At 40.7% G+C, this 69,868-nt stretch overlaps 1 long non-coding RNA gene across 1 annotated transcript; it reads left to right on the top strand.

Annotated features, from left to right (window-relative positions):
- Positions 1–40,681: 40,681 nt before the first annotated feature.
- Positions 40,682–59,195, top strand: LOC125356282. The gene is made up of 3 exons (XR_007211850.1): positions 40,682–40,697; positions 41,890–41,891; positions 59,056–59,195. It is a non-coding gene; the product is annotated as an uncharacterized LOC125356282 (long non-coding RNA).
- The last annotated feature ends 10,673 nt before the right edge of the window (positions 59,196–69,868 follow it).

Consider the following 69,868-nt stretch of genomic DNA (forward strand, 5'->3'; position numbering starts at 1 on the left):
ACCAATTAGGAAATGGGCAAAGGAGCTAAAGAATGACTTCACAAGAGAAGAGATAAAAATGGCAAAGAAACATATGAGGAAATGTTCAACATCCCTGGTAGTAAAGGAAATGCAAATAAAAACAACCCTGAGATACCACCTCACTCCAGTTAGAATGGCCTATACTCTGAACTCAGGCAACAACAAATGCTGGAGGGGGTGCAGGGAAAGAGGAACCCTTCTCCATTGTTGGTGGGAGTGCAAATTAGTACACCACTTTGGAGAATAGTATGGAGGTTTCTCAAAAAGCTCAATATAGACCTACCCTATGACCCAGCCATACCACTTCTAGGCATCTATCCTGAACAGCGGGTCCCAAGATATCAAAAAGACATTTGCACTTCCATGTTTATTGCTGCATAATGCACAATAGCCAAAATATGGAATCAACCCAGATGCCCCTCCACAGATGAATGGATCAGAAAAATATGGTACCTATACACAATGGAATACTACATAGCGATTAGGAATGGTGAAATATTGTTATTCGCAGGGAAATGGTCAGAACTTGAACAAATAATGTTGAGTGAGACAAGCCTAGAACACAGAAAACAAAGGGGCATGATCTCCCTAATATATGACTGTTAAGATGGAGTGACGGGGAGACAGTAGAGACCAGGTCTGTGAAACCAAAAACTTCTTGTCAAATGGTATTTCCCACTGGATTGGGTCAGCAACCCAACATTATGTAACTAAAACCAAACAACTACTCAACATATAAAGGTCAAAAATTAACCTCTCAGTGGAATACAATAGCTCAAAAGCTATGTATGTATGTTCATATAAAACTATTGTCGACATATTGTCTAATGTCGACATTACATTTAAAGCCCTAGGCAAATTTTCTTTGGCGTAGGCCATGTGGCTACTATATATGTTCTTGGTATACTGTATATTGTATATATGTCTACCTGACCTAGGGAAGGGAAAGAAAAACAGGGTGTAAGATATCACAAGAAATGTACACACTGCCCTACTATGTAACTCTACCGTTTTTGCACAATACCTTGTCAAAAAAATTTGTTTAATTAATAAATAAATTACAAAAAAAACCAAAGACACATAAATGCTACAAATCAAAGAAAGGTTGGACAAATGGGACTGCATCAAACTGCAGAGCTTCTGCAGGGCAAAGGACGTAGCTTGCAAGAAAAACAGAAAGCCCACAAATTGGGACAAGATCTTTACCGGCCACACAACGGACAAAGGCCTCATATCTAAAATATGTGCAGAACTAAAAAAAATTAAAGTCCTCCAAAATAAAACCTCAAAGAACCAACAGCCCCCTCAACAAGTGGGGTAAAGACCTAAAAAGAGACTTCTCTGATGAGGAAACGAGAATGGCCAAGAGACACATGAAAAAGTGCTTTATATCACTAGCCATAAAAGAAATGCAAATCAAGACAACATTGCAATTCCATCTCACCCCAGTAAGAATGTCCTTTATCCAGAAAACTAACAATAACAAATGTTGGAGGGGATGTGGCCAAAAGGGAACCCTACTTCATTGTTGGTGGGAATGTAAACTGGTTCAGCCACTCTGGAAAGCAGTATGGAGATTCCTCAGAAGGCTAAACATAGAGCTCCCCTATGACCTAAGCAAGACCACACTAAAGCGACCAGCACAACAATGTTCATCGCAGCACAATTTGTCATAGCTAAAATATGGAACCAACCCAGATGCCCCTCAGTAGATGAATGGATCAGGAAAATGTGATACATATACACAATGGAATTTTATGCCTCTATCTGAAAGTATGACACTGCCCTATTAGTAAGGAAATGGAAGAACTTGGAAAAAATTATACTAAGTGAAGTGAGCCAGACCCAAAGAACCATGGACTCTATGGTCTCCCTTATTAGGAATAATTAGTACAGGTTTAGGCAAGTCACAGCAGAGGATCACAAGAGCCTAATAGCTATGCCCTTATGAGCACATCAGGTGATGCTAAGTAAAATGAACTCCATGTTATGGAAACGAGAGTTATATCACTGTTGTAATTACTTTCAACATGCCATGTCAAACAGTAGCTTATATTATTGATGATCCTCTTGTATCCCCTTCCTGTGATTGTACCCGCACTATCACTGTATCTCATCTGAGTACCCTGGATACTGTATATACTGGTATTAGAACTAGGGAAATGAAAGGGAATATCAAAATTGAGAGACAAAGGATAAAAAGACAAAGGACTCCAAAAGCAATACTTGCAAAACCATTAGATGTAAACCAACTGACCAACTCATGGGGGGAAGGGAAAGGAGGAGGGGAGAGGGGGGAATGAGGGAGGAGGTAACAAATAGTACAAGAAATGTACCCATGGCCTAACGTATGAAACTGTAAAAAAATAAAAAATAAAAAATAAGAGGCTGAGCTCTGAGGATCATGGTTCAAAGCCAACCTAGGCAGGCGAGACTGTGAGACTCTTATCACTAATAAACTACAAAAAAAAAAAAAAAACCAGTTGCAGTTGGAAGTAGGGCCATGGCTCAAGTGGTAGAGTGCAAGTTTTGAGCAAAAAGAAGATGATAGGCAGTGCACAGTCCCTAGTTCAAGCCCTAGAACTAGAAAATAATGATTAAAAAAATAACAACAACAACAATGACTCAGATGTCTGGTTGGCTCTTAGGACCTGGTTGCATGGGAAATTCTGGTAAGTTCAACTTACCATCTATTTGACTTGAAGATGAGCTGCTTGTTGAATGTTCTGTAGTTCTACCTGCTAAGTAATTATCAAAATAATTTAGAGCATGATCACCTTGATGATCTCTTCTCGAGGGTATTGCTACTCCTGGACTCTGGCACAATAATCCCCTTGAACTCAGCACCAACTCCAAGGAACAGGGAGCTCTCAACCAGAAACACTTCATCTCTAGCCATGCTTGTGCTTGGATACTTGATGGAATCATCTTTAATATAGCCAGATTTCTGCCCCACATCAGAAATGATTGAAGACAGGAGAAAATATTCCGGTGAGAAATGGGGCTTTTCAGTCAAGCAAACGGAAATCTGAAGGGTGATTTGATTAGAGTAGTGGTTTAGTCTAGCGAAAGGAGCAATGAATTTCAAGTTGAGGCCCTCAGATTCCAAGAGATGCAGCCTACAGTATCAAACCCCTGTGAGTTCCTCCCTGATACTCCATCTCACTAGACTTCTGGGTGGCTCAATAGGATAATGGGCATGAAGTGCTCAGAAACTCTGAAGTGCTGGTTCATATGTAAATGATGAGTATCTCTGAGGATGTGAAGTGTTTTTAAAGAGAAGGTTGCCACTGATCAATTATTCTCTTTGCTCATACAAGACTGACAAGGCTCCTAAATTCCACAGTCTGCACACACTGACAGTTTAGATCACATTCCTTTACACCATGCACTAATCCTCCAGCAATTCTCCCTCCATGGGAAAGGGGGATGATTCCAGGGGAGTTGTGAATGGGTGAAGGCTCAGATGTCTACTGGGGCACTAATGTGAAAAAGGTCAGGAGCAGAAGGAAGGGGAAAAGACACGTTGGTATTCAGAATACAGAGCTGTCATTCAGATGCCCTTGTGTCATGAGCCAATGGATATTTCAAGAGAGGAAGCCGTTTGTTTTTCTTGTCCTTACTTTCTGTAACTAAAGAGGAAATGATGATCAACTCTTCCCCCCCAGCTCCCTTAAGGTACAGTCTACACCCAGTTCATTTCCTTATACATTTAGTGAATATTTGTTTCATTTTATGATTAAAAGCAGTCTGTCTAATCATGTAACAAATTCCTAAATATATCCAGATCCCTAAAAGTATTCTCAACTTCAAATTGAGGTGGATCTTGTCCCCACTCCCGAGTTGGAAGAACCATTCTCATCCTTTTCCTAAATCTAACACTTACCTACAGGAAGTGTGTGTGTGTGTGTGTGTGTGTGTGAGAGAGAGAGAGAGAGAGAGAGAGAGAGAGAGAGAGAGAGAGAGAGAGAGAGAGAGAGAGAGCTCTCTTTACTCATTCTCCTCTCCAGGTGCCCAGATGGGGGCTCCAGCTGTCTGATCCCCTAGCAGTGCAAGAAGAAAAGCAATACATTTTCTCTATTTGGTTACTGCCTCTGGGAGGGGATGTTCCACGAAGTTTTCTTGAGTGTTGTCAGCTTGCAAGGAGAAGTTATGTTTTCCCTGCAGAAGTCAGGAGATTTATCCTGTACTTTCTATGTCTGCCTTTGATCAACTGCCTCATTCTTTCTCTCCCATCTTCAAGCTGTGTGTCTTCAGGCTAGTCTGTTTGCCTCTCTGAATTTAGCTATCTCTCTGGGAAAGTAGGGACCCTACTTCCTCACCTGGAGTACTACTACAAGGAATCAATGAGATGATACATGAGAGGTGCTAGCTTTCTGCCTGGTACATGTTGAGGGTGCAGTATGAATGGCTGCAATTAGCTCCCTCATTCTCAGTCAGTGAAAGATTAGCAAAGGGATTCACAAAAATAATCCATGTTGAACACATCACTTTCTGAATGGCACCCACTGAGTACTCTACAAGTGGCGGCTACTACTAGTGGAAAGGAAGACATGTGAACTACAAAAATAATGGTAAGTAAAAATAGGAGAAACATATACAAAGATTATCAATGACATCAAAGGAGTAATAGCCCTTTGCAGATGAGAGACAAGGTCAGTTTGTCCCCTGATGATGAGGATTATTTGTAGTTTATCAGCCATATCCCAGGTCCAGTCTCCAGTGAAAGAGCAGAAAAGCTGTGTGTTTAACAATCAGTTCAGGATTTGAGTCATTAAAGAATCTGGAACTCTTTGGAGTAAACGTCATTCACATTGGGATTTGTTTGATCATAGGAATAGCAATCTCCAGCTTTCTTTGAGAACCAAGGAAACAGCAGTGTTGAAAGGACTTCCTCATGGTTAGTCACTAAAAAGCAACAGAAACAGAACTTCAAACTCAATCCTCTCTAACCATAAAGCCTGGAAGCAGTTTCATTAAGTAATTTTCTCTGGATATCTAGAGATGTGATGGACATTCCAGTTGTTGAAGCCACCTGAGCAGAGAACTAGAGTAGAGAGGGAAATCCAGTACTAAGAGAAATAGTGCATCCGTCCATTGATATTACTACTTCTGCAACCCTGAGCAAGTAAAAGCAGTCACGAGAGAGAAGTAATAAGAGCAGACTAGCCTGCATTGTTTGGAGTTCAAATTTAAGCTTCTAGGATAGAGATGTACAAAGTGCAGAGGCTTAAATAGTGACATTTGCTTTTCCTTCCCAAGTGACACTGTGGCTCAAAGTGGTAGAGCACTAGCCTTGAGCAAAATTCCTAAGGCCCTCAGTTCAAGCCCCCATCTGACAAAACAAGAAAGAAGGATGGAAGGAAAGAAGGAAAGAAGGAAGAAAGGAAGGAAGGAAGGAAAGAAGGAAGGAAGGAAGGAAGGGAGGGAGGGAGGGAGGGAGGGAGGGAGGGAGGGAGGGAGGGAGGGAGGAAGGAAGGAAGGAAGGAAGGAAGGAAGGAAGGAAGGAAGGAAGGAAGGAAGGAAGGAAAGAAGGAAGGAAGGAAGGAAGGAAGGAAGGAAGGAAGGAAGGAAGGAAGGAAGGAAGGAAGGAAGGAAGGAAGGGTCTAGAATCTTCTAGAAGTGGAAATGGCACTAACTTTAGTTCTGCCATCCCTCCATTGCCCTGAATCTAGTCACATGGTCTCACCTCCTTTGGTAATGCGGTGAGTGGCTGAACAGCCATGTGCTAGGTCAAACTGGGTAGGAAGGAAGATTCAATAAAATGGTGAGAAGAGAGAATGAATACTGAAGATCTCTGTTACAGGGCCACATAGGGTTAGAGTGGGGCAGAAACAAACTGCTACATAGTGTCTGTCTCTATGAATTCCATTAATCCTCATAATCAATTTGACTGACAGACTAAGGGGCCTGTCAAAAGAACAAGACCTTTAATTGGCATTCCATGAGTATTGAGGAATTTTGAGTAAGAAGATTCAGTAGATGGTACTTCATTACAGTCTATTCAACTTGTCAAGAGGTGCCTAGCAGCAGAAGCAATGAAGAACACACAGGCCTCAGCATGAGTGATAAGCATAGCCCTCTATCTTGCTATCTCTGAGGCCATCAGTCACAGATGTCTTTATCTCTTCGCAAAATGAAGGTGCTGCAATAGTTTGTATTTCAGGTAGCTGTGACTCTACTACTATCATTGCCAGATATCATCTTGTGAGCTTCCGGTAGACAGAGGAGACAAGAAAAGAAATGACAGACAGGTAGAGAGACAATGGATTCCCATAAAGTAGCCACAGAATAGAAAAGGCCTATCTCAATAAAACTGAAAGATAGCATTTTCCAATTCTCTGTTTTCAAGGTGCTGGTGAACCTTGCTACTACCTCACTACAAGTAGAATGCTTGAGAGTTGTCCATGATAATTTACTCTCCTTCCCATCCACTTCAGTGGCTATTGTAGCACTTCCTCATTTCCTACATATATGCAGAATCCATGTTCTTTTCTCTGTTCTCTTCCATCATGGCCCTAGGTGGATGGAAATACCCATCTCCCTCCTAGACTAATTCTGTCACTTCCTAGCTATTCTCCATCTTCCTTACTTCTCATAGTCCAACCCATTATTAGCATCAAACAAGATTTGGGTATAAAGCAGACATAAGCTTGCTACTGCTTAAAACCCTGCAAATGTTTCCACCTGCTTTTAAGAAAAGACCCAAATGTCTTGCAAAATCTTGCCTGGTCTTGCCCCATTTACCTGTCCTGGCTTTCCTCCTCTGTTATTAATACATATAGCTCCTGACCTCTATCACAGGCTCCAATCATCCTGATTCTTTTCATGAGAGAATGAGTCACATTCCCTCCATTTTTATAGTTCATAGTTTAATATATTTATCTGTGTGATTATATGATTAATGTATCTCCTTGTTTGAATATGAAGTGTCTCTCAAAAAAGCTCATGTGTCAAAGGTTTGGTCTCCTGCTGCTCATACTACTAAGAAGTGATTAGATGAGGGTGTTAACTTCATCAATCCATTGATGGATTTGTACTGAATGGGAAATTAGGTGAAGCCCAATTGGAGAAAGTAGGTCACTGTGGTGTAGATTTCAATGATAAATCTTGCCACGTCCTCTTTCTGTCTGTCTCTTTCTTCTTCCTAGTGGCCACAAGCTGAGGGAAGTGGCTTCTGCCATACTCCTCATTCAATATGTCTACCCCACCTCAAGTCTATAGCTAAGGATCCAGCTGTTCATGGACTGAAACCTCTGAAATTGTGAGTCAAAATAAACTTTGACTTCCACTAAAATGGTTCTGTCTTGTACTTATCACTGTGATGAAAAACTAACACAGTGTCTATTGAACAGTAAACACATGAAGAATAGGAATCTTGTTTCTCTTATTATCTTTCCAGTGAGTAGGAGCTGAGTGAAATAATTCATGAGTGTGTGAACATCTGTCCTCATTACCTAGGGAATCTGATACCAAAGTTGCTGTTCCCTTCTTCAAAACCTTCCACCCTGACTCAATTCTAGGCTCAGAAATATGGCCACTGACATACTCCTTTGGACCCCATTTCCTTCACACAATTTTCACAAGGACTGATTGATGGAAATGTCCCCTTTCACAGATGTTTAGGCTTAGCCTGAAAGGTTCTATGTCATAACTGTGGAGCCATTGTCAAGAAAATAAAAAAACATGAGAATTAAAGTTGATGGTAGATAATCTACTCCTGATGCTAGAGATTCTGCATTCTTGAACTTTTATGTACTGCTCTGGAGTGAGGAAGTTTAAATCTAAAAGTCTGAATCATATGGGGCTGCCAATATTGCATTGCTTTAACAGATGCTACATACATAAATACACACACACACACACACACACACACACACACACACACACACAATATGAAATGGTTCCCATAGCACTATGGTCTATATATTCCCGCCAAAACACCTCAGTTTTCCTTGAAGATTGGGGCAGCACATAGACTGAGATTACACCAAATTTCCCACAAAAGTGCACTTGCATATGAGCTAATGTTACCAAAGCAAGAAATCAAGGCTTCTAGGTCTCTGTATTACATAGTAATTTAAACACAGGCTTGTTGTGACATAATATAGCATGATATATCAAAGTTGGTGGGAGGATTTTGTAAATGAAAAAGGAGAGACGCTGGTAACTCAGAAAAAAGCGAGGAGAAGGGAAATTGCAGCTTTCTGATGGGAGGAGGAAGAAAATTTCTGGCGGCAGGGATAAATGGGGCACAGCAGAACAAGTCCATGTTTCTGAAAAGCTCCCATGCACCTGCCTTGTCACTAAAGTGAATCATGCCACTCCTGCAATCCCCTGACTATCATCAGAGATAGGCAAGTATGAATCTAGACCCAGTGCATATCCCTTAACTCAAAGGAGCCAGGAAAGCTCCACTGATCAGCAGAGAAGACCAAGGTGGCCCTTTACAATTCCATTCTTCTCAGGAAATGAGATGTCAGGAATGGAGATCAAGGAAACAGAGATGGCTTCAGAAAGGCCCTTGCAGAAGAGAAAATCCAACTTGACCAAATTGCAAAAGAAACAGAAAGTACAGTGCAACTGACACAATTTGAAGAGATATGTTGATGGCGACTATGCCTCACGCTGCTATGCCAGATTCAATCCCAAACACATAACCAGGCACTAGTTTGCATAGACCACACAACACCATCAAAATGTTTGTGTACTGTGATGAAGCTGCTATTATCCCAGGAATTAACCTGGATACAGCAAACTGGAATCATTTGTTCAACATTAGCTAGAATAACAGAGGCCAGGGAGAACCCCCAGATTTTTGCTTCTCAATTGTAAGCCATGCTGAAGTACAAAATATACAAAAGGCATACCTGCCTCGTGCATTCCCAGATGGGCTATGTTCATCATTTTATTTCCACAGAGGGAAATAAAGCATATGGATGGGGCTTAGTAAGGCTGAAAATGCCAAGTGCCAGTGGCTTATGCCTGTAATCCTAGCTACTGATGAATATAAGGTGTAGAAGATCATGGTTTAAGGTCAACAGATTCAAGTAGAAAAGTAGTGGTGATGCAAAAGGTCTCAGGATCATCCTGGACTCTAACTTACAGCCAGCTTCATTTGCTAACAATATGGAGCCTCCAGGCTGGCTCCAGAATAGGTTTGAGTCCTGGCTCCAAAACTTACCACTTGGGCTTGAGATAGGTCTATTTCCATCAGTTTCCTCATGTGTAAAGTGAGGATAATAACAGAGCCCACACTGTTCATACCCACTTTACAGATGAAGAAACTAAGGCTTAGAAATGGGAAATAGCTCATCGCAGTTCACATAGTTGGTGAGTATCAGGTAGGATCATAATTCAGGTCTTCTGAAGCCAACCTCAACTGTAGAACCCATTAGGGATTATGGCCTCTCACTGTTGTCCTGCCTATCCTCCTGTAGCCATAAATGAGCAGAGGAACAAGCCCTACCTCCTCTGTCTTTATCATGAATAAACACAGATCCACAGAGGCAAAAAGAAAAAAAAAGGGATCTTGTGACACATTGATTTTCTATACATGATTTTTTTTTATCTGATGGCTGCAAAGTAGTGCTTGTGTGTTATGTTGATTTGTTGAGGGAATTGTTGATGTTGGAACAGGAGTCTGATAATTCATTTGAAAAGCTGATTGTTAGCAAGGGATGCATAGCTAATCCATGTTATAGGTCTGTGTCATCTCTGTTTCTTACATTTGTCTATCTTTACAAAGTGTGTATAGGTGTGTGCTGTGCCTTATAAGAACACTTTTATGGTGTGTGTGCTTTAGTGGAGTTGTACAGGTGAGTATCTTTATTTGTATGTTGTACTTGGGTTTGTGTCTGTGTAGGCTGGGCACACAATTAATATCTTGTGTGATGTGTGTATGTCTGTTGTTTGTGGCTATGGTATATGCATTGTGCATATGAAGTATGTGTCCAGATATTGCATAAGTGGGAGTATGGTGTGCATTCCATATACTTTTGTTATATGAGTACAACACATGCGGATATTTGTGTGTCTTGAAAGGATATGTTTTGTACAAGCATACAGTGTGCGCATAACTTGTAAGTAGGTCTATGTCATGTAAGTTGTAAGTTAAAATATGGTGTGTCTAGGTAGGTCTGAAATTGTGAGCTGTGGGTTGAGTCCCTGTGTGGGGTGAATATCCATGCTGCATGTCTAAATGTCTTTGGTGCATGTCCTGCTGTGTTGTGGGGTGTGTGTGTGTGTGTGTGTGTGTGTGTGTGTGTGTGTGTTTTGCACACACACATGTATATGCTCATGCATATTCCTGACAACCATTCATCAGGCCGCTGTCTCTCAGAGTGAATTTAGCCCTCCCTTCTCCTCCTCTCCCTCTTTCTTGCCCACATTTTGGTGTTGGCGTCAGGTAGTTATTAGCTGGTCAGACATTTTTATCTCTTCAAAATATCCTATCGCTCATATCCAGCTCAGTAATCACAAGAATGGGCCTCAGAGACATCGTTTTTGTCGCAGCCTGTGCAGACCTTTACATATTAGTCACCGAAAATAAAGATTTGCAAGCAAAATTGCTCCTGTCTGCTCTGGGTTAATTCTTTCTGGGCCTGTCTGAGGATGTTGTTAATGTAGCTGTAAATGTTTCACAGGTTGTGGCTGAAACACAAGGAGTTGGAGCTTTGACATGCTTGGACAGCCCAACTTGCAGCTATGATAAAATAAGATAACAGGCTCAACTATTGCTTCTCAAATGGAATGCTTTTGACATTTGCTTGTGGAGGAGAACAAGAGACAGTGCACAATGTCACTGAATATGACTGTTCTACTCATTGCAGGCTGCTTAGTCTGCACAGCCCCACCTGCTTGGTACCCGATGCCCTTCGTGTCCACTGTCCATTGTTATGACTAGCAAGGTGAGCTCACATCTCCAAATCTTCAAGAGAAGGCTGGAGGACCCACACTCTCTTGTGAACCATTGAGCTAAGCAAACTATGAAAGTGTGAAAGCAATTGGGCTGCGGATTGTGTGAGAAACAGCATTATTGTTCTCATCTTGCAGAAGAGACAATTAAGGCATGAGGGGAACAGGGGAGGTTGAGTGTTTTGACCAAGTTCGCACAGCCAGCAGTCCAGTTTCTAGACTAAGTTGTCTGACTCTAAAGTCTGGGCATTCGATTCAATGAATGAATACTGTTGCTAACAGGTCTGGAGCATCTTGAATTTTTGAGTGACTATCTGGATATGTCTTCTATGAGTCCCAGGATTTGGTTCTTGACTCTTCTGGTAGGGGGTAGAAGTAATGTTCAACACTTCCTCACTGAGAGCATGCTCATCTGGAGGATAAAATATTTTCACTGGGTGAGGCAGAAGGAGGCTCTGCTACTTTATATATTCAAAAAAGTGGCAAGGATAGGGCCAGACCAGAGGGCACTGGACTTAACAGGAATTTAAGGGCTGCTTGACAGTGCTCCATGATCCTCTCTCTTTCTCTCTCTCTCTTTCTCTCTCTCTCCCTCTCTCTCTCATTTTCTCTCTCTTTCACTCTTTCTCCTTTCATTTTTTTTTCCTCAACCACACAAACACACATATAGACACACTCTTAGATGCAGTTTTCCATGTCATCAGCAAATGATCATGTGTGGAACTTTGACTGCAGACATTTACAACTTTTAAGGTATAAACAATCCTAGTGCCAACTCAGTATGAGGATACTCCATAAATGTTCTCTCCTAGGTGCTGTGGTGATGAGGGCTGTAGGGCCTCTGCTACTATCTCTTTGGAGCCAGATTATGAAAGTGATCAATGCTTTGACCAGTCCAAAGGACATCGAGAGACCTACCTTCCCCAAAGGGAGAATCTCCAATCCACAGGGATCTTGGGCCATGCTGCTCAGAGCACTTATTGGGGGTCTAATTCAAATATAAGCCAAAAGAGATTTCTAGAAGAAGATGCAAAGAAAAATTTCCAAATAGTCCCAACAAAATGCATCGCTAGCATGTCAAGTGGAAAACTCTCTTTGGAGAATATCAGGACCCCCCTCCTCACATACACACCCAAAAGAAAAAGAATGACCTCATTACAGGGTACCTACAGTGGGCCAGGTGCTCTGCTTTCAGTGCCTCACTTTTCATTGCAATCCTATAGGTAAATATCATTATTGTCTCTGTTTTGTAAATGAGGACACTAAGGCCGTGAGAAGTTGAATCATTTTGCTTCCAGGTTACACAGCTGGTAAGTAGCAAAATTCCTATACTCTCCAGACTCGGTCTATATATGGAGAGGACATATGTGCTGTCCTTTGTCAAGGAAGTCCATTTGGCTTGAAGGGCTACAGGGTCACCTGGAAGTTGGTCTCCTCCCTTATATTCTAAAAATGTCCTCCCTTGCATACCCACACTGAGAGTTCATTTGGACCTACTTTACTGCAAGCCTTACCTCAGCAAGTGCCCCTAGGTGTACCAACAGCTTTTCATCTGAAAGATGACTTTTCAGTCCAGAGACTTGATCATTTATTATTGGCACAGGGAGGTGAGAAGGTGGGTGACTCATACACAAATATAAGCCAAACATGGTTTCTGGTGTGAAAATTATATAAAAAGTACAGTGATGAAGAATGCCATACTAGAGCAGCGAATGAGAGTTCTGCTTGCTCTGTATCTTGGCAACATTTGTTATTATCAAACCATTTAATTTTAGCCTTTTTGATTGAGTAGGTAGCATTTTTTGGAGTTTAATCTGAATTTCTCTGACAGTGGATAATGTTACACAGATCTCACATGCTTGCTGGTCTATTTGATAGCCTCTGTTGTGTTCAAGTCCTTTGTAATTGGGTTGCCTAATACTTATTAGTAGTTTATTTATCTTTAATGTAAGCCTATGCCACTTCATCTGCTATACAAATATCATAGATGATTCCATTTATAAGTAATATTAATTTATTTCTCAGAGTTCTGGAGGCTGAGAAGCCCAATATCAATGTGTTAGATATTCCCTTGTTCAAAGCTATTTATCTCTCTTTCAAAGACAGTGCCTTCTAGCTAGGTCTTCACATGGAAGTCAGATCCTTCAACTTCTTATATAAGTGCAGAGCCTCATGACAATTACCTCTCAAAGGCTTGGACCTCTTAATACCCTAATACCCAGCCTACAAATTTGGGGAGAATACCAACATTTAGACCATAATGGAGACGTTTATCAGGTATATGCATTGCAAATGTCTTTTCCAAGGCCATCACTTTCTTTCACTCTATCATTGTTACCTTCCAATAAACAAGTGTTTGTAGCTTTAATGACATTCAATTTATATGTCTTTTACTTTATAATTAGTCATTTCTCTGCTCTATTAATAATACTTTACCTGCCACACTCTCTCCTTCTAGAAGCTCCTATGTGTCTACAATCTATCTTGACTGAACTTTTGTAAGAGAAGAATTAACTCCATTTCTGTCCAGATGAATCTCCAATTGAAAGAACAAAGACTATCCTTTGCTTGCTGAGTGGCAATGATGTCTTACCACTTTGTGGTAAATCAGATGATGAATGGGTGTGAGTCAGTTGCCAGACTGACAGTCTTTTAACCCTATTTAAAACTTGAGAAGCTTAACATTAGTATACAGTTGGAAAACCAGAGTTTTACTATTGATCCTAACATTAATTATTAATTTGCCATAAAACATTGAGAAATTATTTTCCTTCTCTGAGCATACATTCTTGACTAGATAGATGACAGATGGATAGATAGATAGATGACAGACAGACCAACTGACAGACAGATAGGTACAATGAGACAATCATTCAGTTCTTTGTGCTCCTTGTACAATGGATTTTGGAATCCAACAGTTTTCTATAAGTACTCTGAGTCTTGGAGGATTTTTAGTTCATAGTAGAGTTCCAAATGAGCTCCAGAATTAGCCATGAGTAGCTACTTGGAAATCTTTTTGAAGAAGAGAATGAATAATAGATTGAATGAGAGTGTGGAGTATTATTAGGATTTGGATGAGTGTTATATTCCTGTCCTGTGGCAGTCATCAACAAGTTACTACAATGTTACCCGGTCAAAAAAAACACAAACTCAGGACCTTGCAGTTCTCTCTATGAATCCAGAGTCCAGCTTGAGTCTTACTTGGAGAATGTCAAGGCATCAGCAAAGCTGCACTCCTTTCTGGGCACTCTACACGAGAAATGGTTTCCTTAGACACTGTGAATCTTCCATGGCTCATGGCCCCTTCACTCATCTTCAAAGTCAGCAAGGTTTCTTGCCTCTGACCCTCCTTCCTTTCCATACCTTTCCCTCCCAGAACCTAAACATTTATTTAGTTTAATGATTCCTTGTGTTAGGCAGAACACATTCAGATTGTTATCCAGATAACTTCTCTGACAAAGATCCTTAATTTAATCACAGCTGCAAAATTATAAACACGTTTGGGACATTAGGATGTGAACAGTTTGTGGTAGCCATTAATCTCCCCAGTACAATTTAACAAGTCACAAGTCGGTGGGTTGTTAAACTGATTCTAACCCCAATAAATAGTTGTTCAATTAAATCACCCTTCATTTTTCAAATCCCTCTAACCTCTAGCTGGATAATGAATTGAGGATCCCCAAAGTAACAGAAAACTCATGAGTTGAACCATTGACCAAAGATCAGAGATGAACTGAAGCTGAGTCCAGAAGCCTAAGTTCTGTTTACAATGATGCCACTCACAAGCTGTGTGACTTCAGGTGAGGCCCTTGACCTTTCCGGCTGCATGGTTTTTCCAACTTTGCCCTGAGGGTTGTGGACACACAGAACAAAAATTCTGCAAGACCGCCAGCTCAAACTGAAAGGGGAATTGTGGTATCATTGGCAAACTGGAGAAAAACGCTCTTGGGAAAATACGTAAATGACATGCTTGTGTTTGGCAAATAAAGCAATGACCATACAGGACGAGTTTATGCACAGTGAACTTTCTGACCTCTATGCATGCTTCTATCTGACCTTTGCCAGGCTTCATCTATCTCCCATGCATGGAAGTTTGCATTTTCCCACCTGGCGCTGCAGAAGGAGAGCATGAAACCAACCCCAAAGTGCTTATGTAAGAGGATGCAGAAAAGGAGCTGAACAGATCTGAACCTCTCTTCTCCTCATCCCCAGGCTATGCCAAAGAGGAAGCCTCCCAGCTGGGCTGCGTTCAGCGTGGCTAAGGCTGGATGGAGACCTGGAGTCGCTCAGGCCTCTTTTCCGAGGAGTGTTATTTCACCCCTGCTCCCCTGATAATGTAACTGAGTCACTCAATTGAGCATAAAATAGAAATTTGGCTTCTTATCTGCCTCAGACCTGACTTTACTATTTTCTTTCTGCAAAATACATTTTTCACTATCTTATCTTCTAATAAACAATCCTGGCTCGGCAGCCTTGTGGCGATGGTGCTGAATGCATTTAACAGACATATTTTTCCTCTCTCAGTCCCTGCTTAAAGCCTTCTATTTAAAAGCTTGCATCTTTTTTCCTCCCTCTTGGAAAAAAAAACATGTGCATGCGCATGCATGCTCACAAGCACACCTACACACACACACACACACACACACACACACACATCCCATTTGTATGCCATTTCCTTTAAAGAACAGACACATTTCTCCTCAGACATCCTGAGGAAATGGAGAGAGCTCCTCTGTCTATTTTCTCTTTTGCTCACTCAATTGGAGTTAGAAGGACTTCCCTTGCACAGTGGTAGGGTATGAATTAGAGTAATTTTTAGGACTGCTTGGAGGAAGCTCAGAATTGTTTTTTTTTTTAATTTTTATTGTCAAACTGATATACAGAGCGGTTACAGTTTCACACGTTAGGTATTGGATACATTTCTTGTACTGTTTGTTACCTCCTCCCTCATTCCCCCCTCTCCCCTCAGCCTTTCCCTCTCCCCCCATGAGTTGTTCAGTTGGTTTACACCAGTTTTGCAAGTATTGCTTTTGTAGTCGCTTGTCTTTTTATCCCGTGTCTTTCGATTTTGGTATTCCCTTTCACTTTCCTAGTTCTAATACCAGTATACACGGTTTCCAATATACTCAGATAAGATACAGTGATAGTGCAGGTACAACCACAGGAAGGGGATACAAGAGGATCATCAACAATAGAAGCTAGGGTTTCACATGGCATGTTGAAAGTAATTACAACAGTGATATAACGCTCGTTTCCATAACATAGAGTTCATTTCACTTAAAATCATCTGATGTGTTCATAAAGGCATAGCTATTGGGCTCTTGTGATCCTCTGCTGTGACTAGCCTAAACCTGTGCTAATTATTCCCTATGAAGGAAACCATAGAGTCCATGTTTCTTTGGGTCTGGCTCACTTCACTTAGTATAATTTTTTCCAAGTCCTTCTATTTCCTTACGAATGGGGCAATGTCATTCTTTCTGATAGAGTAATAAATGTTGGAGGAGATGTGGCCAAAAGGGAACCCTACTTCATTGTTGTTGGGAATGTAAACTGGTTCAGCCACTCTGGAAAGCGGTATGGAGATTCCTCAGAAAGCTAAACATAGAGCTACCCTATGACCCAGCAGCACTACTTTTGGGCATCTACCCAAACGACCACAAACAAGAACACACTAAAGTCACCAGCACAACAATGTTCATCGCAGCACAATTTGTCATAGCTAAAATATGGAACCAATCCAGATGCTCGTCAGTAGACGAATGGATCAGGAAAATGTGGTACATATACACAATGGAATTTTTAGCTCAGAGAGTTTTAAGAAAGGGACAATTTTGACAGTAGTCAGACCCTACTATATCCTCCAAGATGGGACAGTGGGCAAGACTTGTATCTGGATGAGAACCAGCTCTGAATGTTTAATGTCATGGCTGTAATGCAGACCGTCCTCAGAGCCCCTGGACCTTAAACCTCAGTGGAAGGAAAAGGCAGAGGAAAGCAAGGCGTACTACAGCTTTATTCAAAACAACTGCCAGAGGAAACCAGCTAATAGGTAAAGAGGAGGAAAAGCCTGCCTTCCCTGTTACAGAGGGGGGAAATTGAGGCTTATCATCCTGAAGACAGGGTGCTCTCTTGGCCTCCCAACACCATTTTGAGAATGAATTATTCAACTATCTGGATTAGATGGGCAGGCATTTTTGTGGTATAATATTAGTTTTATGTGGGCACTTCCTTTATTCTGAGTGTCCTTCTCTACTGGGCCTCCATTCTGTGGACTGAACCTCCTTCTCTTTTATGCAGGGAATACAAAGCAAGTTCTATGGGTGAGTTTTCCCATTTACAAAAGCATTCACCTTCATTGTGCTTTATTTTATGCTGGAAATAAAACTCAAGCCTGCTCCACGTGGTCATGCTGTCCAGCGACCCTCAAGCTCAAACTCTCACATGCCACACCCCTTTGTAGTTCTCTCTACAAGCTCGTCTTTACCCACAACACATTGCTCCTCCTCATCCTTAGCTCCTGAACTCAGAAGATGCTTTGCCAGGGGAAGCCTTCTGTGACCCTGAGATCTAGCACATTCTACCTCACTCTCCTCCCATGTCCTCAGTTCCTTTCCTTCACAGGGTTATTGCATATTAGTACATCAATGGCTGTGTTTTTACACACCTCCCTTCCTCCTACCTGTGTGTTTACTCAGGGAAGAAGTCGCTCTTTCTCATCATATTTCAACAGAGCATCTTGTGACTAGAACCCCACCTGTCATACAGTGCCTCTTCTATCTGTATTTGCCAAACAGATGAGTTAGTAAACAACCCTGAGTAAAAGATTTTATTCTTACTTTCTAATCAATTGTGAAGTTAACTAGAGTTATTATTTCTTCAGTATTCACGGTGTGCTTGCTTAGAACTCTGATACTCAAAGGTGGATACCACTATTCTTATTGCCATTTTACAAGTGAGGAAACTGAGGCAGTAGTGGTAAGAACACAGGTTTTCCTGTTAAAGCTCCTGCTGTTCTTCCTGAACCATTGAGCCTTCCAACTGAGCCATGTATACAAGAAGGAAAGAACCAAGAAAAGAGTCACGTGGAAGTCACACCTAAGACCACATAACTATTTGCTTTGGAAAACCATCTGATAAGAGTTTGCCCTCTGCACCAATATTTGTCACTCATAGGGCAAAGACATTTATCCAAAAGAATAGAGAGTATTTCATAAGCTAGAGACCTTGGGGACATCCTGGTGAGAAGCTTCTTGGACAACACTCCACTGGCTTCCCTTTCTTGCCCCTGGGGCTTGAGTCTACATTCTCGCTGACCTCTGCCCATACCCAGGCCTTCACCAGACTGAGAACTCCATTTCTCACTTGTGGCCTGGAGAGCAGGATGAGGTCACTAGGTCCTTCTGCTCCTGCGGAAAGCCAGAGAAGATTAATCTGAGGACAGAGCGATGACACTGAGCAGCAGAGGAGATTTATGAGGAAGAAAAATCCAGGCCAAGGTCCCTGGGTTTTGTTTCTCTCTATCTGTCTTTTGACTACCACAGAGCCCTCTGCTTAGAATAGACTTCCAGAGGTCATCTGGTCCAGCACCCTGCCTCCAAAACACCTTCAGGTGAGACTGTGGCCATCTGACACAACGCTGAGACTTCCAGAAGCTCTTACTCTCCTCCACAGAAAGGGATCCACATCAAGTTGGGCCATTTCATCCTGGTGTTAAAGATCTCTTGTGGTCCAGACCCATGCTGCCTAATCTCCTCTCAGTCTCTGACATAAATGTCACCTTGGTCTTCTTTCACCTTGACTTTTCTCACTTTCCCAGTCTGTGCCTCTAATTTGGGGTGATTTCTGCCTACTTTTCAGCCACACAGATTTTACATAATTTCATGTGAAATACTCATGCCCTAGCAGCCTGTGTGGTTATGACAGGACTTCATCAAAGGAGGTCATACTTTCAAGGAACTGTTCTGTGTTTTTTTCCCCCTCTCCTATAAGTTGTTAAATATGGATCATCTTATCCTCTCTTGATGGTTTAAAAGCATTTGTGATATATTTTTATTTCTTATGTATCCAATACCTAAGATCTATTATAATCTGGTGCCCACTCCCTAATCTACCTCTGCACACGCAAGATGACACACTGGGCTGCAGAGCCTGGTAGCCGGGTTCCCCACTGAAAGCCACCTGTCAGGAGGCTTCTTTTCTGTGACAAATTTCTGGGAAGGAAACAACTCACAGATTTGCTTAGGCCCCCAGAAAGGAATGCTTTGGAAGAAACATTCAAAGAGCTCCCAGTATAGTTTGTTCTGTTAGGCTAATGGCTCTCTGTCTTCTCTCCTTGTACCACAATGGAGATAGCTCCTGATTCTGGGTACAGCTAAAATCCAAGGACCCATTTTCCATGCAGTAAGAGTGAGAGCGGAGCAAATAACTATGAATAGGCTTTATTTATGTATTTTAAGGGGAAGACTTCTTAAAATATTCCCTTTAAAAAATGTTTTTCCCCAAATTAGTAACAATGCATTCTGTTTATCACCCATACCTCAGCTCCTTACATGAGTGGCTCAGAATGCCTTTTCATTCCACTTAATTTTAATTTTACTTATTATCTTTGAGTAGCTGTACAAAGGGATTTTAATTCAATGTATCAATTTGAGTACAATGTCTCTTGATCAGTGTCACTCCTTCTATCACTCTCCTCCATCTCTTCTGACTGCACCCATCCCCTCAAGTTATCTAGTTCCATTTTCACATATGCACGCTGTTATGACTGTACTTGCTCACCCTTTCTCTCTCCATTCATCTGCCCTCCTCCCCTTGACCACCCCCTTTGGTATGAATTCACCTCACCTATGTGGGAACACCAGACTTGGGAGGCTGAGGACCCCACCTCCCATGCTCTAGTGACACTTGGCAGAGGCTATCTAGTCTCTCTGGGTCCTAAGACCTCTCTGAGATACTAGAGATGGCCGCATAAGGCTATAACCTGCCCTTTGTCTATGCTGACAGTATTTCTTTTTTTCTTTTTTTTTTTTTTTTTTTGGCCAGTCGTGGGCCTTGGACTCAGGGCCTGAGCACTGTCCCTGGCTTCTTCCCGCTCAAGGCTAGCAATCTGCCACTTGAGCCACAGCGTCGCTTCTGGCCGTTTTCTGTATATGTGGTGCTGGGGAATCGAACCTAGGGCCTCGTGTATCCGAGGCAGGCACTCTTGCCACTAGGCTATATCCCCAGCCCCTTTTTTTTTTTTTTTTGCTAGTCCTGGGCCTTGGACTCAGGGCCTGAGCACTGGCCCTGGCTTCTTTTTGCTCAAGGCTAGCACTCTGCCACTTGGGTCACAGCGCCACTTCTGGCCATTTTCTGTACATGTGGTGCTGGGGAATCGAACCCAGGGCTTCATGTATAAGAGGCAAGCGCTCTTGCCACTAGGCCATATCCCCGGCCCGTGACAGTATTTCTTGATGCTCATATAAACAGGCAGTAGTCCTAGACTCAGAGGCTCCAGGTGCTCTGGCAAGGCCCCAGCAGGACTTCTGCATAAAACCCACTCCCCACACCTGTGCATCTTGATGAGCCAAAGGTATCCCCTGCGCCGCCCCCAAGGAAAGGCTGTAGAACTAGAACTGGTTCCATGCACCTCTGCACTGCAGAGACATGCGGCCAATGCAGAATTATTGGGAAGCTCTCAGATGCTATGCCAGAGCTGGAGGAAAGCGTACAGGATACCATTCTCCAGGGAGCTCTCAGTACAATGAAGAAGGCTAAACAAGGCCATGCAGGCCACTATGTGCAAGGATGGGGGTGGAGGGGAACTAGTGTTACGAGAGGGACACTCAGGAAGGTGGTTGGCACTCATTCCAACCTTGACTGGGAAGGCACCTTGCACACATAGGCCCTTCCACTTCCTAGCCTCTCTAGGCAACCAGCATGGGATGGGTCACAGCACTGGAAACATGCTGACAATTTAGGTCTTCTAATGTCTCCTTTTTGTTTTGTTTTCGTGGTTTTTTAGTAGGGGCTCTGTTTTGTGTTGTTTACCCTGCCAAAAATATCTCTCTATTGGTTGGCCAGGCTAACAAAACAAAATGCTAGAAAGAGGGTGGTTATACAACAGAAATGATTCTTGTTTGATTTGGTTTCTTTTTTGGTGCTATTGAAGTTTGAATGTTGGACATTATGCTACACAAGTGATTTACTGCTTGAACCACCCTGCTAGCCCTTTTGGCTTTAGTAATTTCTCAAAGAGGGTTTATTCATTTTTCCTGGACTGGCCTAGACCACAATTCTGGTATTTATGTCTCCTGCATAGCTAGGATTACTGGCACAAACCACCATGCCCAGCTTTTTAGTTGAGAAGGGATTTTGCTTTTTGCCCAAGCAAGCCTTGAGTTGCAATCTTCTCAACATCCACATGCAAAGTAACTGGTACTACAGGTATGAGCTATGACGCTTGGCCCAGAAATAATTGTTTTTCAAAATTTTGAGGCTGGATATTCAAGATCAAGCTCTAAACAGGTTTGTATGGAGGTTCCTCAGAAGGCTAAACATAGAACTACCCTATGACCCAGCAGCCCCACTTTGGGGTATCTACCCAAAAGATTACAAGCAAGACCACACTAAAGCCACCAGCACAACAATGCTCATCACAGAACAATTTGTCATTGCTAAAATATGGAGCCAACCCAGATGCCCTTCAGTAGACAACTAGATCAGGAAAATGAGGCATATATACACAATGGAATTCTATGCCTCTAAAAGAAAGAATGACATTGCCCCATTGGTAAGGAAATGGAAAGACTTGGAAAAAATTATATTAAATGAAGTGAGCCAGACCCATAGAAACATGGACTCTATGCTCTCCCTCATAGGGAATAATTAGTACATGTTTAGGCTAGTAATAGAAGAAGAGCACAATAGCCCAATAGCTATGCCCTTATGAACACATAAAATGATGCTAAGTGAAATGAACTTCACATTATAGAAACAAGTGGTATATCACTGCTGTAATTATTTTCAACATGCCATGTGAAACCGTACCCTTTTTTTTGTCTTTTTTTTTCTCTCATATTCCCTTCCTCTGGTTTTACCCTGGCTATCACTATATCTGATCTTAGTACCCTGGATACTATATATATGTGTATTAGAACTAGGGAAGGGAAAGGCAATACCAAAATTGTGAGACAAAGGATAAAAAGGAAAACCACTCCAAAAGCAATACTTAAAAAACCATTTGGTGTAAACCAACTGTATAATTCGGGGGGGAGGGTAAGGGGGAGGGGAGAGGGAAAGGGGAAAGGGAGAGGCAGGGGAAAAATGAGGGAGGAGGTAAGTTGAACAAGAAATGTACTCACTGCCCTACATATGAAACTGTAAGCCCTCTGTACATCACTTTGACAATAAAGGAGGAAAAATTGAAAAAGAAAAAAGAAAAAAAAAGCAGTCTGGTGCCTCAAGTTCTCCCTCATTAGTCTGTATATTCTGCAGCTGGCTTTTCGCTAAGTCCTTACATGGTCTTTTCTGTCTATTGCAGCATCCCTGGTACCCGTTCTTCCTCTTATGAAAACCCAAGAGGAACACATTCTAGTCCATAACACTTTGCATGTATAGAGTATGCTGCATTTTAAACTTCACAAAGTGTTTTATCTACTTTGAAGAACATGGGTTTCAAGGACCTAGCTAGATGTGACTCTCAGATGTATGGCTTACCCATTGCCTGATATTTAGGCCAGTACCCTGGGGAGCTTCAGTTCTATTCTGTTCATTGAAATAATAATATGTGCATCTCAAGTGTCCTTAATAGGATTAGAGTTGAGTTATAGAAGGCTCTTAATGAATACTTCCATTGCTGTCCATACTATTTATTAATGGTAAAGAATAATAGTTTGGGGTAAGATTCACCTACATTTAGACCCACATACCAACAGTAAGTCATCCTGGGGTTTCCAGACACTATTGTAAGTAGGATTTTTCCCATTTAACTCTCAGAAGAACCCAAGAAGTAAAATGTATAACTTTTCCCTTTTACAAATAGGTTTACAAGGTTAAGTAAATGTCTTCAAGGTCACCTATAGCTAATAAATGGAAGATGTGGGATTGAAATCCAGGATCCGTAGCTCCTGAGACCATACAGTCAGCCTTATTATAACCAACTCACCACACTCTATCCAAGGCACTGAGTAACTCTAAACCAAAACACTCATGACCAACAGTGACTCAATAAAATGAACTTCTAAATTATGAAGTGTTCAAGAAAGGTTGCTCCTCTTTTTACTTGAACTTCACAGTATTTATGGATTTTTATTAGAGGAACAACAGTGACAACATTTTTTCAGACAGGGAAGCCAATATCCAAAGTGTGACTCATCTACAAATGAGCTGAAGAGAGCCTTGTGCACACGCTCCTCAAGAAAAGAACATTGCTTAAATCTATCCTTTAAATCCGGGAATGTTGATTAAAATACTTTTATAAAGTAGGAAAAAATAAAGCTAATATTAAAAAATCCTGTTTTATTAATCCCCAAAGGGAAGATTTTATTAATTCCTTTAGAATCCAATAAAAGTGTGTTTTTAATCAACTTTGTTTTCCAACTCCTGTTCAAGTGTCAAATCATTGCAAAGTAGCTCATATTTCTTGAGAAGCTTCCAGATAGATACTGAGGAGGGCACAATGAAGACCATCATGGACCAGCCAACCATGTAGTCTATTCATGTAGTCCAGGCCTTTTAGACAATCCAGTCAAAGGAGATAAGCACAAGTAATACTAAAAAAGTATCAAGAGGATAAGACCAAAAACAGCACTCCTGAGGATCATCTTTGCCTATTTTATCATCATTCAAATGGAAACTATTTGTTTCAGAACAGTACCTCACACTTGTTAGACAAGCAAGCCAGAGAGCACTCAGGAAACGTTCTATTGATAGGATGAGAAGTCTGGCTTTAATTTTAAAAGCATATATGTGTATGTTTGTTAAGCAAGCAAATGCCATGGTCAAACTGATTTTGTTCCAGTGTGTTTTGTTTTGATAAATAACCTTAATACCTACCATTTGGAGGACTGACACAAGTATGGAAGGAGAACAAAGCAAGGAGATGTATCAGAGGAACACCATTTAGTAGTGATAGCGGTGGCCTAGACTAGACTAAAGATACCTTTCACAAGAGATGTGAGTGACTGTACTCTCTCTAGCATCTTGTGGGTGACTATGCTATGCACTGAGATAGGACTAGTATAAAGATGAAATGGCCCTAGAGCTTATGGAGATTAGAAATCAAGTATTCTGTTTTGGATGTGTAAAGGCTAATATGTCTATCAACATCTAAGTAAGCAGTAGGTTTGTAGCTCAGGAAGATGACAAATGTCAGTCTATGAAGGAATGAAGAGATAATGCTAGGTGGTCTACCGATAGTCTTTGAATCAAGGGTAAGACTTGCTCGTCCAACACAACATCAGATCCATACTCAACCAAAGTAGAGGACATAGGGTGCTCAGAAACAGACAATGTGGACCAACATAACTGCAGAACTTCCTGCAGAAAATTCAATACACACAACGTGTTCCCACCTCCCTTGAAGGACTTCTCCAAGCCTCTTGGAGGCTTGAATTTTACAAAGGAGTCTCTGGTACCCACATACAGAGTCCATCTTGAAAACTGAGGCTTTAATCAGATGCATAGTTTCATCGCTGGGGCTTAATGAGGTAAACCAGACCTCCGGTAATATTGCCCGTATAATTGACATGGTTCTCTGGGAAACATTACGCTTTATAATGAAAATACTGTATATAATTAGAATCTAATAGGAAGAAAATAGTAATTAGCCAGAATTAACTGAACAGACGCAATCAGGCAAATAAAGGTTATCCTCAGGAGAGGACCCTTCAGAGTTCAAATGCACATCCTATAATTGTAGCAAAGCCCCAGTAATTAAGGGTAATTTTTTCCCTGCATCGTGTTAGAAGAGGTTTTTTTTTTAATTTTCCTTTTTTTCCTTTCAGCGGTAGAATGAAGATGGCCAAGACTTAAAACAAAAGTATCTTTAAAGCCATATGCCATTGGAGTATGATGAGTCTAAGAAAAAGACTCCCCCTGAAGACACCAGAGCCTATAATTCCACACACAAAGGAATTGGATTCTGTCATTAGCCCACTGGTGACTGAAGGTGAGTGACCCCCCCTCTCAGATGACAATAATATATTTTTGACTATTTATTAACTCTCTCCTTACTACAGGTTCTTAGGCTTAGTATGTTCCATGTATTATATAACATAATTTTTGTGCTCAAACAGGATAAGCATCTCTTTTTCATTTACTGTAATGCAAAATTATCTTGTCCTACATAAGATTAATACAGACAATACAGAAACTACTAATAATGACTCTCCAAGGTTGTTTGGAGGGTCCATTCAGATTTTGCCCCTTCTCAAACTGTAAGAGTGAAGAAAGTGGGGCTTTCCTATAGATCACTTGTTTATACAAAGAACTTTAAAAGAAGCTGGGCCCTGGTGGTTCATGCCTATAATCCTGATGACTCAGGGAGGTGAGTTCAGAGAATCATGGTTCAGAGCCAGTTCTGGCAGACAAATTCACAGATTCTTATCTCCAATTAATAAGGGGAAAAAAGCTAGAACTGGAGATCTGGCTCAAGTGGTAAAACACCAATTATGATAATAACAATAGAAAAACTGAGCAAAAGCACAAAGCACTGAGTTCAAGATTTAGTTCAACACACATACAAGACTTAAAAGGTGCATTGCACTTATAAATTGATTTGTTGAATGGTAACTCCTTTGTACAACCACTTAAAGTAATGAATATATAATTTAAGAAAGAATCTGAATCTGGAGTTGTCAAACTTGAAGCCTAGGCTCCATTCCTACATCTACCCATGAGAATGATAGTCATCCCCATTATGGCAAGAGAGCAGCTGGTACTGATAGGCTTAACCTACTGGTCTACTTTACCTTCTGGGAGCAGAAGTGATTTTTGCTGGGACAAAATTAGTCCTGAGTGCATCCAGGGACATTGTTGAACAGAGGCCTGTGAAGCAGGCCTTCATGAGCCATTGTTATGCAGTGGTTCCTCCAGCACCCTATGAGAATGTCTTCTTTGGCAGGAGTTCGACATGCCAGTGCTAGCCTTGCACTATCACATAGCTACTTCTCTCAGTATACCCAATCAACATTTATAAGCCAGGCTTAGATGAGGCACTAGAGTTTGAGGAGGAGATCACAGTCCAAGGAGCTGAGTTGGCAGTGAGGAGAGGGAAGATAAATGTATCCTAAGGCTCTAAAACACAAGCTAGAGGTGGTAAGTGCTGCGACAAAGGTAGCACCAAAGTTAACAGAACCCAAGGTGGAGCTTTCTTGAATTCTACCTAGTAAAAATGGAAACAAATAGGAAAGATTTCTTAAGAGAGACATTATTTGAGTAGGATCTTGTCAGGCAGAAAATGGAGAGAGACATGCTGGGGTGAAAGATCAGCCCAAGCAAAGATATAGTGGTATTGGAGATATGATACAAATAAGGAAAATCACTTCAAGTTCTGTTTTCCCAAATCTAGAGCAGTTTTTCACACCTTCCTAAAAGACATACCCCATACTTAACCTTTCCCAACCTTATGAGGGGAAAAATAGATTTGATTAGGAAGTTATTGAGGAGCTTATTTTATCTTCTAAAGGACATGAACGGAAAATAGCAAAAAACAGAGTAAGTGTCCCATTTAGGAATCTCTTCACCTGCACCTACCAGTCTTCTCTGTTCTGTCTTCTCCATCAGTCTCAGGATGAATGAGTTCCTTAGCCCAGATTCAGGAAGGAGGCCAAGAGCTGTCACATTCTTCAATATAGCATTACCATGAGTAGATCTGAAATTCACTTTATTTTATACTTGAATTTATATATTTTCTTTAAGTGGCTCCATACTGGAAATTAAGCTAGATACCACCCATCCCTTCCACTCTATACTTCAAGATTACTACATGGTTGGGTATATGTAAATCACAAAAGATGATGGTGATGGGATGTGGGAGATAATACTGGAAAGGAATGCTTGTGTTTTAAAGAAATGGAGATGAAGAGACACAAGTCACCAGATAATTTCAGTGATCTTTACTCCATACTATATATTAAATCCATTGCATCTGGAGTGTGCCTTCACATTAAAGAAATGGGAATGGATTCATTCTTAAGGTGTCTAGCCATCATTTGTGTGTTGACTTGTGTCCAAAGCATATTCACATCCTGGGCTCTATCATTGTGTGTGCCACTCCTCCAGATGTCATATGAATGGTATATGGCAGCCAGAGATAATGTGCAAAAGACTGGATAAAAGGGGGCTGGGTATTTAGCTAAAGGGAGAGGGAATGTATGGGCAGATATTGACCATGGGATACTGTTCTCTAGTTGAATAATCTATCACAAACTTGATAAAAATACATAAAATTACATCAGTGTGTCATTTAATTATGGGGCTATACTCTAAAAGATTCATATTTGCTACCTTCCAAGAAAAGCCCAGGTCCAGATGGATTCACAGTGGAATTCTACAAGGCTTTCAAAACAGATCTCACACCAACATGCCTCAACTTTTCAATAAGTAGAGAGTAAAAGCTCACTATCAAACATGTTCTACAACACTAGCATAACGCTAATCCCAAAACCAGATAGGGACACCTCAAGGAAAGAGAACTATAGACCCATCTCTTTGATGAACATCGATGCAAACTCCTCAACAAAATTCTGGCCAATCGACTTCAACAGGTCATTAAAAAAATCATACACCATGATCAAACTGGATTCATCCCAGGGATGCAAAGTTGGTTCAGTATACACAAGTCAATTAATGTAATCCACTACATCAACCAGAGCAAGGTAAAGAATCACATGGTTGTATCCCTAGATGTGGAAAAGGCATTCAATAAAATCCAGCACCCATTTATGATAAAAGCTCTGGAAAAACTGGGATTCCAGGGAACATTCCTGAATATAATAAAGGCAGTCTATGACAAACCAACAGCAAGCATAATTTTAAACAGTGAAAAGCTAAAGCCATTCCCTTTAAAATCAGGAGCAAGACAGGGATGTCCACTCTCTCATCTCCTCTTCGACATAGTACTAGAATTCCTAGCCAGAGCAATTAGGCAAGAAGAGAACATAAAGGGGATCCAAATAGGAAAAGATGAAGTTAAACTTTTTCTCTTCGCAGATGACATGATCCTCTACCTAAAGAACCCCATAGACTCTACTTCCAAGCTACTAGTGCTGATCCAAAACTTTGGCAAAGTAGCAGGATATAAAACAAATCCTCAAAAATCAATGGCTTTTATATATGATAACAACCTGAAGACCAAGGCTGAAATCAGAAAAGCAACACCTTTTGCAATAGCCTCAAATAACATAAAATACCTAAGAATAACCTTAACCAAAGAAGTGAAAGAACTTTATGATGAGAACTTTAAAAACTTAAAAAAGAAAATTAAGGAAGAACTAAGGAAATGGAAAAACCTTCCATGCTCCTGGATTAGGAGGACTAACATCGTGAAAATGGCAATATTGCCAAAAGCTATCTACAAATTCAATGCATTACTCATCAATATCCCAAAATCATTCGTCAATGAAATAGAGGAAGCAATTCAGAAATTCATATGGAACAATAAAAAACCCCAAATAGCAAAAACAATCCTAAGTAGAAAGAACGGTGCAAGAGGAATATCAAAAACAAACTTTAAATTGTACTACAAAGCTATAGTAATAAAAACAGCTTGGTACTGGCACAAGAACAGGCCTGAGGACCAATGGAATAGAACTAAAGTCCTAGAAATGAACCCACGGACCTACAGCTACCTAATTTTTGATAAAGAATCTAAAAATATAGGTTGGAACAAAGACAGACTCTTCAACAAATGGTGCTGGCAAAACTGGGTCAACACCTGTAACAAACTAGAACTAGACCCCTGTCTATCACCCTGCACCAAAATCAACTCCAAATGGATCAAAGACCTGGAAATAAAATCAGACACCCTGAAAACTCTGCAAGAAGAAATAGGAGAAACTCTAGGACTCCTTGGCACTGGAAGAAACTTCCTCAACAAAGGCCCAGAAATCCAACAAATCAAAGAAAGGCTGGACAAGTGGGACTGTATCAAACTACAGAGCTTCTGCAGGGCAAAAGATATAGCATCCAAGATAAATAGAAAGTCCACAGATTGGGAAAAGATCTTCACCAGACATACAATGGACAGAGGCCTGATATCTAAAATATACACAGAACTCAAAAGTTAAATTCCTCCAAAACAAACAATCAAAGAACCAACAGCCCCCTCAACAAATGGACTAAAGACCTAAAAAGAGACTTCTCTGAAGAGGAAATGAGAATGGCCAAGAGTCACATGAAAAAGTGCTCTACATCACTGGCCATAAAAGAAATGCAAATCAAAACAACAATGAGATACCACCTCACCCCAGTAAGAATGTCTATTATCAGGAACTCTAATAATAACAAATGCTGGAGAGGTTGTGGCCAAAAGGGAGCTCTACTACATTGTTGGTGGGAATGCAAACTTGTTCAACCTCTCTGAAAAGCAGTGTGGAGGTTCCTAAGAAGGCTAAACATAGAGCTCCCCTATGACCCAGCAGCCCTACTTTTGGGCATCTATCCAAAAGACTACAAGCAAGACCACACTAAAGCTACCAGCACAACTATGTTCATCGCAGCACAACTATGTTCATCGCAGCACAACTTGTCATCACTAAAACTTGGAACTAACCTAGATGCCCCTCAGTAGATGAGTGGATCAGGAAAATGTGGTACATATACACAATAGAATTCTATGCCTCCATAACAAGGAATGACACTGCCCCATTTGCAAGGAAATGAAAGCACTTGGAAAAAAATCATACTAAGTGAAATGACCTAGACCCAAAGAAACATATGGTGTTCCTCACAGGGACTAGCTAGTACAGGAATAGGCTAGTCATGGTAGAAGCCCAAAATACCCCAATAACTACACCCATATGACCACATAAGAAGATGCCAATTGAAATGAACTCCACATTACGGAAACAAGAATTGTGCCACTGTTGTGATTGTTCTCAGCTGTTGTGATTGATCTCAGCATGCCATGTGAACTCATACTACTTTTTTCCTCTTTTTCCTTGCCAGTTTGTTTGACTGAGTGGTTTGTCTGGTTTTGTTTCTCTTGTAGTCCTTTCTTGTGGCTGTACCCTCACTACCACTGTGCTACATCTGAGTACCCTGGATATTGTCTGATACGGGTAGTAGAACTAGGGAAGGGAGAGGGAATACAAGGATGGAGAGACAAAGAACAAAAAGACAAACCATTCAAAAAAAGCAACACTTAAAACCATTTGGTGTAAACCAACTGCACAACTCTTGGGGGGAGAGGTTAAGGGGGAGGAGGAGGGGGGAAATGAGGGAGGAGGTAACAAGTAGAACAAGAAATGTACTCACTTCCTTTTATATAAATCTGTAACCCCTCTGTATCACACTTTGACAATAAAAAAAAAGAAGGGAATAAAAAAAAAGGGAATGAGAAAGCTGCTTGGAGGTGGACTTGCAGCAGAATTCCCTGTGGCTGTGCCAAGTGTGGACATAAACATAGGAACCTCTCCTGGATGCTGACATGGGGGGCAGGGGGAGATTCTGCTCTGAAAATGTCTGTATCTCGATCCATGTGCCACCCCTGGGCTCCTGCACTCATTTCACAGCTGAGGAAACTAGAAAACACAGGTGCCACTGACTGCCCTGCCTATTCGGCGATGGCTCCGTGACTTGAACCTAAACAGGGCTCTAAAACACTCCTGAACCATTAATGCTCTCCTGCCCAAAGAGCTTTGCAAAGCAGTCCTGATGTACTAAAAAGGAAATAATTATGAGATGATATATGTTAGGATTTTATCTTTACAACATATGTCTCATTTTTATACAATAGAACTGCTGGTGGCTCATGCCTGTAATCCTAGCAACTAAGGAAGCTGAGATCTGAGAACTGTGGTTCAAAGCCAGCCCAAGCAGGAAAGCTGATGAGACTCTATCTCCAATTCAACACCAAAAATGTTTGAAGTGGAGCTGTGGCTCAAGTGATAGAGTGCTAGCCTTGGAAGGAACAGAAAGGCTTGGAAACAATGCCAAGCTTCTGACTTCAAGCCCCAGGACCAGCAAAAATAAACAAAGAATAAATAAATCTTCAAGAACAAAATAAAATTCACATTTGGGTAAATTGGTCATTGTGTGAACATCATAGGGCATATTTATACACACCTAGGTGGGACCAGCCAACCACCCAAGGTGGCTTTGTGAAATCAAGAGATACGATAAATCTAAGTAGCATGAGGTTTCTGTGGCATGAGACAAAATAGTGTGGTAAAATGAATGGGAAGAAGGAAAGTCACACAGTACAGTAATGATAAAAAAAAGTATAGTATAGTTGATGCATAAACCAGTTACATAATTGATTATTACATTGTCCAGTACTATGGGGTGCCTTAGCACAGTGGCATCTGCTCGGCTTCTGGAGGACTGTCAGTTTCTACAGTAGGTTGTTGTTTTTTTTATACCAGCTTTGCCATTAATATGAGAGTAATGCATTTCAGTCTGCTGTGACCACAGTTACCATCACTGGTTGGCCATTTTTCAGATCCATTATGATCTTATGGCATCACTACTGTATATGTGATTCCCCCATGGAATGAAAGGTAATTTGTGAGGTGCAGGGCTATATTTACTAAGTGCCTTCTGTAAGCTAGGGTCTGTCTGTAAGAGAAGCCAGGAAAGTTACAGTGATAGGTTAAACATGGTGGTTCCATTTGAAGAATTTACCCTATCTAAGAAACCAGATTTATACAAAAGAATCCTAACATAAGGTAATAAAGGGAAAAATAAGATGAATAGTTTAAGTGCTATGAAGTGCTGTGGATATGCCAAGGAAAGAGGAGGATTTGAAAATAAAGAAATAGAAAGAAGTACACTAGGCAAGGTCTCAACAAATTATGACACAAACGTGAGTTGGGACAGGATATCATGAGGGTCACTTGCAAAGAAGCACTGTGAAAGATACATGGGAGCCAGGTCTTGCTCAACCGGAATGTTAAAGCAGGGTAGACTTTGAGTGAGTGCATATTTGAGTAGGATGGGGCATGATTCAAAGGAACAATACCACCCATGCAATGGATCCCAGCAGTGCCCCTAGAGGAAGAGAAAAAAAGATGTATCTTGGCTGTGTCTCTTCTGTAGAGCAGTTCCCTATCCTACCTGGGCAAAATAGTGAATGTTGAGGGAAAATATTCAGAGAATGGCTTTGCAGATCAAGGTGAGTCTCTACACTCTTCTAACAGAGACTGGACCCATGCAGCACGACCACAGGTGGAACTATCTTGTCTGGATCTCCTGTTTCTATTATTAAAACCACTTAATGCCTAATGACTCCACCAGCCACAAGGCCTTCAATGAGCTCCTTGCCAGAGAACAATCGGATTTGTCAGACCTTTCCAAAAAGCATGCAACTCTTTGGAGGTCTCGGAATAGCTATGTCAGTGGCCCTAATGGAACATAATTTCCTGTAAAGGAAATCTAATTTAATATTTTCAGGTATTATGTAACCAAGTGCCTGAAGAGAGAGAGAAGACAACTGCTAACGAGAAACAATCAGAGTGCAGTATCCCCATGGAATCAGAAAGCCTGCGGGTCTACTTGTTCCTGCCAAGGGGTTCCATTGCAGAAGCTGATTACAGAGATGAGGAGGGTGGTATGTTGGTGAAAGGTGTGGGCTTTGAGCCAGCTTAGCCTGAGGTTTTGAATCCCAGCCTGCTATCTGGCAGCTATGATGCCTTGGACATGCTATCTGACATCTCTGAACCATACTAAAATTCCCAGCATCAGTAATATGAGAAGGTAAAATAATCCCAGCTCACTGGGTTGTTGTAAGGACTAAATAGAAGAATTTATGGGAAATTATGGATCGCTTAGTGGTTGGTGCTTAAACAAAAGCCACCCAGTGAATGGCTGTTGTTATGACAGCCACTACTGTTGGCTTAAATAAGGCATAGTTTGGGCTGGGGATATGGCCTAGTGGCAAGAGCGCTTGCATCTTGTACATGAAGCCTTGGGTTCAATTCCCCAGCACCACATATACAGAAAATGGCCAGATGTGGCGCTGTGACTCAAAGTGGCAGAGTGCTAGCCTTGAGCAAAAAGAAACCAGGGACAGTGCTCAGGCCCTGAGTCCAAGGCCCAGACTGGCAAAAAAAAAAAAAAAAAAAAAAAAAACGGCATAGTTCCTTCTCATTTCTCAGTTTCAAAGAAAGCGGGGAGGCGGGGGGGTTAGGATACAAACAGCATAAGCTCAATCACAGGACAGTGCTGCTGTTTCCCATCCCACTTCCTGTCCTCATATTTTTTTTCCTTGAAAGATTGTTAGAACAAGCAAAGCTTTCCTTTCTTGGCTAGACGGGTGGGTAGCAATGGTGCCTTTATCTCCCCACCAGTGCCTTTAGGTCATCCTCCTTACTGTTATCAAAAAACAGTTCCCAAACTTCAACTCAGTTGCATGGGCTTTCTGTTCAGAAAGTAGATGAGAATTTGTCAAAATCTGAAAATACTCAAGACGTACCTCTCCATTGTGACATTCAAAGTGCTTCATGATTTGACCCAGTGCCCTGCCACTACTTTCCAGAGATCCTTTCATGCCCCCTACTGCCACCACAGCCCCCCACATATCACCTTGCCTTTTCTCTGATCAACCTCTTCTCCCTCTCTTACACATATGGCCAACCTAATGAATTTCTGCACTTTCCCTGAGCAACCAATTGTGACCTGAAAATCCTTCTCAACATGGCATTCTAGGTGCTTATAATTAATTGGTTTGTTTTGATCTAAAACTTTATGTCCATTTCCCATCCTTATATTAGGATTATCTGAGTCTTGGTCAAGCTGGCTCAGTTTGGGCCTGAATGCAAGCAAACCCTTCCCCCCACCAAAATAAATTGACTTAAGTAAGTTTAATAAATTGATCACATGCCTCTATGCCTCTCCTGAGAAATGAACCTGCTTCTAAGCAGAATTTTTTCTCTCATTTCTGCACACCCCACACTTAGGGCCCTAACTCTCATTTCTGTGACACAGCCTCACCCTAAGAAGAGTGACAGTCAACCCTCTGGATTCAGGATCACCATTTTGGCTGCTTCTTTTGAAAGCAGTCAGTGGGATCCAGATGTTTTTATAGGCTTGGGATCTCTTTCACAGATCTTCCCAAGGAGTTCAGCAATCACTTTGCTCCTCAAGCCTTAAGAAATAAGGCTACAGGTTTGGACCCTGAAGACATAACTCTTCAATTCACAATGTCTTCAAAACACATCTCTGCTCAAGTGTCAATCCTTTAGTCTCCAAGCTTTTTCTAACTTAATTTTTGAGCTGCTGGTTCAGGGGCTTAAACTCGGGAGCTGGGTGCTGTCTCTTAGCTTTATTGCTCAAGAGTACACCCTACTACTTGAACTACAGCTCTATTACCAGCTTTTTGGTGGTTAATTAGAGATAAGGACTTACACTTTTCCTGCCTAGGCATGAAACCAAGATCCTTAGATCCCAACCTCCTGAGTAGCTAAGATTGTAGGTGTGACCACTGGCCCCTGGCATAGTCTCCAAAGCTTTAAGAATCAGTGGAATCAATGGAATTCTATGCCTCTATCAGAAAAAATGACATTGCCCCATTCATAAGGAAATGGAAGGACTTGGAAAAAATCATATGAAGTGAAGTGAGTCAGACACAAAGAAACATGGACTCAATGGGTTCCCTCATAGGGAATAATTAGCACATCTTTAGGCTAGTCATAGCAGAAGATCACAATAGCCCAATAGCTATGCCCTTATGAACACATAAGATGATGCTAAGCAGAATGAATTCCATGTTATAGAAACAAGTGTTATATCATTGTTGTAATTATTTTCAACATGCCATATGAAACTGTACCCTTTTTTCCCCTCTGGTATTCCCTTTCCATGGTTTTACCCCTGCTATCACTGTATCTGATCTTGGTACCCTGGATACTATATATATGTGTATTAGAACTAGGGAAGAGAAAGGGAATCCCAAAATTGAGAGACAAGGGATAAAAAGACAAAGCACTCCAAAAGCAATACTTGCAAAACCATTTGATGTAAACCAACTGAACAACTCATGGGGGAGAGAGGAAAATGGGGAGGGGGGTGGGGGGGGAAATGATGGAGGAGGTAACAAGTTGAACAACAAATGTACTCACTGCCTTACATATGAAACTGTAACCCCTCTGTACATCACTTTGACAATAAAGAAGAAAAAAAAAGAACAAGTATACTAGAAAACAAAAGAGTACACCATCCTGAGACCCCATATCCAATATTTGACTATTCCTACAGCCTTGTCAAGGTCCCTGTGGCTCATGTAACAAGTTGGGAATCTGTCTTAGCTAAACTTCTACTCTAGACATGCCCCCGGGTGCCCCACAAACAGCCCCAAAGACCTCTATTTCTACTCTAACAAGTCTGCATTAGAGCAACTAGGGTAGGAGCTCTCATTCCCTAGAGAGTTTTTAAAAGATGTCAATGCCTGGGCTCCATATTTCAGAAATTCTAATTCAATCACTCTAATGTGGAGTTTATGCATCATCTTTTTCTAAAAGCTCCCCAGTGGATTCTAGCGGGTAGGCTGGGATTAAGAACTGACAGAAATAGAATACTAAGAAATGTCCTCTGGGATTTTCCTCTGGTTGGTGACCGAGCATTCCTCTTAGACTGAACAGGGTACAAAAGATCAAGTTTCTATCCTGAAATGTCTTAGGAAAAGTTGGAAGTGGTCCCTATTCTGACATATCTTAGGAAGTGTTGGAAATGATCCCAAATATCCTTCTGGTTTCACTCCACTTAAAGGAATACCTTGGTTATAGTCATTCATTCATTCACTCATGAACATTTACCCAGTGCTATCATTTTCAGGCATTTATCCAAACCATTACAAGTCAAGATACAGAAAATAAGCCTTGCACATTCGTGTTCATTGATGCACTATTCATGATAGCCAACTTATAGAAATAGCCCAGATGCCTTTCAGTGAATAAATGGATCAAAAGAATGTGACATGTATGTATATGTATATGTGTATATATGCATTTATATGTATATAATGTGTGTATATATATATATAGTGATGAGTATCATCACTGAATTTGTTCATCCTTTGTCTCACCATTTCTGTGCTTCCTCTTGACATCCCCAAATCCGATAAACTTACAAACAAGACATACTAGACTTTGTTGAAAATGAACTATACCACTATACAACATGTGGGGAGTGAGGCTGGAAAGGAAAAAAACTGTGAGAAAAGGAAGGAAGAGGTGATACTTGAAAAAGAATCATACTAAGTGAAGTGAGCCAGACCCAAAGAAACATAGACTCTATGGCTTCCCTCATTGGTAATAATTAGTACATGTCCAGGATAGGCCTAGCAGAGGCGTATCACAATAGCTGAATAGCTATGTACATATAACCCATAAGATGATGCTAAGTGAAAGTTTTGGAAATAAGTGGTTTATCTTTGTTGTTGTTATTTTCACCATACCCTATGAAATTATGCCTTTTTCTTTTGTCTTGCTTCCCCATGGTTTTACCCTTGATGTCACTGTAACTGATTTTGATACCCTGGGAATTGTATGTATATTTATCAGAACTAGGGAAGGCAAGGGAAACCTCAAAATGGAGAGACAAAGGCTAAAAAGTGAACTAATGCAACAGCAATACAGGAGGGATTATGGGAGGGGGAAGTTGGGAGAAAAATGAGGGAGGAGTTAACAAGTTCGATTAGAAATGCCTTATGTATGAAACTGTAACCCCTCTGCACATTACTATGACAATAAATAAATTGAATAAAAAATAAATGTGCTTGGATAAATGCCCAAGAGTGGGATTGCTGGGTCATAGAGGAGCTCTATGTTTAGCCTTTTGAGGAATCTCCATAATGCTTTCCATAGTGGTTGAACAAGTTTACACTCCTACCAACAGTGTAGTAGTGTTTTCTTTCATCCCCAGCAATATCTGTTGTTATTAGGTTTCGTGATAATGGCCATTCTAATGGGTGAGGTGGAATCTTAACATTGTTTGGATTTGCATTTTTCTTTTATGGCCAGTGATGTAGAGCACTTCTTCATGGATCTATTGGCCATTCTGATTTCCTCTTCAGAGAAGTCTCTCTTTAAGTCTTTAGCCCACTTGCTAATGGGATGGTTGTTTCCTCAAGGATTTGTTTTAGGGGGATTTGATTTTTTTAGCTCTAACTGTATTTTAGATATGAGACCCTTGTCTGATGTACAGCTAGTAAAGAACTTCTCCCAATCTGTGGGCTTTCTATTTATCTTGATAGCTATGTCTTTTGCCTTGCAGAAGCTCTGAAGTTTAAAACAATCCCATTTACCCAAACTTTCTTTGATTTTTTGTGGTTCTGGCTCTTTATTAAGCAAGTTTCTATCTGTGCCAAGGAGCCCTAGTGTTTCTCCTATTCCTTCAAGCTACCAGCACAACCATGTTCATTGCAGTATTATTTACCATAGCTAAGACATGGAACCAACCCAGATACTACTCAGTAGATGAATGGATCAAGAAAACACAGTATATATCAACAATGGAATTCTATGCTTCCATCAGAAAGAATGACATCGCCCCACTCATAAGGAAATGGAAAGACTTGAGAAAAATTATATTAAGTGATGTAACCAGATGCAAAGAAACATAGGCTCCATTGTTTCATTCATTTGTAATAATTAGTATATTCCAAGGATAGTCCTAGCAGAGGATCATAATAGCTCAATAGCTGTGTACATATGGCCATATAAAATGATACTAATTGAAATGAACTCTGAGACATGGAAAGAAGAGGGTTTTTTTGTTTATGATGTTGTTTCTAATGTACTATATGAAGTTGTTTCTCTCTGTCTCTGTCTCTGTCTCTGTGTCTCTGTGTCTCTGTGTCTCTGTGTCTCTGTGTCTCTGTCTCTGTCTGTCTCTGTCTCTGTCTCTGTCTCTGTCTCTGTCTCTCTCTCTCTCTCTCTCTCTCTCTCTCTCTTTCTTTTTCTTTGGTTTATCCCCTGTAGTCACTATTTATCATTCTGGTACCCTGTGTCTTGTATATACATTTATCTGATTTGGGGAAGGGGGGGAATAACAAAATGGTGAAACAAGGACAAATGAAACAGTGATATTCACAAGACACTAGTTTGGAAATGAACTTTACAACTTGGTGGGAGGAATAGTCTGGGGAGAGGGAAAATGGGGGTGGGGAACAAGGGAAGAGGCAACAATGTTTGACAAGAAATATAATCATTACCTTCTGTATATAATGTAACCCCTCTGTACATCATCTTGATAATAAAATTAAATGTAAAAAGAAGAATTAATAAGAGAAGACAAAAAGAAATTTACTTATCACTTGACCTATGTAACTATAATCCCTCTGTACATCATATTTACAATAAAAAAATTTTAAAGAGATTGAGTCTTCATGTTCAAAGTAATCCACCATGGCTGATTTACCATTCACCTTTTTGAAAAGTAAATCTTACATATTTGGTTGCTTTGGGTTTTATGGGTTTGTTTATTATTGGTCATGGGGCTTCAACTCAGGGCCTGGGCACTGTCCCTGAGCTTTTTTGTTAAAGGGTTGCACTCTACCACTTTGAGCCACAGCTTCATTTCACTTCCAGTTATCTGGTAGTTAATGGGAGATAAGTCTCATGGACTTTCCTGTTGAAGCTGTCTTCAAACCACAATCCTCAGATCTCAGCCCTCTGAGTAGTTAGGATTATAGGTGAGAACCACCAGTGCCCAGCTTCATATTTATTTTATACCTGAGAGAGTGCCATGGAAAGAGGGGAGGTCATCTCCCCAAGGTTTCAAAGCTCTTCAAAGAATTGATAAGAGCCCTGACCATACATCTGTCTTTATCCATTTCAGTATATTACGTCTCCTATGCATGTATCACTAACCCAATCAGTGGATGAATACTCAAAAGAAACCTGTGAAGTGGTTCATCATTCCAAAGCAGAAGTCAGACCTCTGTAAAGAGTCATAGTGCAATGATTTGTGGTTTTGAGGACTGTAGTGTCTCTTGAACATTCTGCCATTGCAACAGAGAGAGAGGGAGAGAGAGAGAGAGAGAGAGAGAGAGAGAGAGAGAGAGAGTAACGGTATCATATGATTCATAAACAAATTCTCAATAAATAATACTGGGCTGTATTAATTCCATGAATACTAGTTTACAAATCTGTCTAGAATACAGGAAAGTGGGACTAAGAGATGAAAGGAAATTTACCCAAGGTCATCCAGCCTTCAATCAACATCTGAATCACTCACCCACCAATTCTCTCTACCGTTATGCCTATCCGAGAAACCCAAGAGACTAATTCTTTCCTTATTTAATCTCCTCAATCTTCCAAGCCTTATCTATTCTGATTAAGGTGAGCTCATTGTGCTTGGGATAGATTATTGCTTCTCACAATTCTCAAGAACAGAAGAACAAATCAATCTTTCCGTCTTAACAAGTTGATAAGCATTGTGAAATATTTAATATGCTTAGTGCCATTTTTGATCTTCAAGCTTCAGTCAGAAAACCATTCCTTGTCTCTCTCCTTCCCTCACTCCAACATTATGGCATGTGTCTGTGATTCTTCATGCTTACCAAAGTTTCTTTTCTATGTCATAGCACACATATTCCTTTTTGCCATTGACTCTCTTGCTATTTAGGATTGAATTTTTCTCTTTGATATTAGGGGATCCCTCTTTGTTCATCTGACTTAATGCCAGTATTTTCATTTGCTTAACACATTATATCACTCTGAAGGTAACTATCTAATCCATCCCCCTTCCCAAGATAACACTTCATTTATTCATCCAACCATTACATATATCCACCCATTACAGCCAGACAAAGATGATAGAATTCTGGTCAAACCAACACAGTCTCCTTCTTCTGGAACTACTATGTGGTAGGAGAGGTCAACATTATTCAAATGATTATAGAATACATAGTCTTAATCTCTAAATCTGAGCTTCATTAATAGCAGAGTAGACTTGATTAATCCTAATTGATTAGTTGCATTTAGCTTGAGTCAGAGAATGGTCCCATTAAAATGTGTGCGCTAAATAGAAATAGGAAGTTGGAAGGGGCCTTCTGATAGAATGAGCAAGGATGTTCCTCTAGCTCTTCACTCTAAACCATCTCCTGTCTACTGTTGAAAAGGAAAAGTTTCTATACCCAATTTCATAGGGTCATTTAACAACCTCTGGGTTAGAGATGTCTCCTCTTACTTTACTTTGTAATAACTTCTCAGAAAAAGAGAATCACTAGCAAAATAAAAGAGATCCCTAAGGTTTCATCTAGTGAAACCTCTTTACCTTACAAATGAACAATCTGGTGCCCAAAGAAAATGCGAGACTTTCCCAAACCCACACCATCTGCAGTGGCAGAACGGAGTTTCAAGTACCTTGTGATCCAGGAATTCTACTCCTGGGCATTCATAAAAAGATTACAAACTAGGATATAGTAAAGCCACTATCACAACTATGTTAATTGCAGCACTATGCACCATAGCCAAGATACAGAATTAGCCCAGATGCCTATCAATGGATCAAGAAAATGTGGTATATATACACAATGGAATTTTATTCATCCACTAGAAGGAATGACCATTGTACCATTTGTAAAGAAAACAAAAGACTTGGAGAAAATATGTTAAGTAGTAGGACCAGCCCAGAGAGACAAAGGATCTATGTTTTCCCATATATATATATATTTAGATTTAGATTATAAACAAAAGTAAATATATTGTGTGGTATGCAAATATAAACAAATATACTAGCTGAAATATGGTAGATTCAAGGAGGAACTCAAACCGTGTAAATCCTTAGAAAGGAAATATCAAAATTCAACAAAATAGACATCAGGAAATAAGTACTTGAAAGGGGTGGGGAAGGGTACATGGGAAAAGAGTGTATATATGAAGAGAAGAAGAGAAGAATGCAGTTGGGAATTCAATATATATCCTAGAAAATTAAGAGGGATGAGGAAAAGAGTAGGTAGGAGGGGGATGGGTGAGAATGTTGAAAAGGGTGACACTGAGCACGATACACTGAATTCATAAACTGCTTTGTTAAATGGCAATGCTTCTGCACAACTACTTAACATTACCAAAAATAAATAAATAAATAAGAACTGGAGTTCAGGACAGTGTGTCTGGATTCCCACTCCAGTGTCATTTGTTTAACGCTTTATATCACTCAGGGTAGTTAAGTAATCCATCCCCCTTCCCAAGATAACACTTTATTCATCCACCAAATTTGGGATTCATTTCCATCCTCAAGGACCTTCTTAGAGAAAGGATGCACATGCCTCCATTGTCAACTAATGATTCTAAGAGTAATAATCGCAATCTTTAGTTTAGGTTGTCAATATTCCAGGAACAGTTAAGCATTTTACAGTTAAGCATTTTACATTCATTAGACTGGTCCCACTAATAGAGGAGTAGGGGGCTTGATTCTGGTCCCTTGTTGCTCCCCTGTCTAATATTATCTGACTGACTCTTCTTTTTATCTAGGGATTTCAGGTCAGAAACCAGAAGGGAATCTGTACAGACTTTCCTGTCGGTACTACAGCAGGCAGAACACAATTGGCCATTTATACAGCGTCAGCCAGTAAGCCCCACTGCATACTAATCAGTCACTAGAAATAGATGCATTAGGGGCAAAAAAAGACACTTACTGGCAACACTATCCAGCTTCAATCTTTCACCTTCACTGGGTAATGAGATGAGCTAGAACATTAAAACCAACAAACAGCCTTTGGTGTTTACAGCAAATGTTTGCAAGAGCGTGGAAGCCAGAGGTGCTCTGGGGAACATCTGGATTTCTGGAAACTGTGTGATTACACAGATGTGTTAGATTCATCAAGCTATAAAAATATCCTGTGATGTGTGTCGAGGAAGAAAAATAACCTCCCCAAATGGATTTGGTACAAATTATCAATCATAGCAAAGACACCAAAGGAAGATCGACATGACTGCAGACTCAAGGGGTACCTTCAAAGCCAGGGAGATGTGGAAGGCTTAGACAGTGGTCCTTGTTGAAAAGAGAGGGATAAGGTGGGATCTGAGGATGCTAGGGATGCTATTTATCTAGTGCTTCACTTCTCATTATCCTCTGTGAATTAGAATAACCTCTGTACTGCTTGTGCATAGTTCCTCCTTTTCTCACATACTTCTAGTCTCTACACTGCCCACAGATCTCTTCCAGCAGTTCTCTAGGCTCTTAGGTAAAGTGTCTTAAAGCATCTTTTCAGGTTCATCTGCAGCTATTTCTATTATGATTATATGTTGAACACAAGTATGTCATTTTATCTTTGTATAAACCCATAACACCTTGTGTGACTTAGTCCTCTCATTGTTTTGTTTTGTTTTAGTTTTGTGGTTGTAACTGTGTACCAGTACTTGGGCTTGAACTCAGGGCCTTGCATGCCTACTTAGGTTTTTCACTTACATTTAGCACTACCATTTAAGCAAGACCGCCACTTCTTTTTGCTGGTTAATTAGAGATAAGAATCCCATATACTTTCCTGCTGCAATCTTCAGATCTCAGCCTCCTGAGTATCTAGGATGACAGACAGGAGCCACCAGCACCCACCTCCCCTCATATGTTTAATTTTTGTCAAACAAATGAGTAAACGGATTGTTTGCCTCTAGGCCTTTGCGTATGCCAATGCCCAACCTGGATATCCAGGGCTCAAGCTTATGCAGGTGCATTTTTCTTTCCCCAGGTCTGATTCCAGGGAATATTTCCTCTGTATTTTACCTCCACTATATTTCCTATGCTCTTGTCACTTCTGAAAATTATCATGCCCCATCTACTTTTAGTGTGGTCCACAGGACTTCTTTCCTCCTTTTAGTTGTGATGCATTTCTCATTTTATCACCTCCTCAAAGCTGTAGATCCTGCCTTATTCAGGTCTTTCATTCCTTATGTCCAACTCAACACTCAGCATAGAGAAGCTCAGTTACTGTGTGAATATGGATGCCTCCTCAGGATGTATGTGTTTAGAGATTTGGTCCTTGGCATGGCCATAGTGTTGAGGTGGTGGAGCTTCATGTGTAGGAGGCAAGCACTCTTGCCACTAGGCCATATTCCCAGCCCGAGACTCCTTAGTTTTAATGAGTACAGGTTGTCATAAAGCAGAGACCCTAACCCCTGAATCATTCTCTGGCTTCCTGTGTTGGGATGTGACCATCCACACATGTTACCACAGTGGGGTGCCATCTCTCGTGAATTCCTCATCAGAGCCAGTGCAATTCAGCACTGTAACCTTGAACCTTAAAAACTGTGGGCTAAATAAGCTTCTTTTTCTTCTAGATCCCTCATCTCACATGTGTCTATATAGTAAAGGGATAAAAAAACCTAATAGATCCTACAAAAGTGAAGAACTCTTTACATGGAGCTACAAAGACCTGGAATTTTAAGACAAACTTCATCTTATCCCTGAACACATGTTAGAGAAGTTCTATTCTGAAAGAGAGATTTGGAGGTCCAGGAGGTGTTATTTTTCTCCATTTGGGAGGCCAGACTAGATAAAGATACCTTTACAACCACTATAGGTTGGGTTCGTATGAAGCTCTATTTCTTTTCAGAATACTCTCATGTAATACTGAATAGGATGAATAGAAAGCAGCAGCATAAATAGGAAAATAGAAAGCTAAATAAATTGCAAGCTAAATGAAGAGTATAAATGGGAAACAATAAGAATAGAAAAGTAAAGGTGCAAACTATCCAAGCCTGCCCATAAAGGAAAAACTGGTTGCAACACCAATCATAATATCTGAACAGAAACAAATTTCTTAGCCATGCATTCTACACATGCTGCCTCCTATAAGAAAATCCTCTTAATGAAATTGCACACACTTCATCGTTGATGGTCACAAAGGAACTGGTCCCTAGTTCAGCAAAGGGATGACACTTGGCCAAAGTGCCATTCCTACATCTAAAGACCTCAGGACATAGGAGAGGGATCCATTTATTCTACCTCCTAGTATGTGGATTTATGCAGAAAGGAATGAGACCTTAAATAGAGTCACAGGAGTTTGACACATACCTGAGAAATACTAGTATTTAGCATAAACAACAAACACTCCCTTGAAGTTTGGTGTTAGTCTTTCTCTTTCACCCAGGAGGAAACTAAAGTTTTAAGAAACTAACCTTAATCCAGTAAAAAAATAAAAAAAAATTTGCACAATCCATGGGCATTAAAAGCATCTACAGTTAGCAATAAGGACCAATGATAAAGTGTATATCCATATGCTTATTCCACACCTTCTATGGCCAAACCCAAAGTGTATTCTTATTAATACAAGTGTGACATTGGTGAAGAAGAAATAGACCTAGACGGCCAAATACTGTTGCCTTACCTTGAGAGCCCAATTAGAATTAAGTCTAGCCTTCCAGGTACTGACAGGAACTTCAGATTTCCCAAAACAAAAAATACGTATAGTTAAGTACTCATCATCTAAGTGTAGTCTGGTTGATTGTTTCCTTGAGCCTGATTTCACAAAGTTCTAGAAATTCTAGAGAAGTTATCATCATGTGAAGGGCAGTTTCTTTCCATTGACAAGATTGCTGCCTCTGCCCCAGGGGCAGCTTTGGTTTCCAGCATGGGGTAATTACTCCTATTTAGGGGGAGGAGGCAGTCCCAGCATTGCATACCCTGCTAAGGTTCTTAGAATCTTGAAAATATCTTAACTACTTGAATCCTGGTGTCTTCAGTCTTAAAGGGAGATGAGCAAGCTACATTTAGGACTTATCAGCTTACCATGACCAGTGTTCAGACAGACATTTCTTTTTTTATTTTATATATATTTTATATTTATTTATATATATATATATTTTATATTTTATATTTATTTATATATATAATTATTATCAAACTGAATTACAGAGAGGTTGTTTCATACATTAGGCATTAGATACATTTCTTTTTTTTAAGTTTTTATTATAAAACTGATGTACAGAGAGGTTACAGTTTCATACATTAGGCATTGGATACATTTCTTGTACTGTTTGTTACCTCGTCCCTCATTCCCCCCTTCCCCCTTTCCTTTCCCCCCTCCCATGAGTTGTTCAGTTCATTTAAACCAAGCAGTTTTTCAAGTATTGCTTTTGTAGTTGTTTGTCTTTTTTTACCCTGTGTCTCTCGATTTTGGTATTCACTTCCAATTTCCTAGTTCTAATACCAGTATACACGGTTTCCAATATACTCAGATAAGATACAGAGAAAGTGTAGATACAACCACAGGAAGGTGATACAAGAAGATCATCAATAATAGAGGCTACAGTTACATATGGCACATTGAAAGTAGTTACAACTGTGATATAACAATCGTTTCCATAGCATGGAGTTCATTTCACTTAGCATTATCTTATGTGTTAGTAAGGGTATAGCTATTGGGCTCTTGTGATCCTCTGCTGTAACCTGCCTAAACCTGTGCTAATTATTCCCTATAAGGGAGACCATAGAATCCATGTTTCTTTGGGTCTAGCTCACTTCACTTAATATAGCTTTTTCCGAATCCTTCCATTTCCTTACAAATGGGGCAATGTCATTCTTTCTGATAGAGGCATAAAATTCCATTGTGTATATATACCACATTTTCCTGATCCATTCTTCTACTGAAGGGCATCTGGGTTGGTTCCAGATTCTAGCTATGACAAATTGTGCTGCGATGAACATTATTGTGCTGGTGGCTTTAGTGTGATTGTGTTTGTGGTCTTTTGGATAGATACCCAAAAGTGGGGCTGCTGGGTCATAGGGGAGGTCTATATTTAGCCTTCTGAGGAATCTCCATACTGCTTGCCAGAGTGGCTGAACCAGTTTACATTTCCACCAACAATGAAGTAGGGTTCCCTTTTGGCCACATCCCCTCCAACAGTCAGACAGACATTTCTTAAATAACTTGAAGAGATAACCAGGAATCAGACACACAGTTTAAGTTAGCAAGGGAAATAGATACAAAATGAAAGCAGAGAGGCCTTCACTTTGTTAGTACCACACATCTGAAAGCCCAAGTAAAGGGTCAGTGCTTTTTAGCAAAAGAGCCTCTAAGCCCCTGTCATATTCTGGAACATCATAATCACTCAAGGATTTTTTTCAGTAAAAATAAAGATTCCCACATCTGACCCCAAATGACTAAATCAGAAACTCTGGAGGAAGGACACAGGAACATGCATTTTTGGGCTGCACTGGGAATTGAATTCAGGGCCTGTACTTGAGCTGTACTAATTTAGCCATGCCCCTAGTCCCTTTTGCTTTTAGCTTGTTTCTCAGATTCTCAGTTTTCTCTGGGCCTGCCTTAGATCTAGATCTTCCTATACCTTCTAAATAGTTGAGTTTACCAGTATATGTTGCCATCCCTGCCAAAATTTTACTGTTTGCTTGCTTGTCTTTCTGTTTGTTTGTTTGTTTGTTTCTGAAGTACTGGGGATTTAATACAGGGTTATACACTTGAGCCACGTTCCCAGTCTGGAACTAGCATCTTAACATCACTTCCAAGTGATTCTTAAATACATTAAAAATATCAGCACTATGAAGCTCATCAAGATCCTAGTAAAGAGGAAATAGCAATTAAAACCAGCCTTTTATTCATCCTATGGCTGTATGTTACACAGGATTGTAAATGTAGCTATTTAGGTTTAAATTCATTGAGTGCAGTGTCCAGTTTATTCCACAGTGGGAGCCCAATTATTCTCCATATGCCCTTTGGTAGCCCTTGCAAGCAAAGACCAGAGTTAAAAGAAACCCTTTTGCCCAACAACCAGAGCCATCTGCCTCTGAGTTGAAAATATTTTACAATACAAATTTGCAGGAGAAAGGAATGGGTCACCTTCCAGCCCCTTCCATTTCCTACCCTAGTCAGAGCCCCCCTCTTTCTACAAATGAGACCCTGGAGGGCCGGCAGAGATGAGAAATTGCTTTACCAAGAGCGACTAAGGGAAATTAGGGCCTCCTTACCTTGGAGGCAGCAAGAGACAGTGGACGAGAGCTGAGAGAAAAGAGACAGAACGCCCATTCCAATAAGAAAACGGCTTTAATCTATCAAAGTAATTCTCCTTCTTTCAGAGAAAGAGAACATGAAATTGCACAAAATGACTTACAGAACGGCACCCAGTCTGATTAGCGTGGTGAGGCCCAGAGCTCGCTGTACTTAGTATGTAAGGTAGAAAACCTATTTGAATATTATTTTTTTTAAAAAATCCCACATAAAAAGGGAGAAGAATAGGTTTGTCTCTTCAAAGGACAGATGTTTGGGCGAAAGCATCTATTTGTGGACATCATAAGGAGATGATAGTCTTTTCCTTTCTGACCCCACCCTTTCTCCAGCTCTGTGTTGTCCTAATGCTTACTGGTTAAAGTCTAATCCTTCCTTTGGATTTAGTCCACTTCAAGGTCTAGACCAGGGATCAGCAATTTTTTTTTTGTAAAGGATGAGGTAATAAATATTTGAAACTTGCATGCCAGTGGTTTCTGTCTAAATTACTCAGCTCTGACTTTGTTGTCCCCAAAGTAGTCACAAACAATTCATCCACAAATGAGAGTGGCTATATCCTCTCAGCCAAAAAAAAAAAAAACTTATTTGTGGGCACTGAAATATGCATTTAATGTAATTTATATATCACAAAATTCTTCATTTTCTGATCACTTGAGAGTAAATTATGTTAAGTGAAGTGAGCAGGCTCATAAAGACAAAGGACACATATTTTCTCTCACAAGTGTATGTTAGATCTAATTTATAAATATAGATGCAAACACATATAGTCATATTATCTATACACACACGTTAACCAAACACGTTACTCCTTTGAAAAGCTAGCTTATAGTTTCACAAAATGAATATTGGAAGCAGGAGCTTAGGGTGTCAGTGAGGTGAATTCAAGGGGAAGAGGATAGATGAATAGAGAAAGGAAGGGTGGGAGAATGTAGTTATAATACTCAATGTATCTATGTGAAATGGAACCAGGAAAACTGATGGGATGGGTAGGGTTAAGAGAGATGGGGGAGAATGATGAAAGGGGTGACACTGATCAAGAAGCATTGTATTCATATACTGATATGTTGGATTGAAACTCCTTTGTACAACAACTTAAATTAAAAAAGATTAATGGAGCTGCAGTTCAAGTGGTAGAACACCAGCCTTGAATGAAAAAGCCAAAGGATTATGCTCAAGTCCTAAATTCAAGACTCAGTACTGGTACACATACAGTAGTCATTAATTTTAAAAGAAAAAATTTTAAAAAACACTGGATTTAGCACAGGCTATATTAACAAGCAATGAGCCGGTATGGCTATAGGCAATACCAGTCCCTGGTCTAATCTCAGCCTGGTTTGGCTCCACTCTGCATTCTATCTGGATCTACACAAAGAAAGGATTTTCTTTTCCACATACAAGTTCTCTCATTTCTGGAACATGTGCCACTTGCCTGTTCTTTCTACTTTAATTTTCTTTCTGTTATGTTCCTCACGTTACTCCCAGTTCATCAAGTCTTTAAATTCACTCCTTTTCCCCTGGTGGCCTCCACAAGATATGACCTTCCCACAGCCTTTATCTACAAGTCTTATCTTTCATGCCAGACTCTAAGCAGCTTAAAAATTAAACAACACCAACATCAACATTCATTCTCCAATTAATTCCCCCATAACAAATCTCTGAGCCAAGTACTATTATTATCCCTAATTACAGAGGTGGCAATTGTGTCTTGAAGAAGGCTGATGAGTTGCCCAAGGTCATCCCCAGGAAGAAAATGCAAAGCCTGGTCTCATGCAGCAGGAACACCACACAGGCTTAGAAGAAGACCCCATGGCTTCAAAGTGCATGCTTCATAATGTTCATAAGTAGGGATCCTCACGCTGAGGTTTGTACAGTAAGTATTAAGGCTTACTTAATCTTGTTTATAAAACCCCAGAAGACTGATTTGTCTTAGACAAAGACCCCAATGCCTGAGAAATGATAAAGAAGAATAGATGACATCGGCTTGCAGAGAGGGCAGTAAAACAAAGCGAAGAATGGAAAACATCAGCCTAATAAATTCATAAGGCACAGTGGTCTGGTCCCCTTTTTCAAAGGCCTTGATGTTCCCATAATCATGGCTATGTAGTGGGACCATGAAGGACTGGGACAACTCTGAGTCCTCATAAAGAAATAAAATGTATGTTCTGTATAAGTACATACTTAGTTTGTACAAACTTAGTTTGTAAGCAAGTACATACTTAGTTTGGATGGATACCCAATAATGTAGCTTCTGTTGTTGTCTTATTTCTCTTCTTAAAAAATTATATGTTTAAAGACTTTAAGTCTTATTCACCTAATTATCCCTCCCATGCAGAATCACCTGTTCCCTGGGAAAATAGTAATTTTTCTATATCATAAGAATCTTGCTGAAAGGCATGGCTTTGGTCTGCTACCCTGCATCTTCCAACTTGCATGCAAGTCATCTTCCCTGTTCCCTGTGGACTCATAGGTACATATGTAACATAAATCAATTGATATTGCTGAATTAATACTGTCTTAATGTCCCACGTTAGGCAATAATGGTGCAAAATTAGTAATAGGTAGGAGTTCTCCATCTGAGAGACCGAGAATTGCTGCTCTGATCTGGGTGCAAACAAAGTCAAACAGTGCATAACTAGTAGAAAGAAATAATAGTGAGCAGATATCACACATTACTAATTCCATATAAATTCCTTGGGCAAATATTTAGTGAGCAACTACTGAATGTTAGGCTATATCCCAGATACTTGGGGTACAGAGACCAGGATAATCTGGGCCCTAGGAATGTTTGCTGTTGAGAGGAACTCTTTGTCATCCATGACAAGTACCATGATCCACTGAACACACTGCCCCAAAGCTTCTGCTTTGTAATAATCCTAGGGCTAGATGCCAGAGTTCTGAAAATGAGTAAAAATAACTCATCCCTAGGGAGCTCACCATATCACAGTAGATGTTCTCTGTCTTCTTCCAGGCATGTGGTAATACCACACTCCTCCCCCACCTGCCTGAATTCCAGTGACTTGTTAGCTTGTGTGAGTCAATGAACATGAGTACATATGACATGGGTCACAACCAAGCAAGACTTTTAAGGTCCAAGGCATCCTCTCCATTACTGTTTCCTTCCTGCTGTGATGATGGAAGTTCAACTCAAGGTGGAACCTGTCCAGTCTGTTCACTTGAGAGGCTCCAGTGCAGAAATAACCCTGTGGATCCTTACAAGGGATCCACACAGCATGTGTTAAAAGCGAATCCTTCTGATGTTTCACCTCTGCAATCTGGGGATGCCGTAGGCCACTTCCATATAACTGGAACTCCCTCCCTCACCAGCCCAGGGTGCATGCCTACAGAACACTGAGAGAGAGAGAGAGAGAAGAATGACGGTCACACTCTGCCTATTGCGGACACAGAAGCTTCCCAAAGGAAGTGATTGCTCAGACTATCTCGACTAAACTAGATGGCAGAGACTGTTAAGACAAAGACGAGAGAAAGCCTTAAACAAATGAATTCACTTCTCTGAGCCTCAGTCTCTTAATTGGTAAAATGGGCAAAATAACATTTACTCAGAGGAGTTATGGAAGAATTAAATAATACAGTACAGCAGAAGTAGATAGCAATGAATTATACTAAGCATCGGGAGTCAGGAGTGTAATGAATGGAAAAAAAAAGTAGTTAAAGTGCCATAGACTAAAAAATACAGGGGAATCAATTGTCTTATATAACTTGGAAGTTAAAGGAATAGAGCTGACCTCCAGAATAATCATTTATTCAGTTATTCTCTTTCACATGTTTCTTCTGTCTCCTTCTCTCTCCCTCTCTCTTTCTCTCTGTCTCTCTGCATCTCTCTCTGTTTCTCTTTCTCTCTGTGTCTCTACATCTCTCTGTCTCTTTGTCCCTGTCTCTCCTCTGCTCTCCCTCTCTGCTCTCTCTCTCTCTCTCTCTCTCTCTCTCTCTCTCTCTTTCTCTCTCTCTCTTCTCTTGCTGAAGATTCCCCCCACAGGGCTGAGCAGTCATTCCTCAAAGTTCCAAGTTCACCTGACTCCAGCTCAGTAATAAATTGGGAGAGACTTCTATGGGAAGTGAGAGTTTCATGTAAAATTGGATAGCTCAATGCAGAGAAGAGAAAGAGAAATCTAGTCTTGCTAGAGCAAGACTAGAAGTGTAAGATTGCATGAGATCATCTTCACATGTTTGCAAATATGGAATCCAGTGCCTGTGTACACATGTGTGCTGGTAGCAGGGGGCTGCACAGGTGATCTGAGACCAGAGGATTTAGTGACATGACCTACAGAGTGATAGAAGCACTTCCTGGAATTCTAAAACACTCCCATATAGTTCTGCAGGCTACCTGGTGGCCTTGGATTTACTCTAAGCCCCAAGAAACAAGGATGACTAAAGATGAACAGTGAAGTGAAGACACCAAATAACCTAGACCCCTCCTCTGGCTATGCCCATTTATACCAAGTATGCTGCTCTGGTGTTCAAACAACACCTCACAAATCAGTATTGGATGTACAGAGGCAGGAATCTGTAGGAAACAGATTCACAAGGATGCTCTGAGATCTACTATGTTATAACAGTGAGAGAATGCTGTTCAAGGAGAATAAAACTCTATACTACAAAGAAATAAGGTATGGTGGCTGCGTATGCAGGTTGCTAGTTTCCAGAAATGAGACCAAGACACAACTTGGGTTTGGAAACCAGACTACTCAGATTTACATCTCAAATCCTCTAGTCTGGCCCCATAGCCACAAGGAAATTGCTTCTCTTGGAACCTTGGGTTTATCCATCTTTGCAAAGTGAGTATTACTATCTTGTCCTCACAGGATTCCAGTATTAAATGAGAGCAAGGTAGTTGAAATCTATAGGAGAACTCGGAATCCGTTGAGATTTCTTGCATGTTAAGTCCTATCCCAGTAGTCGGCCTTAACTCTCAGACTCCTCTTCTTTCGTTAAGTGTCTGGGTTTCCCTGGGTGGGTGAAAGCCCTTATAATAACATGTCCTCTTTCTTTCACCACTCATGTTTCCACTTAGCCATTGATTCCTCTGAGTGTCCCTGCTCCTAAAGGCATCATTCTGCCTCTTGATAAGATGGCTTTGGAATAAACCAGGAGTATCCACTTATTATCTAAGGGCTAGTATGATTTGTCTGCATGGGGTTTTATAATACCTGATTGGAGACACTGATGGATTCAGTGTATGGTGATTTGTCAATGACCAAAAACCTCACCACTCTCTCATATCTCCCCAACCACCATAACTGATGTACACCTCCAAGCTGTAAGGTATGTGTGTATACCTGTGATATGTATGTGTGTGTTTGACCTTCTGTTTTCCAGATTAAATCATCCCAATGTCTTTTTCAGCCCAGATGTTCAGGATCCAGGGCTATCCTTATCTCTAAAAAAAAATAAAATCATCCTAGAACATCTCTCTTCTCCATGTCTACTCAGATTCTATTCATCTTTGACAGCTTTCATCTTCCCCAACTAACTTACCCTCTATTTCTTGAGGAAGCATTATGAAGCTGACCCTAAGAGGATTTAACCAGTAAATGTTTCAAGAAGACCCTATCCTGAGTCTTTAGATCAACTAACCACTATCATCCTCAGTGTCTCACTTAGTACCATCATGTCTGATCAGATGTTTCTGGGGTTCTTCAAGGGAAATGCTATTATTTCCACTTCACAGATAAGGTGATACTGATTCTGAAAGGGGAAATAACTTGCCAAAGACACATGGCTAGTAAACAGAAAAGCAAAGATTAGGAATCATGCTCATTTGAAACCCACATCATCAATTTAAGTTTTATTCTATTATGACAAAATATGTATTAATAATATCAAAAGCCAAATAAGTTATGAATTTGATGGCTCTAGCCCCTTTCAATTTGCAGAGAGCTTTTTTCAATTAGAACCCCTGGCATTCTCATGACACGACTAACTCTTTTTTATTTTGTAAACAATGGAATATAAGAAACTGCATTTTGTCTCCACTTAGAAGTCAAATCATCTGTGATCTAAGATTAAAAAGAAAAGAAAGAAGGAGGGCTGGGGGTATAGCCTAGTGGCAAGAGTGCCTGCCTCGGATACACGAGGCCCTAGGTTCGATTCCCCAGCACCATATATACAGAAAACGGCCAGAAGCGGCACTGTGGCTCAAGTGGCGGAGTGCTAGCCTTGAGTGGGAAGAAGCCAGGGACAGTGCTCAGGCCCTGAGTCCAAGGCCCAGGACTGGCAAAAAAAAAAAAAAAAAAAAAAAGAAAATCTCTTCTCTTTCTCTTTGACTTGAGTCTGACATGAGGGGGCAAGATTGAACTTATACTGACCTGTAGATGTTTTCCTCTTGGGTGTCCATTTTCACAGGACATAAACTGTATTGTATTGCCTTTACCTGCTGGATCTAGGAAACTCGTCCTTATGAACTGATCCTTTAACTCTTCTATTCAGATTGATTAGCTTCCGTCTCCCTGGCCGTACATCAGCCATGGGGTCACTAACACCAAGGCTTTTTTCAAGGGTGATCCACTCACTTCTCCAGTCTCCTCCATGCTAGTCCCAGAGTGAGATACAATTCCAAGTTTGCAGGGCCATTCTTCTGAGATTCTTCATCTTCTTAAATCCAACCATGACATCCCCAAACAATTCTTGGTTCTGTCTCTTTCTCTTTATCTTTGTTGACACTACCCTGGGCCAGACTCTATTTGTTTCAGGCTAGAATCTGATTTCCTTGCTGTTCTCCTCATCTCCCACGGAATCTACCTCCCCAGTCTTCACATTGGTCCAACTTCCACTACAGGTAAAACAATTATATATTTCCTTCTCTTAATGAGAAAGATGCAGGCAAACTTTGGGAGCTGTTATTTACTGAGCACTCACTATATACCCTCTATTGGAACTAGCATAGCCTAGAGGGTGAAATGGACCTGGGGCTCTCACTGTCCCCGCTTACTTCCTGGTTCCATTGCTCACAGCCAGAGGACTGAATTCTTTTTGTGCTCCTTCATTCAGATCTTTTCCACTATTCTCTACCTTGTTCACTGCCATGAAAGCTAACCCTTATGATCTACCTTGGAGGTAAATGAGGGCAGCATTATCACTCCATATATTCAGCCTTTTGCCCACTTGGCCATAGCCAAAGCTCTCTGAGGCTTCCCCTTCCTAATTGACAATCACTCTCTCCTGGTTCTGAGGCTTTCTCCCCACTCTGGCCCTTAGCTTGAGGAGATCTACTGCCCATGGCCCTTGCTCACTTCTTTGTAAGCAGGTCCTTTGTTACCTCTCCTCACTTACTCTAATTGCTCACTTTTAGAATGGGACTCTGAGCATGCCACACACCTCTACCTCTAAGCCCAAGTCTCCCTATCTGCCAAAAGAGCATGATAGCTGTAGGATGCAAGCTGTAGAAGGGCAAGGGAATTCAACAATGTTGGAAGAATTATATGAGGAAAATCCCTGAAACAGCCCAAGCTCCTAGAGAAAAATGCTCAATAAATTCTGATCGGCCATCATATTATCAGAAATACAAAGATACAGCAAGATATAGCATTGTCTCTATTTCTCTAGCGAAGTTACTAAATTCTAGTAGATGCCAAGTGACTTGTTAAAGGTTACTCTATACTTCATGGGCCAGAATTCAAATCTCAGGGCTATTGAGACGAAATATGAGCCACAATGCAGTTGAGCCAGAGACGAAATATGAGCCACAATGCAGTTGAGCACCAATTTGAACTGTGGAGCCTTCCTCTGAGATGTTGATCTAAAGCCACCTGCTCTGATACCTCTGCCTTAGAGAAAATCCCTGCTGTTGTGAAGATCCACAATGCACCTGGATAATCACTCCGCAGATGCTGTATTGCTGGGGGATGCAGGTCCTCCTTGACCCTTTCAGCCAATCAGCTTAGCTCATGAAGCATGAGATTTAATTACCTTTATCTAAGCTTAAATAACTATAAATGTTTTTTGTTGGTCACACGGAATTATCTTGCCCTTTGAAGACATCCAGCCATTTCCCTGACTTTGTGCTTTCCTAGGCAAGGAAACAATGCTGTTAATGTCATAGGAGCCCACTGTTATGTGAGCTCCAGTGTCTTGCAGATAATTTGTGTAACAGTTTGGAGTACCCAATATGCAGTTTCTTATTTGTCAGCTGCTGGCAAAGAAGGAAAGTTGACTTAGTATCTTCCATCCTGGGTGTGTGTGCGGGGGGGGGGGGGATTGTTGCGAGGAGGCAGGGAAGAGAGACAAAGGAGAGGGGTCAAGAAAGAGAAGGTGAGAGAGAGAGAGAGAGAGAGAGCTAACATTCAAACGTCTCCACTTAGTTGCTGGGATCACCAGGTTGTTTCTTAGCCTTTCTGCTTTCCTATCTGGTTACATGCTATCATCTCTCTTGTTCAATGGTTCCTGGTGGAAACTGAAAAGTTTGGAGACAAGTGCACAGCTTAATGGGAAAATCTGGGACAAGGATGTGGACTTAGCATGGGGGCAGCACAGAACTTACCATACACCTACACCTACACCTTACTTAATCTATCCAGGAGTAAAGGCTGGAAGGAAGAACACTGTGGAAATAGATAAACCTAAGTGCCTATTTGGAGTGGAAAGAAGGAAGGAAACAGAGAAGAAAGGGCAGGGTACTTGAAACCCATTGATTTAACCCATTTCAAACTCAAACACTGACCAGGACTAGGCCAAGGTCAGGTCCCCAGGCTACCAGCCTACTCAAAGTACATTTTCTAACACCCTTAGTTTCTTCTGTCCATAGGCAGTTTGGAAATAAGTAAGGATGGAATTTGGACTCTTTTTTGCGAAAAGATGAATGAACTAAAACCAGAAGTGGAATAGTGAAGTCAAACCCATCAGTAAACACAATCTTATAAGAAAACTCAAGTCTGATTCCAAACTACATGTTCCCAGAAAATGTAAGTGTACGCTTCCCAGGGGTCCAGATTGAGCCCAGCCCCACTGTCAGGCTCTCTTCTGGGTCATTTTACAGTTACTGCAAATCAGCCTGGAGCCATCTGCTTCTTGACACTTGTGGGTTCCCACAGGTCATTCTATTGGCTCCAGTGTCATCTTCTGCTCATACCAGAGATGCTTTGGGATGTTTATGGCACACCTGGCACCTACTTCAAGGTAGGCCTGTCTGCCTTCTTTTTAATACTCTCAAGTTCAACACTCTCCCTTTTCACCCACAAAATCATTGTTTCTCTCCCTTAATCAAAAAGCTTTTGGGGAGGGGTGTGTGTGTGTGTGTGTGTGTGTGTGTGTGTGTGTGTGTGTGTGTACGTGTGTGTACAGACACCATGCTAACCCTCTAAGGAGGCAGTTAAAGATGATCATTCTCATCCTGGAAACTATCCTCTCAGCAATGAAGGTAGGTAAAGAAGGGCTAGTTTCTCTTGTAATAAAATAGTACTGACACATCTGGTCCAAAGCACAGAGAACAGATGTTCTGAAAACAACTTCTCTATCATATATCATTTCTTAGAATTAAAAGAGAAAGGCCAAGACTTGCAGTAAGGAACTGTGAGATGGCTACATGGCTAAAAGGCACAAATGCCTAGAACTTTCTTCCAAAAAGCATTCTTCTTTCAGATCTTATACACCGCAAACTCATTTTCACTTCAAAGGCTGGAGCTCTCACTCTCATCCACCCACTCACCCAGAACATCTACTTCCTTTCTTTTCTTGTCTAATTCTTCATTCTCCCTCCCCTTGTCTCAGATGAAATGTCACTTCCTCCAAAAGACTCTCCAAGATACTCAGCTCTCAACTTTTTCCCATGTTATTTTCTTTCTTAACACGATGTACTTTCTCTTCGTGGAACTGATCAAACTTTGAATTCTTATGTATTTATAGATTTATTTGTTCAATGTGTGATTCTTCCACAAACCAAAAAATTATTTGTTTCTGAGTGGGTGAGTAAGTTATGTTATAAGAACTAGAACCATCTAAAGCTCTCTTGGGTTCTGACTAATGTAAGAAAAGAGGAAATTACTTTGCCAAATCTCAGGAACTTTTACTGATATCAGAATATGTCATATGTTCATCTTAAAAATTACATTTTGGTGAACATTACAATGACATCAACAACAAAAGTCTTCAATTTCCAGGTTGTATAACTTGCTTGTTCTGCAGTTTAACTCATATCTCCACACAACCCCTTGACCCAGTACCAGCAGAGAGGATGCTAGTATGAGAAAGAAGGAAGGTCTTCCATGAGCAGCCTGAGCTGTATGGTAAGGTGGTGGTCATTAGCAGTCCCTTGAAGCACTTGGCATTTTGCACCTTTGGGATTGGGAATCAATGTGGATGAATTTGGGTCATCCTCTTAATCTATTGCTCCAAAGATATTTTTGCTACTCTCATGGTCAGCGTTGAGGAACTGGATAGATTTCTATGTATTTCATATGCCAGTGAAGGAAATATAAAGTGTGAAGACAAGAGGAGACACCAACATGTTATCAAGCAGATGAAGACATGTCTACCATGTTTTCTAGCCCTCAGGAAAATATAAGGAAGCCCAATATTAATCAAAGTGGAAGTGACTCCTGATGGACTTCCGTAACTAGTGAAGATGACCCATCCTATGAGATGGTCTCTCATTAGTGATGAGGTGACATAACCAACATATTGGTCCTGGTACATAACTATATACTTGGAACTCTGCTAAGTCCTTTCCATAACCCATTGTGCTTGTCACGTTTCCTTTGCTATGAAAAAATACCAAAGCAATTAACTAGGAGAGGAAAGTTTTGTTGTTTTTTTTTTTGCCTCACAGTTTCAAAGGTTTCGCCCACATTGTCAGGGGCTTGTGTTGAGGCAGAAGAATGGAGCTTGGAGTGGAACAAAGTTGCTCTTCTCATAGCAGCTGAGAAGTAGAGAGATGAAGAAGGGCAAAATACACACCCACCCAAGTCATATCCTCATTACTTACTTCCTCAACCTGGGCTCCACTTTCTGCCAACTCTTGTTGCTGTTGTTTTGTTTTTTTATTTTTTGCCAGTCCTGGGGCTTGGGACTCAGGGCCTAACCACTATCCCTGGCTTCTTTTGGCTCAAGGCTAGTACTCTGCCACTTGAGTCACAGCGCCACTTCTGGCCATTTTCTGTATATGTGGTGCTGGGGAATCGAACCCAGGGCTTCAAGTATACGAGGCAAGCGCTCTTGCCACTAGGCCATATCCCCAGCCCCTTTTCTGCCAACTCTTAATATTTCTTCCAATTCATGAATCAATAAGTGGATTAATCCATTGGGTAGATCTTATCTCTCATAATCTGCTCACTTCCCAAAAGTCCATCAACTATAAACCAAGCCTTTAACATATTGCATATAGAGGATATTAAGAATTCAACTATAAGACTCGACTTTTTTAACCTTATCGACACTTTCACCATCTTGATGATTCCACTTATTAAGGAAAGAAAAGGATGTCACTTGCGCATGCCACATGGCTGGTGGGATTTAGAGCTGAGTTTAGAATTCTCTTTTATGCAATCCCAAGACATATTCACTCAGTTGTCCTCCCACATATTTATTTATATATGACCATAATATTATTGTGTACTTTGAAATAACATACCAAACAGAAGACAGAAATATCTATCTTATCTATGTTTGTAGAGCTTATGTCTGAAAACTAGCCAAAGAGCCCATGAATCTACAAGGCTACTGTACTACTAGAGAGTAAGTCGATAGTGTAATCACTCTGGAAGGTGGTTTGGAGATTCCTCAAAAACCTAAACATATATCTATCCTAGGATCCAGCCAGAACCACTCTTGGGCATCTACCCAGAACATTACAAGTCAGGATATGGTAAAGATACTAGCACATCCATGTTTGTTCCTGCATTATTCACAATAGCTAAGTTATTTAAAAAAAGTCATGCCATACAATGGATGAATGGATTAAAAATTGTGGTTCGTATATACATTGAAATTTTACTCATCCATCAGAAAGAATAATAAGTCATTCACAAGGAAATGGATAGCCCTAGAAAAACTTATGCTAAGTGAAGTAAGTTAGGCTCAGAGAGACTAATGACATGTTTTCTCTCATATGTGGAAGCTAGATCTAAAATACAAACATACATGATAAAATATACAGGGTTTATGCATGTACACAAAAACAAACTAACTAAAGGATGGTATACTTAGGGGGAGGCCAATGGTTTAACTCCTCTGAACAACTAACAAATGAACTGTTTAAGAAAATGGAAACATATTCAGGAGAGGGGGAAGGATAAAGTGGGGGGAGGGGTAGTGCAAGTGGAGGGAGGGCAAGCAAATACAGTCATTATATTCAATGTAAATTATGTAAAAATTAAACTGCATAACTTGAGGGTAGGAATGGAAGGGGAAATGAAAGAGAATGATGCCAGTGGTAGCACAGTGATCAAGATGTGTTGTACTCATAACACTTTTTTTTAAGGAAGTGGAAGTAAAAGAACACTCTTTTGGGTTTCTTGGGTTCCTAGGATCACTTTTTCTTCTTCCTGTCTCCCCTACTTCCCCTGTTCTTCCCTACAAGTGGGGTATGTAGACAGAGGCTAGAGAGTTCAGCCACTGTAGTTCAGAGAAAAGATTCTTGTCAGCATCTTGACATATCATTTTGGCTATTTGCAGCCACATCCAGTTGGGTCAGGCATGCTTCAGTGCCTACATTAGTGTTTTTCAGTATTCTAAGTCTTTGGAGTCTTTTGAGGGATAATTTTTGTGAGCCCCTTCCATGGTTGACATATTCCAAACACGCTTTTTGGGAAAGCTTACCTATTGTTTGTGTGTGAAATCTCAGATGTGAAGTGATTTCCTGATGTTCAGTACAGCTCCGGCCACCTGCCTCTTGGCTCACTGCCTTCATGATTGCTCTCAGACATTTAAAAATGAACCGCTGCTACTTGACCTCATTCTGTGACCTCCACAAGTCAAATCTCTTGCTGAGTCTCTGCATCTACACCTGAACACTGGGTCCTCCAGACTGGGTGGGTTTAGGATCTTCCAAGCCCTGACAGTCTAAAACTACAGAGGTTTATGGAACAGAACCAAGGCAGGCAGAACAGCACTTGAGTAGCCTCCCCTCCATTTCTGCTCTGTTCCCAATCCTGTCAGTACATGCCTCTCCTTCTTCCATTTCCATCAACTGGGCCTCACCAGATGCTGTTTTGTTTTCACTGAGAATAGATCCTGGGGTGGTACTTCTCACACTCTCCCCTCCTGAAACCTATTTTTACCCACCACAGGGCAGAGCACACAGAACTCCCTGCCTGGGAGGCAGAGACCAGCAGCTCCAGCTGTGAGGAGCACAGCTTAGTCCTGCAGTTCCCCCTCCAGGATCCAAGCTTCTCCCTGAGGAGAATGTAGCCAGCCTTCCAAGATGGAGGCAGCAGAGGCCCATCCCTCCAGGGTCTCCTGCAATTGTCAGGGAGAGTTCTATGTTCATTGAAAAGGAGGGATGGGGAAAGAAAGAAGGGATAGAGGCAAAGGGAATGAAAGAGGCAGGGTTGATGAGACAAAGACCTCAAAGTTCTAAGCTATGTGCCATGTACTTTAGACACATCATCTTTCCATGGATTATCATTCTTTCCTTTATAAAACGACTATTTATGAAACTTTTTATGTGTCATGCATTGTAATAAGACCTAGGAATACAACAGTGGGTAAGGAAAGATACTTCCTTGTCCTCAGTGAGGAAGATCGACCACAACAATTTTCTTATTTATTGGTAATGTTTCATTAACTGACATCTGATTGATGGAGATATAGTTTCTCGATTGATAACCCATACCAAATTTTAATGCCCCATTTCACAGACAGAAAACCTGAGGATTGAAGAAGCACTAAAACTTTTTCCATAGTCATATAGCAGGGATGTTGTCAGAACTGGAGATATCAACTCAGCATTGCATGGCTCTCAAGAACGTATCCCAAATCAACTGTTCTGCCTCCTGCCTTAGACAGTGGGTTCTGCTGAACTCATGGGTAGGTAACCATTTAGATTGCTGGAAGACAAAACAACTCCACAGATCATCTCACCCAAGGGTTTCACTGAGCCAGAGGACAAATGGGAGGTTGGAGATCTAGTGAAAACTACAGAAGTGAGGGTCAGAACTAGAGTTTTCTGAGGCACAGTCACTCTTTTTTTTTTTTTTTTGCCAGTCCTGGGGCTTGAACTCGGGGCCAGGGCTGTTCCTAGTACTCTACCACTTGAGCCACAGCACCACTGCCAGCTTTTTCAGTTTATGTGGTGCTGAAGAACCAAACCCAGGGCTTTATGCACGCTAGGCAAGCACTTTACCACTAAGCCACATTCCTAGTCCCACACTCACTCTTTATACTACCCTGTCTCATTCCTCTACCTTTGCTCTATTTCCATGTGAAGTATATAATACTTGTGATAATGCAAAGCAAAGTGTTTTCCCCACCTCTCAATTCTGGACAGACAGACATTTATTTCCTGGTTGTTAGAACTATATTGTAGGCAGAGATTCATGGAAGGAGGACTTGGCTTGATACCATTCAACTTGAACTATTAAATTAACCTTTTGTGTATATGTGAAACTATAGTCTTCCAACTTGGTTCAGAGAACAAAAGGATGAGACCTTATTAGACTCCAAGAACCCAACCTTTTGTTGCATGCTAGAGCAGAAAATGATGAGGAGATGATTAGTCAAGGGACAGAGATTCAGAAATCATAAGAAAGAGATGGGCTTGAAGCCTGAGTCACTCCCTTTCCCAAAAGGCTCCAGTGCAAAGAAAGATTAGAAAGGCAACATTTAGGACCTCAGGTGTGGTGGAAGAGAGAGGCTTTCAGGCTACTGATTGCCTTCCTGATTGAATATACCAAGACAAAGGAGATAAGAACCCAGCAAAGCACAAATGAGAGCAATTGACTCTGTATAGCCAAAGTTGTGCCTCATAAGCAGCCTTAGACTGTACCCTTAAACTCCAAAGAAAAGATGCTATGGGTCAACAAAGATCCGAGTTCATGTTGACAGGGCCTCTGGGATGAAGAGTTCCATGGAGATGCCCATGTTAGTAGCCAATATCTTTCCAGACTCTGATGTCCCTCCCTGATCCCCCAGCTATGAATCACAGAGGTCTGAGCGAGGCCAGAGCACAAGTGTGCAGGACTCCTGTTCCAGACTTCATCTCTCTGAATTTTGCTACAATTTGGGGAAGGAGAGGACAGAGAGATGAGTGATATTGATAGAACTGAGTATTCGTCTGAGGGAAGGTGAGCTATTTAAGGTTGGGAGTCACTGAGCTCTGTCTTTTTTCTTTTGGGCTCTATTCAAATGCTTTCCATCTGCAATCCCAGCCAGGGGTTGGAGGCTACAATAATAAGAGTTGAGGAATAATTAAAGAAACACTGTATGGATTTTTTAAACATTCATGTCTCAGTTTATGAATTATTCACAAACAAAATATTTGTTTGGATTCTCTGAAAACCCCTGAGGCGAGAAAGGTAGAGTGGAAAGATTAACATCTAGATTTTTAGGCTCTCAGCTTTTGAAAATCTGGAGTCTCCCGATCACTCATGGCCTTGTTTGTGTTGCCTTTATCTCTCTCTCTCTCTCTCTCTCTCTCTCTCTCTCTCACACACACACACACACACACACACACACACACACACAAAAGGTCTGGAGTAGAAAGAGCCTGAGAGACTTGATCAACACCCAACACCCTCCATATGACACACCACTCACCCACACCCAACCTGAGGTCCATCGGGAGAGTGGCGGCCCAGAGTGACAAAGCTCACAGGGTGTGCCCCAGATTGCCAAGCCCAACACCCCCGCTCCACCTACCCAGTGAGCCCAGAACATTCTCTCTCTCTCTCTCTCTCTCTCTCTCTCTCTCTCTCTCTCTCTCTCTGCACCCATCTGTTTCTTCACATCTACAGCACCTCAATTTAATTTATCTCTTTTATTTTGATCAGGCATTGTTTCTCTGACTAGGTGTCTGTTAAGGACCCTCCAATGGGAACATTCTGTGACTCATACTTTGCTTTCCGCTTTCCTGTGCATCCTTCAGTCACCCCCACTAAAGTGAGCAAACACTTGGCTTGGTTTGCCTAAGCACCTGACTTCCCAGGGACGGAATTAAACCTGATGGGTGGGGCGAGTGTCAGTTTGATTAAATAGTTGTTGAAGTCCTGCCTTAGGCTCTCTCTAACAGAGAGAGAGAGAGAGAGAGAGAGAGAGAGAGAGAGAGAGAGAGAGAGTTGACTGTTCAGCAGACTGCCCAGCAGACTACTGTATACTGTGTCATCTCTGCAGATGGCCTGGCCTTCCTGCTAGGTTGCCCAGCCTCTCGTCTCTCAGACAGTCTCTACTATTCCAAAAATAATAAAACTTCAGGATTTAAGTTCCATTCACTTAGACTCTACAGTAATCCAGCTACAGTTTTAAACATTTTGGTAAGCCAGGAAGGGAAAAAGGCTAGTTAACTGTCTTAAATGAAACAAGTGCTGTGCTGTACCATACCCCAGCTGTAGCAGGGCATGAAAGCAAAGGCCTAGGCAGCATCCAGCTTTCTATTCATATAAAATCACTGGGCTCATCACAAAATCATTCTTGTCTATTTGCTTTTAAAGGATCTCAGAAGAGCTATACCATACATGATCCTGTTAGCCTCATTTAAGTTGTGCTGTGTACTGGCAAATTAATGCCAACTATTTTTCCATTAAGTTATAATTGAGACTTTGGTCATTTGCAACAACCTCTTTCTGATTTTTATTTCTAAATGAAACAAAGCTTTAACTGAGCTTGCTGTGCAGATGCACTCTGGAGTGTTTTTGATAACTGCAGATGGGAAGTGAGAATAGGGGAGTTCTCATCGCAGTACTATGCCACTTTCCTAGTGAATCCAGGTAAATAATGAACCCCTTCCATCCAGAAAATAAAAATTTCATTCTAGATTCTATTAACATCTGAGGACTTTGAGGTGGGACAAGGAAATCATTCCAACAACATTGAGCACAACGTAGATTGCATATCAACACTGTATGGATGCCTTTCGGAGAAAACAGAAAAGCAACATTAGTTCATTAATTCAATAAATAATAGTAGTCCACTTTCCATGCTCTACACATCAAGTCAGCTCTTGGCACACACTGAAGAGAACGAGAGAAATGGTCCCTGAGCATGTTGAGTTTGTATTTCAGTGAAATCCAAGCAAACAAATGTGGACGGAAAGTAATTGTCCAGGATAAGATTCTGTGAGGAAACCATAGCACTGAGATGGAAAAACAAAATGCTGATGGAGATAGACAAGATTTACTGTGAATAGTTTAGGAAGGCCTCCAGGAGGAAGTGATGTCTAAGGTAAAACTTAGAAAAGGCAAAGGAGTCCGCCATAAGCAGCATGAGACATGCTTGAGGTGAAAAGTGATTCTATCTGGAAAAAGAAAGTAGGGGCCAAAAGCCTAAAACAGGTAACAGGGTGCATTCCAGAGCCTCTCACCCAAGGCAGGTGGCAGGGTGCCATCTGAACCTGCTGTCAGCAGGGCAGTGTGGTTGGGGCTGAGGGGATGAGCTGGAGTGAAATCCCCACTTGTGATGTTTGCCCTTGACTGGGCCAGAGTCAATGCATAGGAGCAGAGATCATTGAAGGTAAAATCCTCAAATGGAAGCAATCCTATTTAAAAAGAAAAAACATACCCAAACTCAAGGCAGCACATGTAGATAAATAACAGGATTAAGGGGTAGGGGAGAAATGGGGTGAGTTAGGTCTCTCATAGTTGTCCTGTTGGTCAAGTCTTAGCAGTGGTTTAGATATGAGAAGTACTTAAGTAACAGGGGCCTCTAGCCTTGAAAGGGGTTAATGCTGGTTTCACAGGGTTGAGTTGCCTCTATCCTTGATAGGGGTTAATGCTGGTCTCAGAGTTCAGCTGATTCTCAAGAGAGTAAACTGATATTTTTTTGTTGTTGCTTTATTATATTTGTTTTTAAAGCGAGTGCGATATCTGGTTTCCTGTCTCACCGTGTGACCATTCTCAAACAGAATTTCACCATTACAGTTCAATGACTTCCAAAACTGTGAATTAAGACTTCTTTTCTTCACAAAACACCTAGCCTAAAGTACTTTGTCATAGCAATAGAAAAGTTATGAATAAACTCCTTTTTTAAAACACAGGGCCTCATACTTGCTCGGCTGGCTTTCTCAGCTAGCATTCTACCTCCTGGGCTCCACCTCCAGCCCCTCTAATATACTTTTATATGTACCAAACAAACTTAGTGATTTAAAGCAACAGTTATTTATTTAGCCCACGATTCTGAACGCTATCAGTTTAATTCTGGTCTCAAATGGGTTGTTCTTTTGATTTTGGCTCACCTGCCACCTGGCCCTTGTCTCTCTAGCAAGTAGACATGAAAAGAATTACTATAAACTGAGAAAAATCCAATGGTACAAGACATAAATGGATGTAGGAACATTTTCCTGTAGCCCAAGCTCAGAATCAACATATCATATCTCTCTGACAAGGTTGGAGTCAGAGAGACAGAATGCATTAAATTTGAAAACTGCAATGAAGAAGAAAGGAGAGACTCGGGAATTGAATTCAAAAGGAATAAGTAGGTGAAACTGCAGAAATGATTTAGGTAAGAGGCTCACAACTTATTTCATGCACATCTGGAGAGAATACAGGGCAAGGTTCACAGGTGCTTCCATACTACATCTCAAAGTATTTGTACCCCCACTCCTGGTACCTTTCCACACTGTAGGAAGAATATGGTTTGAGGAAAAGCTTCAAGACGTTGCTTTTTAGTAAGGCCTTAAAATATAGGTAGATTTTATGTACAAGATTCCACTTTGGACATTTAATAGTTTTATAGTTAACACTACACTTGTTCTTAGACACTGAATTAACTGAAGTCATTTAGACGAGAGGAAATAGAACTTGTGGATGTCCCAATTCCTTTAGCTCAGTGATTTTCAATTTACTTTAATAGCAAAACCCTTTTTCTAAAATCTGAAAATTCACATGGAGTCCTAGTATGAAAAACAAATGGAAGCCTATCTTCACAATACATATTTATTTCTTAATTTTTTTATAAAGCTTCTGTCTATCTTAACAATATGCACTTATTTCCTAAGTTTTGTTTGAAAATGCTTAGGTAAAACACCCCTCATTGAAAGCAATGATTTTTTTCTTTTTTTAAATATATATATATATATTATCAAGCTGAATTATAGAGAGGTTACAGTTTCATACATTAGGCATTGGATACATTTCTTGTACTGTTTGTTACCTCGTCCCTCATTCCCCCTTCCCCCTCTCCCTTTCCCTTCCCCCCCCCATGAGTTGTTCAGTTCATTTACACCAAACAGTTTTGTAAGTATTGCTTTTGTAGTTGTTTGTCTTTTTTTAACTCTCAAGTTTTGGATAAGACTCAGGGTTTTTTAAATAGTTTGATTATGTAATATAATGTGGTATTTTGAGTTGTATCATGTCAAGAAGAAATCTTTCACGTAGAAAATGTGTGATATTCATTTATAGAGTTTTATATGAGTGAGACAGATAGGTGAATAGTTAGACACAGATGAATGGACATAGTACAAGAGAAAATTTGTTTTAATCCAAGGTACACACACACACACACACACACACACACACACACACACACACACTTAACTTCTTTATATCCCCATTGGATATATGGTAGAATGAAGTGGCATAGTCATTTTAATTTTAGTTTAGTTAACTTACATACTTGTGCAGTCACAATTTTTCTTTTGTTGAACTACACAACATTTTTTAGAACACAGATTTGCATAAACTACTGTGAAAGAATTGAGGTGAAAACAGATATGCCATGGTCTTAGGAAAGCATGTCAAGGAAGATATATGCAAACTCTACCTACATCATTTATTCGACATATGACTTTGGTTATGCCATTTAGTCTCCTTGAGCTCTAAGGCCTCCCTCCTCACTAAAAGGATTATGACCTTATTTCATCACTTGTTAGGAGAATTAACACAAGGTGATGTCCATCCGGTGATGAGCACAGTGCCCAGTCCTAGACATCAGATCCTTAATAGATGTTACTTTTATCTCAGTCCTGCTCAGTCTTCTCCCTATATCAGGAGTGAAAGTAAGATCAAATCTTTGATTTGCTCAACTGTTTCACTAGATGCCCCGAGTTCTAATAGCATCCGCCTGTCAGGATACATCTATAGTGTTTGTAATTCAGGTAGCAAATTGATTTTTGAAAGCACTCTGGGCTTGCTCTGTCCATGTCGGATAAGCTCCAAGCATTAATTATGCACCAATATTGATGTTTTTGTCTGACAAGGTCTAATGTCACCATATTCAAATCAGGTTGCTTCCTTGTTAGAAAACCCTTCGAAATGTGGCCTTGGAAGAGACAGTGTGTGTCACCTGTAATAACTAAGGTGTCCCAGGATTGAGGTCTTCAATTTGAATTAAAGGTAATGTATGACCTTGTCCTGAGCCCTCAAGAAAATAAGCTGATGTTATTCATAAATGCAGGTTGGGGTGCAGCTGCATGAAGCATTGCTGGAAGGAAGGCAATCAAATCTGCTTCTGCTAAACTGCATGCGGTGATGATGTGAACCATTTGCATACATTTGGATCTGCTGTATACACAAGTCAGGTATTGCACTTTGGGTTTGAAAGCCACTGCATTTGCTAATTAGTATGAAACCCACCACAAATATCCAGCCAGGTCTGCCTGATTTCATAGAATCATTAGAAGAATTTGGATCAACTTTTTTTTTTTGAAGGACTCAATAATCATGCAAATGTCATTGACTTTGACTTGAACTGAGCAAAAAAAAAAAAAATCACAGAAATTTCATTCCAAGGTTCTTATTGGATTCATTTAATTCATTCAACAAATAATCATTGTGCTCTGATTACATGCCAGGCACTCTTCTAGGCACTGGGCACACATCCGGGTAAAAATTGGCAGGATTTCTCTTGAGGAGCATTTATCCCTAATGAAGCATCTTTCAAATGTTCTAATTTCCAAGACTTTGGCTCAGATGACTTTGCAAGGCCAAAGAGGCAGCTGAATTACTCTCTTCTATGAATTCAGGATTTTCATTAATTTAATTAATGCTACCTCAAGAAACTCCTAAGAAACAAATTCAAGAGTTTTGAGTATAATTAATATCTGTCATATCAAGTTGTACTTTGGAAGTTTTTGTGATGCCAGAGACATCCTCATAGAGAGGATGATTACTCTACCTTTATACTGCACTTTCTGAAGAAGAATAGGAGTGTTGCTGGTATCTCTTGCAATAAAAACAACCCTCACACTAAGGAAATAAATACTTAATATTACATATGTTACAAATATCTGGCAGATAAGGGGAATTTGCCCATTCTAAATACTTTCTTCTTGAGCCACACTATTGTTTATGGCTTTTTGCTGATTAATTGCATTTAAGAGTCTCACACACTTTTCTGCCTAGGCCAGCTTTAAACTAAGATCCCCAGATCTCAGCCTATTGAGTAGCTAAGACAATAAGCATGAGACATTGGCACCAGCTCTTTATTATTTTCCTTAAGAACATTTTTATTGTATGGCTTGTTCCCAGTATTATGTAAGATTAAAAAGATACAGACATGGGGCTGGGGCTATAGCCTAGCGGCAAGAGTGCCTGCCTCGGATACAGGAGGCCCTAGGTTCGATTCCCCAGCACCACATATACAGAAAACGGCCAGAAGCGGCGCTGTGGCTCAAGTGGCAGAGTGCTAGCCTTGAGCAAAAAGAAGCCAGGGACAGTGCTCAGGCCCTGAAGTCCAAGGCCCAGGACTGGCCAAAAAAAAAAAAAAAAAAAAAAAAGATACAGACAAAATGTGACATGGGGGACTGGGAATATGGCCTAGTGGCAAGAGTGCTTGCCTCCTGTACATGAAACCCTGGGTTCAATTCCCCAGCACCACATATATAGAAAACGGCCAGAAGTGGCACTGTGGCTCAAGTAGCAGAGTGCTAGCCTTGAGCAAAAAGAAGCCAGGGACAGTCCTCAGGCCCTGAGTCCAAGCCCCGGGACTGGCAAAAAAAAAAGTGACATGGTCCAAATATTCAAGAAATTCATGTTCTTGTTTGTTTTTGTTAAGGTGAATAAGTTAAGCTAATGTCATATAGGGCTGACTACTCAATTTTTGTTTTGAAAGTCACAATGTAAAGGAAGGAATCATGACCTAAACATCTGAGGATCTGTTCTTGAATCTTTTCTGTGCCGTTTAAAGATATTCAGTATATCCTTTTCTTTTTCAATTTTCTCATCTGAATAAAAGGATTTCACTGAATTGGTTGGGATAATTATTTTAAATTGTTGGTGTGAAACAAAAAGAAAACAATAAAGCTTCAAATGAAAGGAAAGGGCTATGATGTTCTTATTCGCTGCTAGTTCCTGTAGACTTTTCCGTCCAAAGAGGGCTGGGAGCAATAGCGATAGCAAAATCAGCCAACCTTTAACGTCTGCTTATTATTCCAGCACTAGTCAAGAGAATTTATAAATACAAGGCAATTTAAATATTTCAATTACCCCACAGAGTAGGTATTATTTTCACTTTCATGTTAGAAAAAAGAGTACTTAGCTTATTCAGGGCAGAGATATTGAATAATTTTTGCTAAGCCTAATAGCAAACCAGAGCTGAACTCCAGAAGCTACTCCAACATTATAAACACCTACTATGCACCAGGCCCTGCCCATGATGGTGGGTAAACTACAGTTCCCATCATGACAAGGTTACATTCTATGGAGGCACAGTGGCTTTCTAGTCCTAACCATCTCTCCTGTTCCTCAACATGCTGGGACCTAACAGTAGGTCAGAAGAAGGTGGGGTATAGAA

This window comes from Perognathus longimembris, chromosome 1, assembly GCF_023159225.1.
Source record: "Perognathus longimembris pacificus isolate PPM17 chromosome 1, ASM2315922v1, whole genome shotgun sequence".
Taxonomy (NCBI): domain Eukaryota; kingdom Metazoa; phylum Chordata; class Mammalia; order Rodentia; family Heteromyidae; genus Perognathus; species Perognathus longimembris.